At 37.3% G+C, this 72089-nt stretch overlaps 3 protein-coding genes and 1 pseudogene across 3 annotated transcripts in view; 2 read left to right on the top strand and 2 right to left on the bottom strand.

Annotated features, from left to right (window-relative positions):
* LOC126707034 (protein DEEPER ROOTING 1-like) overlaps positions 1-1057 on the bottom strand; it is a 2616-nt gene extending 1559 nt beyond the window's left edge. The window contains exon 1 of the mRNA XM_050406621.1: positions 536-1057. Coding sequence (XP_050262578.1) covers positions 536-1057 — 522 coding nt within the window. The remainder of the gene's footprint in view (positions 1-535) is intronic.
* Positions 1058-1314: 257 nt separating this feature from the next.
* On the top strand, positions 1315-9401 carry LOC126707033 (CSC1-like protein At4g02900; annotated as a pseudogene).
* Positions 9402-44403: 35002 nt separating this feature from the next.
* LOC126707032 (uncharacterized) lies at positions 44404-44851 on the top strand. Its single transcript, XM_050406620.1, has 3 exons — positions 44404-44411; positions 44444-44552; positions 44642-44851. Exons 1-3 carry the CDS (start codon positions 44404-44406, stop codon positions 44834-44836), a joined length of 312 nt encoding a protein of 103 aa, XP_050262577.1. The 3' UTR covers positions 44837-44851.
* A 13297-nt stretch (positions 44852-58148) lies between these two features.
* Positions 58149-61632, bottom strand: LOC126705793 (protein DEEPER ROOTING 1). Its single transcript, XM_050404997.1, has 6 exons — positions 61366-61632; positions 61150-61216; positions 60187-60716; positions 59097-59262; positions 58837-58899; positions 58149-58646 (listed from the first exon to the last, which is right to left on the bottom strand). The coding sequence occupies exons 1-5, from the start codon at positions 61369-61371 to the stop codon at positions 58880-58882; spliced, it is 789 nt and encodes a 262-aa protein (XP_050260954.1). The 5' UTR covers positions 61372-61632; the 3' UTR covers positions 58149-58646; positions 58837-58879.
* Between the last annotated feature and the right edge of the window lie 10457 nt (positions 61633-72089).

Below are 72089 nucleotides of genomic sequence, written 5' to 3'. Positions count from 1 at the left end.
TTACTGTCATATTAGTTTGTAAACTTTTAATAGTAAAACTAGCAATGACTTTATCATTTTTCAATCAATTTTATTATAAGAGCTTACAAACTAATATAAAAAAGAATGTGATTGATACCACAAAAAAAATATAATTAAAAAAAAAAATCTCTTATTGAATTTTTTGTCTAGTATTTAAAAGTTGATACATCAATTTATAAGGTTAAAATAGTAAAATTTTGTAATACCTTGAATTATTAATACTTGATACATTATATAGTGATGGAGAATTCTACAGCTAGCACAACCTAGCTAGCTACTAAAAAAAGAGCGCCTTTATTTTTTTAAATGTATCTTACGTACTTAATCTTAATTATTAAAATAAGATGAATACAAATTTTCTGTCCTATTTTTTGCAAGACCAGAGAAAAGGATTTGTATTCAAGATAAGATATTGTATATATTATTCAGTTGGTTAAGAAAACAAAAGCATATTCCACAAAATGACCTATATATATATATATATATATATATATATATATAATCTACGCATTACCTTCTCCATTCTTAATTCTAGGAGTTGATCTCTTAAACTTGGAGCAGGTGAGAATCCACTTCTGCAAACAAATATTTTCTTAAGAAGAAAAGACAATGATTTTTTGCCAATGGCACCCTTAATATTATCCGAACCAATACCTTTTCCTCTATTCAGAACTATGCTGGTGCTAAGCTGGAGACTACTATCTTTGCTCTTTGACTCATCAGAATATGAGTTTATATCTACTTTTAGACCAGCTTCCAAGCTTGACTCTCTATCCAGCAATTGAAGATTAGTTGCTTCCGATTCTTTAGAGCGAGTTGACTCAACCTGTTCATGCAATAACAAGTTCAAATCCTTCTGAAGCTTTCCCAATTCTTCAAGTGTAAGATCTTGTAGATGATCTTCGGAGGAAGATAAATTCCCTTCAAGATTTCTCCTCACTTGATCATCTTTCAAATTGTGCTCCCCAAATGTCCCAATTGCTAGCAATCCATGATGATAGTCGCTGAGTTCTTCTTTTTGAGGCTCTTGTAGCATTTGATCTATTGATTCAGAAAACAATTTTCAATTAGATGTGGTTACACGAACAATAAAAACAACAATAACATCAGAAACCTAAAGCATTAGTACAATCCTAATGTTTTTCATCATATTTAGTCTAACAGGAAGCCCAAAGCATTAGTACAAAGTCTTTTCTCTCTATTAGTATCAACCATATAACATTTGTCGTGAATCACAACCATTATATTCAACAGTTCTATATTATTGAATTTCCTAAACAGAACGAAAGTAAAATGTGCTAGAACTTAGAACCTTGGACTGAGAAAATGTGGTAGAACTCGCCCAACAACTTGACAACATTTGACTAATCAAAACCAATAAGTTTTTTAAAATTAGAACCATACACGTTTCAGCTGAAAGTGCTCTGCGGCTTTAGGCAGATTCGTCAACTTGGACTTCAAAATGTACATAAGGTTTTTGAATTGGATGCCTGCCACATTGAAGATGCCAGAACCTGAGCTTGTTGAACATGCAGGGCTTGATTCTGCTGTATATATTAGGATCTACCTTCTTGGGTGAGTTTATAGTTTACAGTTCCTGTGAATTTGTATCTGTATTTTCCACTGTGCATGGTATCCTAATCCTTGTGACTACTCTTTTTTTCCTTTTAATTATGTATTCACTTTTCTTTACTAGCTGATATTGAGACATCAATCAAGATTTTTGAAAGTTTTTGGAACTGCAACAAATAGAGACACATATAGTAACATATTACATCCACTGATACAGAGCTGACTTAGTTTTGTGTGTGTTAAAATTATTGATGGGTTATGCATTTTAAAGCAGACGCATATTAACAAATGATTGCGCTATTACTTCTGATTTTGTTCTTTACTTTTGATGGATCAACTAATTTGAAGACTCCTTTTTTTTTTCTTTTTTTTTTTTTTTTTGGAGTTTGAAAATTCTTTGCCCTATAACCAATCTTACTCTTGTGGTTTTGGTACCGGGAAGACACTAGAATTAGCACAGTTTAAGAATCTTACATTTAGCAATATTGACAAGCTTTCAATATCCAATAATCCTACAGGATCGAAAAGGTGAGAAATTATTTAGTTCCACAAACATGTATATATTCAGTTTAGATTCTCAATTTGTATATTTTTTTCTTATAGGCTTATAAGCTTTTTCCGGTTATTTTGTAAAGCTGTGTAACCATTCTCTCTCTTGCAGATTTTCTATTTTCTTATTTTTGATAAGTAAATTTTCTTGACAGTATTTTTCTTCAAGCACAAAGGGCTAAAAGTGATAATTTCATTATGGTTCAGTGGAATGAAGGTGCATAATTCTTTTCAATATTAAATCTAAATTGAATGGAATTATATGATTTAGAATGCTATTTCTACTAAGTTTGACATAGTTTGAAATATCTCAAACTTTACACCTACATTACTTGTACTACTTGTCGTCACTACTGTTGGAAAAACTTATTAAAGATTGAAATCATAGATTTGTTCATAATTTAAGTTTCCATATTGAAATATGGTACCCTGGAGGCACCTTCTTGAATGTTGATTTCTCATGAATGGTACAAAACATTATTAACATCTCTTATCCTAATTTTTAGCATAATCTTGGGTTTTCTCAATTTAGTGAGTGAGTACTTGAGTTTGTCTCGTTGATTTCTTTGAAAAATATGTTCTGTTTTTTTTTTTTTTTTTTACGTAGTCCAATTTGGAAATGTTGGTCCATACTGCTAAGAAATTTTGTGTTATTCTCTTCCAGGTTTTGGGCTCATCTTGTAATGTCGCATGTCTGCTCATTTTGGACATTCTATGTTCTTTACAAGGAATACAAGAAAATAGCTACTATGAGGTTGGAATTTCTGGCATCTGAATGTCGTCATCCAGATCAATTCGCTGTAAATTTTTAGAAACTTGTCTTACGTTATGGTTTATCTGTTTCTTCAGGCTTGTAGACATATTCTATAAGGAGCAAATTATGATTAATCGAATAATCAAGTACTATGATTCATAGAATAATTACATATATGGAAATGCTAATTAATAGGAGAGATACTATAGCCTCTTTTCATAGATAAATGTTAGGAAATGCTAAACCTTCAATCCAAGTTCAATCTTTATCTGATTATGGGACTTACCCATGTTGATCTATTGTGGAAAACGTAGAATTTTATAGAGAAACATTCACTTGTGCACAATGATATCAGATAAACTAATCTCTTGCTTTTTATTAATAGTTCTTTAAATTACCCTTATAATGCTTCAAAAGTTGAGGGCTTATCTGAAACCTACACTCCAATACATGAATAAAAAGTGCCAGTCTTTATAAAGTGAAATACCATATTATTTAAATGGAGTTATTCACAAGTGATTAGAATGTTTTTCTGCTTACCACTGTGCACCCTTGGTAACGTGGTCACTCTACATATATAAGTGCTTGTGAGGTGTGGAGGACAAGGGTCAAGATTCGAGTCTCCAGAATAGAGCTTTACACACATATACACTTAGATTAGGCTAGAGTAGAAATTCTATCTTATTGAAAAAAAAAAAAAAAAAGTGTTTCAGCTTTCCTGTATCATATTATCTCTCCATGAATTTATACCGTCTATTTAAAAAAAAAAAAATTCAGTCAAACAGTAAAAAATTCCACGTAAGACTATAGACTACTAATAACGCATCTAAAGATTTAAAGAAAAAAATTATTTGTCATCATTGTTCTGGTTCTAGATATCAATCTTCTGCATGTATGGCATATAACTCCATTCTAATGACAGGATTAAATAATAATAATAATAATAATAATTTTTCCTGATTTAATTCAGTGGTCCTTTTGAATTAGAATTCATGAAAACTTGCAAACACTTACATAACTCTCTCTCATGCATGTGCACATACTTGTTCATTAATTTGTAGCATGTAGCCCTTGTTTTACCTATATTAACCATACCTTGTGAAATTTTGTTTAATGCAATCTCAACTATCAAAGAGTCTCATTAACATGTTGCATTTGTATACCATACACTTCAAAACTTGTTGTGAAAACTTCATCATATACCTTCATATATAGCTGGCCAACCAATTTATTTATTGGTGACAAAGATGCTCCTAATTTGGTATCTATTAGAATAATGGTTAAATTATTAAATTTACAATTTCCTAATAGCTTAAGGTTTTGGGACAATTGAGAATTTATCATGTATCAAAACAAGTGGTCCTAAGTTTAAACCCTGTCTCCACTCTACCTCCCAATATAAAAGTTAAAACTTCCATTTTTTGGGCCCATTTATTTAGGAGTTTGCGCCCATATGTGAAGGGGAGTGTTAGAATAATGTTTAAATGATTAACTCTACCATTTTCTAATAACTTAAACTTTTAGAAGAATTGGTAATTTAATAGTCATTCTATATTCTTGCCACTAGCATATCTGAAGAAATATGTGTATGTGTGTCCATTTGTTGCTCCCATTAGCATTTTCTTATATACGAATTTCATTTTAGCCTTCTGTTTGTAATTTTGACTCCAAGTCCTTTTGCAGGTTCTCGTGAGAAACGTTCCCCCAGATCCGGATGAATCAGTCAGTGAACACATTGAACATTTCTTTTGCGTAAATCATCCTGATCATTATCTGACACATCAAGTGAGCAACTGTATCAAATTCTGTCAACAGTTTGACTGGTGCAGGCAATAACATATAGTTATGTGAAGCTCCATGTATTTTAAATTTTGTAGGTTGTACACAATGCAGTTAAGCTTGCAAAATTGGCTGAAAAAAAGAATAGCTTTCAAAACTGGCTTGTCTACTACCAAAATAAGTATGAGAGAAATCCTGTGAATAAGCCTACTATAAAGGTACTTCTCTCCGAATGGTAAAATTTGGCTTTTGTTCTTGTTGAATTAGATACCTTTCTAATTGAGCCCCTTGTCTTACTTGCATAAAATGAAAATGATAATAAATTTCTTAGTGATTTAAGACTCTTGAGTTCATCTCACATCCATTTATATATAGACAGGTTTCTGGGGACTATGGGGAAGTAGAGTGGATGCTATTGACCATTACACTGATGAGATTGCAACATTGAGTGAAGAAGTAAGTCTTGATTTTGCACTGGCAAATGAGGTTTAGTGTCATCTTTCTAGATTCTTTTTTAACATTTAGTGTCCTATTTCTTGTAGGCTTTTTATTTTTCTGTAAGTACTTTATTCTTTTTTACTGTTATTATTGTTGTTACTGTGGCTTTGCTTTTATTTGTTTTATGTCCTCATTATTTGCTCATGTGATTGTGTTTACATGGTTAATGGTCTGCTTCATTCTCCGTGTTGATGGTAGAAAGTACAGCCTTTTTTCAACCTCAGCTAGTATGTTTGTCATTATAAAGTACATGATGAGGCCTGATAACATTTTATGAGAACATCTAAGAAAATTTAAGAGTAAATTAAAGAGTTGCCAGTATCATACTATAAAATATGGACAAATTATGTTTTCTTACTAGTTTGGTTTATATCATTGGAACTACAAAATTTTTTTTTTTTTGGTGGGGGGGATTGGGAATGGCTAGGTGTTAAGAACGTTTGAGTAATGTCCCTGTTAACACAGGTTAGAGATTTGCAATTTTTCTTTAGTGGAAGAGTGTTACTCAGGGTATATTATGTTTGCTATCGGAAAACACTGTCTTTGGAGAAGGATGACATATAAGAAGTGATAAAATAATGTTGAACCTTCTTAATACCGGTACATTTTCTTGACATATAATGATATAACAGAATGTGCTAATAATTAGCTATTATTATACATTGTTTATATTAGGCAATGCAGTCCTCATATCGATGCCTCTATATCTTCTCTTCTTTTCTGAAAAATGAAACTGATTGATAAGGATGTTTTGTTTTCTTCTCCTTTAGATGTTTAACACTGTTACTTTCATTCAGGAAGATGCAGAAAGAGAAAGGGTAATTATTGATCCCAAGGCTAGTTCCAGCAGCATTTGTTTCATTCAAAACACGATGGGGAGCAGCTGTCTGTGCTCAAACTCAGCAATCAAAAGACCCTACAATTTGGTTGACAGATTGGGCTCCCGAGCCACATGATGTCTTTTGGGACAATCTTGTGATTCCATATTTTGAACTCACTATTCGTAGATTGCTTATGGCTGTTGGTCTATTTTTCCTTATTTTCTTCTTTATGATACCAATAGCGTTCGTTCAATCTCTGGCCAACATTGAGGGCATTGAGAAGGTTCTTCCTTTCTTGAAGCCACTAATAGAAAAGTAGGAACCTTTTCCTTCTATTATTAAATGCCTTATTTCAGTATGTCAAACCCATTCTATTCTTGAATTGAATGAATCAATTTTTTTAAAAAAAAATGCTATACTGAACCTCTTGGCTTTTACTGTGCTATTTTCTTGGTTTCATCATCAAACAAAATTGGGAGCTTTCCAAGCTAAAAGGAGAATCATGATATTATTATTATACTAATATTAGGGGGCACACTGCAACTATAAGCTAACAATATTGACAAATTCATGCTCATGTTTGAATTGGCTTTCTTATGGAAAAAATGTGGTAGGATGTAGACAAGGAGAAAGTGCATATTACTTAATGATTTCAATGTCTATATGTTTTATTCCTATTCATATGCTGAAATTTAGGAAAAATATACTTCTTTTATCTTCTTCTTATTTCCTACAGTATAAAAGCACATCAAATTTTCTTGTCGTGTGTATCAATTATAACTGAGGCTTGAAATCTTAGTGTAGGAAAGTTGTCAAGTCTGTAATCCAAGGATTTCTCCCAGGCATTGCATTAAAGATATTTCTTATTGTACTTCCAAAAATTCTTATGACTATGTCCAAAATAGAAGGATTTACATCACTCTCATCATTGGAGAGGAGATCTGCTCAAAAATATCATCTATTCATACTAGTTAATGTCTTGAGTCGTTATTTGTTAATATCAATAGCGTTGCTTCCGTCAGTAAATAGGAAAAATAGGGAGAGAAGCACACATGGCTAATTATCATTTGTGAAGCATGAAATGGAGCATAGCAAATGGTTTGGAGTATTTTTATTCCTCTTTATATAATAATAAATAATTAATTACAAAGGGTAAAACTTAGTTACAAGGTGTCCTTAAATTCAACAATGTCATTGCATTGACCAAAGGCCATATAGTTGAGTTTAATTTTCCTTATAAAAGATACCACGGCTTTTTCCATATTAATCAATACAATTATATATTTGATTTCAATTGTAAAACCTAAAATAGAACAGCTAAAGATGTGGACCTAAGTTTTGTCAAATTACAAATTTTCTATCACAACTCAATTATCATAACCTAGAATAGGGGTTGATAAGCCTAACACATTTTCCTTAGGCAGAGAACTCGTCCATAATGGCCAGCACTAGACGAAGGAAGGGCATTAAACCTCAATCAATGGGGAAAGCGTTACATGCCAACAATAAGTATTCATGTCGTTGGGAGGAGCAAGATCCTCTCATTTAAACCCCTCAGAGGCGTTATAGACACCACATTGAAGACTGCCATCAAACACCCCCAACGGCTATGATGAAGAGGCATCTACGTATAAATACATACCTCAGGACCTTGGGAGAGGTACAAGAAAACTTTTCACCCCTATACTCTAATATCTTGATATCAAGTTCTTTTCTCTCTCAGTTTATCTGACTTAATCATCGGAGGCCTTATGGCAGGCACCACACCGGTGTTCTTTACGTCCTCCATTCTTTATTTATTTTTACAGGAGCTTGGACGGCTTTCCTTCTGGACGATCATTTAGCTGACGTTTGGCGCCGTCTGTGGGGACGACTTTTTCGCTCTTAGGTTTGAGAACGTAGTTCCATTCAACTCACAAGTCTAGATGGAGTCCAACACTAACCAAGATCCTGCAGCATTAGCCTTGCAAATCCAGACGCTTATAGCCAATGTGGAGGAGCTTACTAGACAGAACTAAGAGATGAGGCTGTGACTACAACAAGAAGACACTCACTCGAAGACCAACCGGGACGATGACGGGGATAGCTAAAGGAGGGATGACCACTGACGACCAGTTACTCCAGAAGGGACGAGCTCGGACCTTCTCAGGGAAATGAGAAAGGAGATGGACGAGTTGAGGAATGCGATCAAGGAGAAAACAAACCGAAGCTTAGATCGAATGGTTAGGAAGACAGATTCACCCTTCACTACAGCAGTCCTAGAATGCCCGATGCCCTCAAAGTTCCATCTACCACAGCTCGAGCCGTTTGATGGGTTGAAGGATCCTCTGGATCACCTCAACACTTTCAAGACGACTTTGGATCTTCAATAGCCCCTTGACAAGATCTTATGCCGTTCTTTCCCTACCATTCTCAAAGGAGCGGCGAGAGAATGGTTCACTAAGTTACCAAAGTCGTCCATCGATAACTTCGAGCAGTTAGGCAATTCCTTCCTACGTCACTTTGTCGATGGGCAACGCCCAAAAAGGCTAGCAGACCATCTGCTTACCATTACACAAGGAGAAAAAGAAACCCTGAGGTCGTACGTGAAGCATTTCACTCGTGAAACCTTGGAGGTGGATGAAGCAAATGACAAAGTGCAACTGACGACTTTTAAAGCCAGATTAAAATCCAGGGAATTCATGGTCTCACTCGTGAAGAATCCTTCTTGGATGATGGCGGAAATGCTCTTAAAGGCTCAGAAGTACATGAACGCTGAGAACGCCCTAGCAGTAATAAAAGGAATATAGAAGCCCAAGGAGAAGGAGAGAAACGAGAACGATCGAAGAGGACGAAAAAGGGAACGGGCAGATTGTCAGAATACTGATGGGAACAGATGAAAAGATGAAAAGACCCCTCAGACAGTAAAATTCACTCCTCTAGTTATGCCTGTTGATTAAATTTTAGCGCAGATTAAAGATAAGCACTACCTCAAATAGCCTTGACTACTACATTTGTCACCAAATGTGCGCGACAAGAAGAAGTATTATCGTTTTCATAAGGATCACGGTCATTACATAGAGGACTACAGGGACCTGAAGGGGCAGATAGAGGAGCTCATTCGAAAAGGGAAATTGCAGAAATTTGTGAAAAAAGGAGATTCTAGCAAGTTCAGGGATGATAATAAGGACAAACACGAGGCTTTCCAAAGGGATGAAGACCACATGCCCCCTCGCCCACAGAGCACTATAGGGGAAATAAAGACGATCACAGGGGGACCGTCCACTGGAGGGTCATTCAGATCCCTCAAGAAGTCATACCAAAGGCAGGTAAATAGCGTCCATAGGATGCCACCCCCAAAGCTGAGTCGAACAAAGAGGGATATCTTGTTCTCGGAGGAAGATGAGAGGAGTGAAACAACCCCATGACGACCCTTTGGTCATCATGCTCATGATTGAAGGGTTCAATACCAGGAGGGTTCTAGTAGATAATAGAAGCTCGGCGGATATTATTTATCTAGAAGCCTTCCAGCAGTTAAAGATAGATTCGAAGAGACTTTGTCTGTTTGAATCCCCCCTCGTCAGTTTTAGTGGAGACAAGGTGTACCCGAGAGGAATAGTAACGCTAACAATCACAGTTGGTTCATACCCTTCCAAGTAACCAATCGACACAACTTCTTAGTAGTGGACTCACCTTCATCCTACAATGTAATCATAGGAAGACCTACCCTTAATCGTTGGAAAGTAGCCATTTCCACGTACTGTTTAAAAGTAAAGTTCCCAACAGTAAGAGGGATCGAGGAGATAAGGGGAGACCAAGTGCTGACGCGAGAATGCTACCAGCCAGTGCTGGCATCAAAGGAAAACCATACTTAGATAATTGAAGGGAAGACGCAGGAAATCGTGGAAAAACTGGAAATGTTTGAATTGGTGGAAGGAGATCCAGCAAAAACGACCCAGATAGGGACGAGTTTGCACCCCCAGACGAAGAAGGAAATCATCAGCTTCTTGAAAGGTAACCTGGACGTGTTTACCTGGAGTCATGAAGACATGCCTGGCATACTAGCTGACATTATACAACACCGTCTAAACATGGATCCCGAAAAGAAGCCCGTCCAGCAAGAAGGAGGGTCTTCACCCCTAAATGAAACAAGGCAGTCATGGACGAGGTAGACAAGTTGCTCGCCGCTAACTTCATCAAGGAAGTCTATTACCCTGAGTGGCTGGCCAACGATGTCATGGTCAAAAAGGCAAACAGGAAATGGAGAATGTGCATCGACTTCACAGATCTAAATAGCACCTGCCCGAAGGACAGCTTCCCTTTACCCAGAATTGACCAACTTATGGACTCAACAGCTGGACACAAGCTTCTCACATTTATGGACGCCTTCTTCGGGTACAACCAAATTTAGATGGCAGAAGAAGATCAAGAGAAGACCGCCTTTATCACCAGCCAGGGGCTTTATTGCTACAGGGTCATACCCTTCAACTTGAAGAACACAGGAGCCATGTACCAAAGGCTGGTAAACCAAATGTTTAGTAAGCAGATTGGAAGGAACGTGGAGGTATATGTGGACGACAAGCTTGTCAAGAGTAAGGAAGAAGAGAATCACTTGGATGATCTCAAGGAGACGTTCGACACACTCAGGTAGTATAATATGAAGCTAAACCCGGATAAAAGCGCATTTGGGGTCTCCTCTAGGAAATTCCTTGGCTTTATGGTGTCACAGAGAGGGATAGAGGCAAATCCAGAGAAGGTGAAAGCCATCCTCGATATGTCCTCCCTAAAGATGATCAAAGAAGTGCAATCCCTTGCGGGAAGGGTGGCAGCCCTCAACAGGTTCGTTTCCAAAGCAACAGATAAGTGCCTCCCTTTCTTTAAGACCTTGAAGTAGGCTTTCATTTAGACCAATGAGTGCAAAGCAGCATTCCAGTATCTAAAGCATTACCTGAGCAATCCCTCACTCCTAAGTCCGTCCAAAGAAGGTGAAGACCTATTCTTGTACTTAGCAGTGTCCGTAACTTCGGTGAGCATGGCCTTGATCAGGAAAGAAGATAAGGTGCAGCACCTGGTGTATTACAGCCAGGCCTTCCAAGGAGCTGAAGCCCGGCACTCACGAATAGAAAAGATTACCTTCGCCCTGATAATGGCCTCCAGAAAGCTTTGTCCGTACTTTTAGGCTAACCCAATCATAGTAATAACGGATTAGCCCATTAAGAAAGCGATGAATAAACCTGAGGCTACTAGACGAATGATACAGTGGGCCATCGAGTTTAGTCAGTTCAACATAGAGTACCGACCTAGGACGACCATAAAAGTCTAAGAGCTGGCAGACTTCATAGCAGAGTTCACCTCCCCCAAACACGAAGACAGCCCGGACGAAGCATCTATCTGGGCGATCTATACGGACGGGTCATCCACTCAGAAGAGAGGGGAAGCGGGCGTCGTCATCATTTCTCCTGAGGGAGACACTTTGAAGTATGGAGTTCAACTCAAATTCCCTGTAACTAACAACGAAGCGGAGTACGAGGACATACTAACAGGGCTAAGGATCGCCCAGGCACTTGGAGCTAAAACTGCCTTGCTAAGGAGCGATTCACAACTCGTCATTGGAAAAGTCAATGGAGATTTCAAAGCAAAGGAGGCAAGGATGCAGAAATATCTCAAGTTGATGAACCAATTGATTAGTAGGTTTGATCAAGTAGAGTTTGCTCAGATCCCACGGGATCAAAATGCAGAAGTTGACGAAGTAGCAAGGAGTGCTCATCAGATGAGCACATAGGAGCAAAGTCCCTCGTAAGAAAGATCATGAGGATAGGCTATTTCTAGCCTCCAATGCAACAAGACGCAGCAGAATTCGTCAGGAAATGTGACAACTGCCAAAGGTATGGGAATGTCCAACGAGTCCCAGGGGAAAAAATGACAGCTATCACCTTACCCTGGCCATTTGCACAGTGGGGGATCGACATCATGGGACCATTGCCACAAGGTAAGAGGCAAGTGAAGTTTTTGCTTGTCGCCATCGGCTATTTCACGAAGTGGGTGGAGGCAAAAGCACTGGCCACAATCACGGAAGCAAAGGTACAAAATTTTGTGTGGAAAAATATTGTGTGTAGGTTTGGGATACCACAAACGATCATCTCAGATAACAGTCGTCAACTCAATAGTCGGGAATTTCATTCGTTCTACTCAAACCTTGGCATAAGAAACATGTAACGCCCCAAAATCATAGGCAATAAAAGTCTATTTAATCTGAATAATCCATAAAAATATTAAATAAAAGAAACTAGCAACCTTGAAACTGATTACAAAAGTCAGAGCTCTAATTCACCAAATACAAAACATCCTCAAAATAATTCTCCAATACAAAGTTTAATGCCATAAAATAATAATAAAATCCTTAGTTCCACAAAAATAATTTGTAACTTTTGTCTCCCAAGAACCTCTACTCCAATAATCCACCTAATGTATCTGTAATGAGAAATAAAGGGGGGTGAGATAACTCAATAAGTGGAATTCACTAACATTGGGGTGTGGGAACAAACCTTTCAAATAAATAATTCTTTCAACAGATTCACAACTTATAATTCACCAATATTTTGTCATCAACTATTTCATGTAAAAGAAAATAATATCTTTATATTGTGAGCCATCATAATATATATATATTAATACCATCACATAAACAATTTCCCTAGGCTTTTCTCGTGGTCAACGTTTACGCCCCGTTGACAGGGTTGTGCTGTCCCCTTTTTGGGACTGGAACCTCCTTTCATCCCATTTCTCAAGGATGGCTCCTTTGGAACCTAAAGGTACACTCCCTTGCTAAGGAGCTTCCTTTTGGATCCTCAATAGTATGCTCCCTTGCTAAGGAGCTATCAAATGTGCACTGTCCCCTTTTGGGACCGTCCCTTGCTAAGGACTAGCTGCAGCATGATTGTCCCTTGCTAAGGACTAAATATCATACTGAGCTTCTAATCACGACTTGCCATAGGTTTTCAAAACACATTCAATATGCTCACAAAATAATCCATTCATACTTCTCAAAATATAAAGACATATTCACACATACAAGTTTAAATAAAATTAGGTTGTCCCACAAGTTTTTCATAAAACGAATAGCCAATGTGCACATCAAACATTTGTAAAATATTCATTTATATATAGAATATCAACATATTCTTTCATATAAAATGGTTTAATAATTAACACTGTTTTGGGAAAACCCCCAAAATTAGTAAACACCACTTACCTCTTAGTTGCAAAAATAAAGGAAATCAACCTCCCTTGAATCACAACAATTCAGTAGAATTAGAACCTAGCAATACCAAAAATAGGTTCATCAATACACAATTTCCCACTTCAAAATTTATTTTCACACTTAAATGGTTTTATCCTAAACAATATTAATATATCCAAAATCCTCCTTTTATTCACTTAACTATCAAATTTACTATTGGAAGTCACGTATTGTCTTAATTTGCTGCTTAGCATTCCCTTTTGATGCCATTAGATGTCCATTGACTCTAACCATTATATATATATAAACCTATCCAATCAGCCCAGCATATAAAGCTATTAATCAAAGGTGGAAGCCATATGTTAAAGTTATGTCAAATCTATTTCAAAGCCTATAGAGGACCATACGGCTATGTAAATAAAAGTTCCTATTTTAATATTGTATTCATCAACCCAAAGACCCAAATCCTCTTGATGCCATAAAGCAAAGGACACGGCTGGACACTAATTGGGCAAAGACAATGGCAATGAAAAGAGATAAACCATTATATATGTAAACCACCAGCAACCCTTTTTCCTTTCACATGGTGACAAAACAGTTGAAAAAGTCCAAGCCTATTAGACACAATTCAAAGCTCTGGACATGCAGCCATAATTGACCATTCTCATCTAATATAATACAATTATAAGAACCCTTTTTCTTTAATATATTGAAAGGTTAGACTTATGAAGTCATACCTTTTGTCCTATTAGCTACTAAAGCCATTTCATGCACAATTCTTCCTTGAAAACGTGGGATGATCTCCTAGTCATAAACAGGTTTTATATTTTTTTATTATTATTTTCTTTTTATTCTTTTACTTATCAACAAGACAACGTTGAATTTCAAGTCCACACCTACTACTGTGCTCTGCGCAGCACAAAGACTCATACACGCAGAAATCCTCCCTCCTAGCTATGTGATATATCAATAGTCCTTAAGCTAGATAGACACATGCTAGGTATCACATAATTAAAAGAACTCAAATAAAGAGGAGAGCTGACCTGATTCTCCTACACAGCCGTAGAGAAGACAAGAACAGCTTACTTGTATGTTGCGGCTGAAAACAAAAGGGACTTCTTATGTATAAACACATGTAATTTAAGCGGAAAAAAGCTAGGGTTTTCAAGGCCCATATATATACTTATGCCACATCACTTGGGCTTCATATCCCATAGTATTTATAATTATTTTTAATATCTTAGGCCCAAATCAATTTTATCCATTTAATTATAGGCCTCCCCTATAATTTATGTATAATAATTTAATTGATATCAAAATTATGGGGTGTTACATCCTTCCCCCCTTAAAATAATTTCGTCCTCGAAATCGTACATACCTTCGTTAACGAACAACTCTGGATACTTTGATTTCATCTCATCTTCTCGCTCCCAAGATGCCTCCTCCACTGTGTGATTCTTCCAAAGAACCTTAACCAATGTTATGGTCTTGGTGCGTAGCACATGGTCCTTGCGGTCAAGAATTTGGATTGGAACTTCCTCATAAGTCAAGTTGTCTTTGATCTTGAGTGGCTCATAGTGCAAGACATGTGAAGGATCCGGGATGTACTTTCTCAACATGGAAACATGAAACACATTATGCACTCCTGCAAGTGTAGGCGGTAAGGCCAACTCATAGGCAACTTTACCAATACGTTTCAAGATCTCAAATGGACCAACGAATCTAGGACTCAACTTCCCCTTCTTCCCAAATCTCATCACACCCTTCATTGGAGAGACTTTCAAAAATACCATATCTCCAACTTCAAATTCTACTTTCTTTCTTGAGTGGTCATAATAACTCTTCTGTCGACTTTGTGCTGTTTGCAATCTTTTACGAATCAAATCAATCTTCTCAGATGTCATCTGAATTATTTCTGGTCCCAACAATTTCCTCTCACCAACCTCTTCCCAACACAATGGGGACCTGCATTTTCTACCATACAAAGCCTCATAGGGAGCCATCTCAATACTAGAGTGGTAGCTATTATTATAGGCAAATTCCACTAAAGACAAGTATTTTTCCCAATTCCCTTTGAAATCCAATACACAAGCCCTTAACATATCCTCCAAAGTACGAATAGTCCTTTCTGATAATCCATTAGTTTGTGGGTGGAAGGCAGTACTAAAGCTAAGATTAGTACCCAAAGCTTTATGTAGACTTTCCCAAAACCTTGAGGTGAATCTTGGGTCTCGATCGGACACAATTGATGCTGGAACTCCGTGAAGACTCACAATCTCATCAATATATATCTGTGCTAGCTGATCAAGTGAGTAAGTCATCTTAACAGGAATAAAATGTGCTGTCTTTGTCATTCTATCCACAATTACCCAAATGGCCTCATGTCCCTTAGGAGATCTTGGCAAGCCAGTCACAAAATCCATACATATACACTCCCACTTCCACTCAGGAATGGGAAGTGGTTGCAGCAATCCTGAAGGTTTCTGGTGTATTGCCTTAATTTGTTGACAAGTCAAGCATTGCTCCACAAATTGAGCTATCTCCCTCTTCATGTTATTCCACCAATAAGTTTCTCGAATGTCACGATACATTTTAGTGCTACCAGGATGCACTGAGTACGGGGTACGATGGGCTTCTTCCATAATCTCCTTCTTTATTGCAAAATCATTTGGCACACAAAGTCTTTTTCCAAACCTCAAGACACCCTCATTAGACACATTGAATTCTGGTCTCTTCCCTTCTTGTACCTCTTCTATGATCTTTACAATTTGTGCATCGTCAACCTGTGAACTCTTAATCTTCTCAATCAAAGTGGGTTGTATTGTCAAACTAGCCATAAAGACTTGGGAATCACCCATGACAATTTCAATTCCCAACCTCTCCAAGTCCTTAATAATCTCCTTTTGAGTAGTTAACAAGGCAGCTGAGAAACCAGAAGACTTCCGACTAAGCGCATCAGCTACCACATTAGCCTTGCCTGGATGGTAATTGATTGAGCAATCATAATCTTTAATCAACTCAAGCCACCTTCGTTGTCTCATATTCAATTCTTTCTGAGTAAAGAAGTACTTCAAGCTTTTATGATCTGTATAAATCTCACACCTTTCACCATACAAATAATGTCTCCAAATCTTCAATGCAAACACCACTGCAGCCAACTCCAAATCATGAGTGGGATAATTTTGTTCATAACTTTTTAATTGGCGGGATGCATAAGCTATGACTTTACCATGCTGCATCAACACACAACCAAGCCCTTTTCTTGAGGCATCACTATAAATAACAAAGCCTCCCATGTTGCTATGTATGGTTAGTACTGGTGCAGTGACCAACCTTTGCTTAAGTTCTTGAAAACTCTTCTCACATTCTTCTGTCCACTCAAACTTGGCATTCTTACGAGTTAGGTGAGTCAAAGGGGCTGCAATACGGGAAAATCCCTCCACAAACCTCCTATAATAACCAACAAGGCCCAAAAAGCTTCTAATCTCACTCACATTCGTCGGTCTTGCCCAATCAACCACAGCTTCAACTTTACTAGGGTCTACAGAAATCCCTGCCTTAGATATCACATGCCCTAGGAACACCACTTGGTCAAGCCAAAATTCACACTTCTTAAACTTGGCATATAGCCTCTTCTCCCTCAAAATTTGAAAAACAATTCTCAAGTGCTCTTCATGTTCTTCCATGCTCTTGGAGAAGATTAGAATGTCATCAATAAAGACAATAACAAAGCGGTCTAAGTACTCATGAAACACCCTATTCATCAAGTCCATAAATGCAGCTGGAGCATTGGTCAATCCAAAAGGCATTACCAAGAATTCATAGTGCCCATACCTAGTCCTGAAAGCTGTCTTGGGTATGTCTTCACCCTTGATTTTCAACTGGTGATACCCAGAACGAAGGTCAATCTTGGAGAAGACTTGTGCCCCTTGCAATTGATCAAACAGGTCATCAATACGAGGGAGAGGGTATTTGTTTCTCACAGTAACCCGGTTCAACTCACGGTAGTCAATACACAACCTCATAGTCCCATCCTTCTTCTTCACAAATAAAACTGGTGCACCCCATGGAGATGCACTTGGTCTGATGAACCCCTTATCAAGAAGTTCTTGTAACTGTTCCTTGAGCTCCTTAAGTTCAGTTGGTGCCATCCGATATGGTGCTTTCGAAATAGGAGAAGTTCCAGGGAGCAAATCAATAGAGAATTCAATCTCCCTATCTATAGGTATCCCTGGTAGGTCTTCAGGAAAGACATCAGGAAACTCCCTTACAACAGGGATATCATCCAACTTCAATGCATCTTTCCTAGTGTCCACCACATGAGCTAGGTACCCTTGGCATCCTTTCCGTAAAAGACGCTTAGCTCGAAGGGCTGATATCACCCTAGGTAAAGCATGCATCCTAGAGCCCTTAAACCGAAATTCAAGTTCTCCTAGAGGCCGAAACACCACTTCTTTTCTAAAACAATCTACACTGGCATGATAAGCCGCCAGCCAGTCCATTCCCAAAATTACATCATAGTCATACATGTCCATCAAAATCAAATCTACTAACATTTCCCTATCCTCAATTTGGATAACACAAGACTTAAGCATAAAATTACACACCAAAGAATCACCCATAGGTGTGGCCACAGACAAATCATAATCCATAAGTCCAGGTTTCTTATCACATAACTTAGCATATCGAGAGGAGATGAAAGAGTGTGTAGATCCAGAATCAAATAGAGTTTTAGCAAAGTTTGAGAATAAAGGGAGGATACCTGTAACCACAGTATCCGAAGCTTGAACATCTTGTGGTGTGAGTGCAAACACTCTCCCTTGTGCTTTCTTCCTCTGATCATTCTTCCCAGGTTGTGCCATTGAGTTTTGTTGAGGAGAAGTACAGCTTCTAGCTAAGTGTCCTGTCTTTCCACAGTTATAACAAGCCTTTCCTTCAAAGAAACACGGCTTGTCTCCATGAAACCTTCCACATGTAGGGCAAGCATTCAAACTTCTACCTTGAGCATTCTGGGGTGGATTCTTATTTTCTGGCTTATTTGATGATGAATTACTCCCAGACCTCCCAAAAGATCCTTTCTTGTTCCAATGACCTTGAGCATTGCCTTGACGAAAGCCTGTCTGTCCAGTGTTTCTAGGTGGGTTCTCCTTCCTAACATTGTTCTTGAAATCTTCCTCCAGTCTCATAGCTCTCTTAACTGACTCTGCATAGTTATCAACCCCTGCTGCAATCAAATGGTGTCGAAGTCTCTCATTCAACCCCTTTTGAAATCTGCTTGCTTTCTTCGCCTCAGTAAGGATTAAGTGGGGTCCAAAGCGAGATAACTCGATGAATTTAGCAGCATACTGCTCAACAGTCATACTTCCTTGCACCAAATCAGCAAATTCCCTCTCTTTTCGTTCTCGAACCACCTCAGGGAAGTAGTTATCATAGAAAACCCCTTTAAATTTCTCCCAAGTGATGGGATTTCTCTCAGTGTCCATTCCCTCCAAAATGGCTTTAGTAGATCTCCACCAACGCTCAGCTTCTCCAATCAACTTGAAAGTTGCAAACCGCACCTTCTGAGAGTCAATGCAATCTAAGGCTTCTAACAATTTCTCCATTTGCAAGAACCAATTCTCAGCTTCTGTAGGATCTGGCCTCCCATCAAAGGAAGGGGGATTCTGCTTCATAAAAGTCTCAAAAGAGCAACCAGCCCTTGCCTCTACTCTACCTACGCCTCTACTAGCAACATGGGCCAACCTGTCCAACAGTCGGGCAGCAGCTTCATCCAAAGGATCAGTGCGTGTCACCCTAGGACGATCATTATTTCTCAAGTCTTGAGTGACTTCAGCCTCAGTATCAACCCTTGCTTTGGTTGGCCTTCGCAAATTAACAATAGGTTCCTCACTATTGGAATTAGCTACTCTCTTCTTTTTGGGTGGCATGATACCTCTTAACAAAGAATCAAGAAATATAGACGGTGCAACAATTATTATTACTACACATAAGAAGTACACTGCTAAAATTATTTAAAATATCTCATCAAACATAACCCAAAATCCAAATGCTCTAACAAAAATCAAGATCATAGCCTAGTTTCAAGTGTCTATAAAATCATAACCTAGTTTTCAAGTGTCTACAGAATCATATCCTAAGCTCTGATACCACAAATGTAACGCCCCAAAATCATAGGCAATAAAAGTCTATTTAATCTGAATAATCCATAAAAATATTAAATAAAAGAAACTAGCAACCTTGAAACTGATTACAAAAGTCAGAGCTCTAATTCACCAAATACAAAACATCCTCAAAATAATTCTCCAATACAAAGTTTAATGCCATAAAATGATAATAAAATCCTTAGTTCCACAAAAATAATTTGTAACTTTTGTCTCCCAAGAACCTCTACTCCAATAATCCACCTAATGTATCTGTAATGAGAAATAAAGGGGGGTGAGATAACTCAATAAGTGGAATTCACTAACATTGGGGTGTGGGAACAAACCTTTCAAATAAATAATTCTTTCAACAGATTCACAACTTATAATTCACCAATATTTTGTCATCAACTATTTCATGTAAAAGAAAATAATATCTTTATATTGTGAGCCATCATAATATATATATATTGATACCATCACATAAACAATTTCCCTAGGCTTTTCTCGTGGTCAACGTTTACGCCCCGTTGACAGGGTTGTGCTGTCCCCTTTTTGGGACTGGAACCTCCTTTCATCCCATTTCTCAAGGATGGCTCCTTTGGAACCTAAAGGTACACTCCCTTGCTAAGGAGCTTCCTTTTGGATCCTCAATAGTATGCTCCCTTGCTAAGGAGCTATCAAATGTGCACTGTCCCCTTTTGGGACCGTCCCTTGCTAAGGACTAGCTGCAGCATGATTGTCCCTTGCTAAGGACTAAATATCATACTGAGCTTCTAATCACGACTTGCCATAGGTTTTCAAAACACATTCAATATGCTCACAAAATAATCCATTCATACTTCTCAAAAATATAAAGACATATTCACACATACAAGTTTAAATAAAATTAGGTTGTCCCACAAGTTTTTCATAAAACGAATAGCCAATGTGCACATCAAACATTTGTAAAATATTCATTTATATATAGAATATCAACATATTCTTTCATATAAAATGGTTTAATAATTAACACTGTTTTGGGAAAACCCCCAAAATTAGTAAACACCACTTACCTCTTAGTTGCAAAAATAAAGGAAATCAACCTCCCTTGAATCACAACAATTCAGTAGAATTAGAACCTAGCAATACCAAAAATAGGTTCATCAATACACAATTTCCCACTTCAAAATTTATTTTCACACTTAAATGGTTTTATCCTAAACAATATTAATATATCCAAAATCCTCCTTTTATTCACTTAACTATCAAATTTACTATTGGAAGTCACGTATTGTCTTAATTTGCTGCTTAGCATTCCCTTTTGATGCCATTAGATGTCCATTGACTCTAACCATTATATATATATAAACCTATCCAATCAGCCCAGCATATAAAGCTATTAATCAAAGGTGGAAGCCATATGTTAAAGTTATGTCAAATCTATTTCAAAGCCTATGGAGGACCATACGGCTATGTAAATAAAAGTTCCTATTTTAATATTGTATTCATCAACCCAAAGACCCAAATCCTCTTGATGCCATAAAGCAAAGGACACGGCTGGACACTAATTGGGCAAAGACAATGGCAATGAAAAGAGATAAACCATTATATATGTAAACCACCAGCAACCCTTTTTCCTTTCACATGGTGACAAAACAGTTGAAAAAGTCCAAGCCTATTAGACACAATTCAAAGCTCTGGACATGCAGCCATAATTGACCATTCTCATCTAATATAATACAATTATAAGAACCCTTTTTCTTTAATATATTGAAAGGTTAGACTTATGAAGTCATGCCTTTTGTCCTATTAGCTACTAAAGCCATTTCATGCACAATTCTTCCTTGAAAACGTGGGATGATCTCCTAGTCATAAACAGGTTTTATATTTTTTTATTATTATTTTCTTTTTATTCTTTTACTTATAAACAAGACAACGTTGAATTTCAAGTCCACACCTACTATTGTGCTCTGCGCAGCACAAAGACTCATACACGCAGAAATCCTCCCTCCTAGCTATGTGATATATCAATAGTCCTTAAGCTAGATAGACACATGCTAGGTATCACATAATTAAAAGAACTCAAATAAAGAGGAGAGCTGACCTGATTCTCCTACACAGCCGTAGAGAAGACAAGAACAGCTTACTTGTATGTTGCGGCTGAAAACAAAAGGGACTTCTTATGTATAAACACATGTAATTTAAGCGGAAAAAAGCTAGGGTTTTCAAGGCCCATATATATACTTATGCCACATCACTTGGGCTTCATATCCCATAGTATTTATAATTATTTTTAATATCTTAGGCCCAAATCAATTTTATCCATTTAATTATAGGCCTCCCCTATAATTTATGTATAATAATTTAATTGATATCAAAATTATGGGGTGTTACAAAACAAGTACTCCTCTTCAGGTTATCCTCAAGCCAACAGAAAGACAAAAGTGACGAATCGAACATTGCTAAAGATCATCAAGGCTAGATTAGTGCGAGTGAAGGGAGCATGGCCCAAGGAGTTTCCAAGTGTTTTATGGGCCTATCGAACCACAGCAAGAACCCCAACAGGAGAAACACCCTTCAATCTCACGTATGGCATAGAAGCAGTTATCCTTGTCGAGATAGGACTCACCAGCCTCAAGAAGGAGTTCTTCAACGAAGATAGCAACGACAACCAATTAAAACTAAACCTAGATTGCTTAGATGAAGTTAGAGACCAAGCTTCTTAGAGAATGGCCAAGTACCAATAGAAGATGGCTGAGTACTACAACTAGAGGGTAAAGCTCAAAAGATTCAGCATTGGAGATCTTGTCCTATGGAAAGTGACGCTTGCAACAAAGGACCCAGCACAAGGAAAGTCTTGACCAACATGGGAAGGACCATACCGAGTCGTCCACTACTCTCGATAAGGAAGCTATCACTTGGAAGACCTAGACAGGAACAAAGTACCTCGTCCTTGGAATGTCGAACACCTTAAGAGGTACAAGTAGGGACTATAGCTCATTTGTAAGCTATTGACAATGTCTTATGATTTTTCAAGCAAATCAATAAAACGTACCATTCAATGCCTAACATGCTCTACCAATTTTTCTCCTCTCGTCCTCTATGAACTCATCCAATCAAGTCCCTAACTGAATGCAAACCATTTAACCAAGCTTGAAAGATAAGATTTCTTAAATGGATGTAAGTCGTCCAAATAAAAACCTGGATGATAAGATTCCTTGAATGGATGTAAGTCGTTCAGGTAAAAATTAAGGTGATAAGATTCCTTAAATGGATGTAAGTTGTCCAAATAAAAAACCTAAACGATAAGATTCATTGAATGGATGTAAGTCGTTCAGGTAAAAATTAAGGCAATAAGATTCCTTAAATGGATGTAAGTCGTCCAAATAAAAAGCCCAGACGACAAGATTCCTTAAATGGATGTAAGTCGTTCAGGTAAAAATTAAGGCGATAAGATTCCTTAAATGGATGTAAGTCGTCCAAGTAAAAAGCCTAGACAATAATATTCCTTGAGTGGATGCAAGTCGTTCAGGTAAAAGTTAAGACGATAAGATTCCTTGAATGGATGTAAGTCGTACAGGTAAAAGTTAGGATGGAAAGGTTCCTTAAATGGATGCAAGCCGTCTAAACAAAAAAAACTAAGATGATAAGATCCCTTGAAGGGATGTCCACCGTCCCAGCAAAGTTAAGGTGGCAAAGTTCCCAAGTGGACGAAAACTGTACCTTAACAAAACAAAGATGGCGAGATTCCATTAGAATATGCAAGTCAAAGATGAGATCCCTTGCAAGAACATGAGTATTAGACAACCCTACATACCATTTAGCATGCGCGAAGTGTAAACAAGCCACATTCAAAAATGGACAAGCTACATTCAGAAGCAAACAAGCCACATTCAAAAGCAAACAAGCCAAATTCAAAAGCAACACAAGGAAATAAATATATATAAAAGGAGTTTCAGCTCAAAATTATTCAAAAGCCCCAAAACAGGCGAGGCACCCAAAAAGTACAAAAAAAAAAAGTGTAAACAAAGATAAAGAAACTAGGCAACAGGATCGTCATTCCCTCCTTTTTCTGGCACTGGGGATTCCTCGTGCAGAAGTCTGAGCAGCCTATGCAGCCTCGTCAGCTTCTATTTCTTTGTTGATAGCCTCGAAGTCCAGATCCTCTAGGTCCGTCCCTGGGCCATGCTGCACTAGGTATCTCCTTAGCAGCTCAAAACCTTTATAATACTAGCTAAACAGGATTGTATCTCTATGAGTTGAAAGGCATGGACGGCCTTGGCCATAGCATTCTTCATTTTCTGGTTGGCTGCTGCAAGCTGCTCATCCTTCTGCTTCATCAGCAGCTTCTTTGCATTGAGCTCCTCGGACAAAGCCTTGAGCTTCTCCTTGGATGCATTGCTGTCGTCCATCGTGGCAATCAAGTCTCTTCTCAAGTGAGAACCCCCAGCCTCTAGCGCCTCCACCTTAGAATTGGCCACCACGACCTTCTCCTCATTCAACAAATATAGGGAGGTAATGTGCATCGTCTCCCCCAACAACTGGCAACCAAGGCATACAATGATCAAAATTGACTAAGGCAACTTATGGACGAGCAATGAAAGGTGAAGGAAGATTACCTGGACGAGCTTATGCACATGACGGCTCACTATTTCATGAAAAGGCACGCCTGAAATCTCCTTCATCTCCTCGGGCATCATAACCTCGTTGGCCCGAGAAAGAGCCGTCCCTACGTCGGCCCAGATGCTGGCTCCCATCTTCTCCTTTCCCTTATCCCCCGTCTGGCGTTTCTTCGAAGGAGGAATGATCTCCTCAATAGAAATAGCCAGGGAAGCAACCCGGCCTTCCTCCGGAGCAGGGGTGGACAAACCCTTCTCGGTCACCTCCTTCTCTTTCTCTTTCTAAACAACCCTCACTCTTCGCTAACTGATGATACAGAGGGGCTCATTTTTCTTTGCCTTGATTCGGGTGTACAGTTCCTGGTTAAATTTAGTTGTCATCTCTATAAAAAAAAAAAGAAAAAAAAAAAGAGAGAGTAAGTTAAAAGATTGAAAGAAAGGGAAAGGAGATGAATTACTTTCATCCTGGAACAACTCACCTTTCTCTTCACAGAATAGAGCACGGAGGACGTAGTGAGAAGGCTCCGGACCCAAAAAGTGACAAGCCAAAGTCCGAGGATCGACAAACTCGTCAAAATCGTCAATAGAGCTTGCGTACTTAATGGCTTCCTAGATGCGTTCTTCAAATCTGCTTTCAAGTTCAGGACGCTCCTTAGTTGCAAAATAGAAAAAATGCACAAGGTCAAAATGTACGATTAATGTAAGCAACGAGATTAAGATTTTTGCACAAGATGTGAATGCACCAAGTTGCGGGGTCTCCCACCGACGCAGTAGCCTAGGGACCTCCCCCCAAAATTTGTCGGAAAGGGTCTCCCAACGTCACCCAACACAAAAAAATACCTAGACTTCCAGTATCGGAAGGACGAAGGTAGATCAACGATGAGCCAAGACCTTCTATCCCATGGTACAAGCTCATAGAAACCAAACTCTTTAGACTCCTTTAGACGATAGAGATGGACGAACTCATTTAGCGTGATCATGTCCCCATTAGCTATGGTCGTCCAAATCACCATACAGCTTATGATGATTCTTCATGAATTCGGCATAAGCTGTCCTGGGGATATATTTAGATAATGGAGAAGGTCTATTATGAAGGGATGAACGGGAAATCTAAGGCCACATAGGAAAGCTGACACCTCACCGTGGGCAAAAGCATACGATTTCTCACCAGACCGAGGGAGATGAATCCTAGTTTCCTCAGGAAACTGGAACCTATCCCTAAATCTACCAAAGGTTTCCTCATTCAGGGAACACTTCTCTTTGAGGGCGTGAAATGGTCGGGATGAGGACGAAACAGAAAGGTGGAGAGACGCGGGCATAGAAGCAGCGGTATCTGTGTTAGTCCCAGCTGTGCCAGCATTAGATGACAGGCCCATCTCCAAATCACTCGATCTAATCTCCGAACCCATCCTCTCCCTCCTTAATACCTCTCGCATAGACCTAAACCAATCTAAGGACTGGCACAACAGAGGGTACAAACTAACCAACACTAGCTCTAAACCATTGTCACCTAAGACAAAACCCCCAACCTGTGGACAATGGCCACTAGGGGAACCTAAAAATGCTCCCAAGCGAGCAAAGAAGAATGCAATAGAGGGAGAAGTATGCCTAATATCAGAGTAATAAACCATTAAACACAAGGGAAAGGAGGAAATAAAAAGTCCTAAAAAGGAAAAAGGAACGGAAAAGGAGCTTACCTGAGAAAGAGGAAGAAATTGAGAAATCAAGGGAGGCAATGCGAATCAGAAAAAAAGAAAGTGAAGAGAGAAGGAAAACACAAATATACTTAAAAGGTTACCTCGGAAAACGAAAAGGGTTGGGAAACCGAAGAGTTTCATCGAAGCGAAAACTCCTCAACTACTCCAGGCATGACGCGTCGCCATGACATGCGCCATGTCGCCACCACGCAATAAATGCGGAAGGGGTGGATCCCCAAATGCCACAACCACATAAAAAAAAAAAAAAAAAAAAAAAAAAAAACCTTTACATATTCCTGTTACGGTCCTCAAGTGGACGATCTCGGAATAGAGGGGCAATTGATAAGCCCAACACATTTTCCTCAGGCAGATAACTCATCCATAATAGCCAACACTAGACAAAGGAAGGGCATTAAGCCCCAATCAATGGGGAAAGCGTTACACGCTAACAATAAGTATTCATGTCATTGGGATGAGCAAGATCCTCTCATTCAAAACCCTCAGAGGCATTACAGACACCACATTGAAGGCTACCATCAAACACCCCTAACGGCTATGATGAAGAGGCAGATACGTATATATACATACCTCAGGACCTTGGGAGAGGTACAAGAAAAATTTTCACCCCTATACTCTAATATCCTGATATCAAGTTCTTTTTTCTCTCTCAGTTTATTTGACTTAATCATCGGAGGCCTTGTGGCAAGCACCACACTGGTGTTCTTTACGTCCTCCATTCTTTATTTATTTTTACAGGAGCTTGGACGACTTTCCTTCTAGACTATCATTTAGCTGACGAGTTTGGCATCATCAGGGGTCTCTATCATTTCATTTCAGCTTTTTGAGCTTTTTGGGAAGCCTATACTCTAATATGTCGTTGGGAGGAGCAAGATCTCGGAAAAATTTTCACCCCTATACTCTAATTATGTATTAAAAAATAAAAAGTCAAATTAGATCATTTTTAGAAGAGAAAAAAATATGCATAATTTAAATAAAATTTGTTTAAAGAAAAAAAATCTGCAACTGGTCGGGTTTAAGATTTTCTAATTAAAAAAAAAAAATCCTTCAAATATTTCACGTACCAAAACCTGTTAAAATTTCCGAATTTCATCACAAATACATCCTATTTCTTTACCTATAATAAAACGAGTGAAATCAAGCATCCAATTTGTTGAGCACCGTAGCTAATTACCATCCTATCCTTGGACTTTGAGAGTTTTGTGATAGCTGAATCAAGTTGATGTGTGTTTATCCTCATGAAGTAGCTGAATTTCGTTTAGGCAAAATAATTAAAAATAAAATAAATATATTTGAGATTGATCTCGCAGTAAAATTTGACTTCGATGGAGTGTTTCTATTTCCTTTCTATGTTTTACATATGAAGAAACTTTTTGTTTGTAGAATTATAGCAACCATTTTGTTAAATTTTTTTTAGTAGAAAAATAAAACATTGTTTACTGTTTTTAAGGTTAACAGGAAGTCTTGAGTCGTTATTCGTTAATATCAATAGCGTTGCTTCAGTTAGTAAATAGGAAAAATAGGGAGAGAAGCACACATGGCTAATTATCATTTGTGAAGCATGAAATGGAGCATAGCAAATGGTTTGGACTTTGGAGTATTTTTATTCCTCTTTATATAATAATAAATAATTAATTATAAAGGGTAAAACTTAGTTACAAGGTGTCCTTAAATTCAATAATATCATTGTATTGACAAAAGGCCTCATAGTTGAGTTTAATTTTCCTTATAAAAGATACCACAACTTTTTCCATACTAATCGATACAATTATATATTTAATTTCAATTGTAAAACCTAAAATAGAACACGTGGACCTAAGTTTTGTCAAATGACAAATTTTCTTTCACACCTCAATTATCATATCCCAGAATAGGGGTCTCCATCACTTTAACTTTTTGAGCTTTTTTTGGGAAGCCTAAGGGTCCCCGACCATAGACATAACCCCTTGACATGGATGGTGAATTAAGTATGGTCCCACCCAACGCAGCAGAGGTTCTTACACTCGCACTCAAAGACAAGACCAATGCGTGACTTTCCCCTCTTTTACTAGCGGAAAAAAGATAAATGTTATATTCTTCGTTTAATAACGTATTATTGTGGGTTGTTATATATATGTATATATATATATATATATATATATATATATATATATATATATATATCGTTACGAGCTGACAAAAAGATAAATTTAAATTTAAATTTATAATAATTTATTACATAAAATTTATTGTAGGGACACGATTCTCAAACGGCCCAACAATGACGTTGGGCTCGCGCGTGAAGGATCCCTCACAATAAAATTTGTAGAGAGTGGGCTTAAAAGGCGAGCGTCTGGTCACGGGGCGTTGGTCCAAACCGGACTTTAGGGAAATTCAGATAGAAAAAGGCTTCAGCCTGGATATCCAAGCCTACAACTTTGTAACTTGAGGGATTGGACTCCTCGGATCATGGCCGATGAGCACTAACGCCTTTCTCCGGTTACCCGACGGTGGGTTTTTCGTGGTGGTGTACATTTATTATCCGGGCATTCTTATCCCTAGAGTTTTCTCCAGGAAGTGAGATGGAGAGCCCCCTTTTAATTAGTCTACCTTACCTTTTATACTAGCCTACGTTTGTTGTCCCTCGTCCACGTGTAGGGTCAACTTTTCCAGGACTGATATTTGTCCCGTCAATCTAATCCCAGAATTGTTGGGGATGGTTAATAAAGCCTAAAAATCAGGCTCTGTTAGGTGTAAAGTCTTATCAGTGAAGGGTATTAAGGACAACTTCCCTGAGATATTTTAGATCTTCTTACGGATTTGTTCTTATAGCTCTCTTTTATCCCTTTTGTCAAGGGAGCTTTAGGCTTGCCGAGGACTAAACCGTCCTCGGCTGCTTATTTGGGCCATCCTCGGCCTTATACTTTTGAGCTTGGGCCACGACTTTTTTCAACTTGGGCTTGCGGGCTCCCCACGAGCAAATGGGCCTGGCCCATAAACCATCGGTCCCCACAATAGCCCCTCAAAACCCTGCTGTCCAACATCTTGGTTGGAGAGGTGGGTTTTGGTAATGCTGAGTCTTTATTGTGGCTCATTCATTTCAGCCCTTGAAGGACGCGGGTAACTCTTCACATGCCCAAGGAATGTACCGGTCTACGAGCTGTTCCCCTTAATTTGCGCACGTTGCACTTATGTCGTTTGGATATTCAAGGCGCGTCTTTAATATCCTCCCTTTACGAGGCCTCCCAGATCTGACGGTTATGGATGGTGTGGGAGAACGAAACGGCGCATTCTTATTTGTAGGTTTCCCTGGGGATCTGAACGGGTTATGCACCCTTTTCTTCGTCCCTTATATAAAGAGAGAAGGCAAAAGGTGATTCTCTCATATCAGAATCAACCAGGCTTTTCCCAGAGTTCACTTCTTCTCTCTGGTTATACCCTATCCATTAATACGTTCACCATAGTAGTCAGCCATGAATAAATCATTCCTTTCCCAGAAACGCCATGTCCTAATAAAGCTTGAGATGGCTCGGTCAGGGCAAGGATGGCGGAGACTCAAGATTTGTCTCCCCTTCCTTTTAGCCAAAATCCGAAGCAGGGACTCGTCACATCTCACTTTCGGTGTGACTGAGTCGAAAACATCCATTATCACCACCGTCCGCTCTCTCACGAGCATATCTAACATGGCGCCAGCGTGTTAGGAGTCAAGACTGGGGCAGGGACTAAGTGCCCCTGCTTCTTCCTCTCTTTGTTCACTGGCGCCCCCCTTTGCCTCTCCCTCTTCTTCTCCTCCTTCCTACTCATGTCCTCCATCTTCTTCATTCATCTCCTCCATCTTCTGCTCATGTCCTCCATCTTCTTTTTCTTTTGCGCTCCTTGGTGACAAGGGCTTGCTGAAGTGCTTCCATGTGTTCCAATTCTTCTTCCTTCTCCTTCATCTTTTTCTAAAGGAAGTTCTTCTCCTGATATGAGCAGTACGGAGGCAGAGATTGGAGAGACTTTGAAGGCGGGTTTAAAAGACATCTGACCGTTTACTGATTTGTATTGCGGATGCTATTGTTGCTTTTAGCAATTCATTTTTTGTATAGGCTTGTTTAAGCCCTTCTTTGTACGTTGTAATAATTTTTCATATTAATAAAAGTTATTGTTATTCTACTTCGCATGTTCTATTTATATGTTTTAATAAATTTGCAAACACTGCTCGGCACAATAGTATAGCATTTGAATCAATGACAACTAAGGCCAAAATATTTGCTAATAAAAAGATTCCATCATAACTTTAACAGAATTACTTGACATAGCAATGCCGACCAGGGAGGGACGACACTTACCTCAAAATTTGCCAAAATGAGGACTGAGTATTTGATACGGTGTAAGGAATAACTATCCGAGGACGTGTCATCCGCAAAACGAACAGTTTCCTTAGGCTATTGAATAGGGGGTCATTTTGCCATCTTAACATACTGGCCTTAACATTTTACGATATTTGAGCCGAGAACTTTCCCGTCCGAGTACTTGGTTTCCCCATAGGCTTGAGTCCGAGGACCATGCAATGCCTTGGCTCTGTCCAAAACTTTTTAGAGTACTTGGTTTCCCCATAGGCTTGAGTCCGAGGACCATGCAATGCCTTGGTTCTGTCCAAAACTTATTAGAGTACTTGGTTTCCCCATAGGCTTGAGTCCGAGGACCATGCAATGCCTTGGTTCTGTCCAAAACTTTTTTGAATTCAATTTCTCCCTTTCTTCAGGTATATCACGAGGCGCCGAGCAGAGGTTGCCCTCGGCAACGGCTATTCCTCGGCGTGGGCCATAATCCCTGGGCCCTTATGCAGAACGGGCCTGGGCCGCGAATTCACTAGGTCCACGAATTAGGAGGTATTTATGCAAGCTCTGGCCACGCGGCACTTTCTGATGTCCCAGTGTTCGAGGTGCGCCTTTGCGAGGCTCCTTTAATCTTGTGGTTGCAGTTGACGTTGGAAGTTAGGCCAAAGCCATTTTGTCTGTAGCGTTCCTTGGGACGCTGCGTGAGTTGACTGCCACCACCTTGTCTTTTCAAATAAATAGGAGGGAGAAAGAGTTGCTTTATATGCACACAGCTCCTTCAGTTTCCTCCCAAATCACAATTTCTATATTCAGCGCTATCCTCTCTTAACATAACATGTTTGAGGCGAAGGTTGGGAAGGAAGAAATCTCTCCGTCACAGAGGCGCCGTGTCCTCATGAGACTCCAAATAGTAAGGTATGGGCACAGGAAGCATAAATTCAAGGGAATACTCCATTTCGACCGAGGAAAAAGGGTGTCTCTCCCTCTTTTAGTCAAAATCCGAAGCAGGTTCTGTTCATGCCAGAATTTTGGTGTGTCAGAAGAAAGATTCTCCGCCATCAGCGCCTTTGCCTTGTGGCAGGCAAATATTTAGAGAAAACCCCTCAACTTCCAACTCCCTGCACCTTTCCTTCAGTGGTGTCAGGCTCAAGTTGGGTCTCTTTTGCTGTTTGAGTTGTGGGCATGTGAAAGCATTGAGGAAGAACAAGGTCTTGGAGCTGCAGCCAACCTCTCCTCTGATCTACTTCCTCAGCTTTATTTTATTCTCTTGTATCTTCCTTTCTGTTTGGTTATGTAGTGAGCTTTGACACAAACTGATTCCAACTTTTTCATTGTACGCTGTACTATTTCTTTATTTTAGTAAGAATGGAAATTTCTTTACTTGTTTTGAATATTGTTCCTTTGTCAACACTACTTCGTGAATGGGTATGCCCTATGTGTGTGTTTCTTCAAGAATATTTAGAGCAAAATAGCTTGAAACATAATCTAACTAACTCCAATTTACCAATACTACCAGGCATTATATCGATAATTCATAGTAAATCAAACTTAGGAAACTAACCGGGATAACAGTTGAATATTCTGTGATAAGCGCGTGAATACCGTCCAAGGCTGACAATCTCTAAATAATCCATCCGAGCAGTCAACTGGGAAGCAGGGAACTCCGATTGTGCTTCTTGTGTACTTGGTTTCCCCATAGGCTTGGGTCCGAGGACCATGCAAGGCCTTGGTTCTGTCCAAAACTTGTAAGATTTCTTTTTTGTACTTGGTTTCCCCATAGGCTTGGGTCCGAGGACCATGCAAGGCCTTGATTCTGTCCAAAACTTGTAAGATTTCTTTTTTGTACTTGGTTTCCCCATAGGCTTGGGTCCGAGGACCATGCAAGGCCTTGGTTCTGTCCAAAACTTGTAAGATTTCTTTTTTGTACTTGGTTTCCCCATAGGCTTGGGTCCGAGGACCATGCAAGGCCTTGGTTCTGTCCAAAACTTGTAAGATTTCTTTTTTGTACTTGGTTTCCCCATAGGCTTGGGTCCGAGGACCATGCAAGGCCTTGGTTCTGTCCAAAACTTTTTAGATTTCTTTTTTGTACTTGGTTTCCCCATAGGCTTGGGTCCGAGGACCATGCAAGGCCTTGGTTCTGTCCAAAACTTTTTAGATTTCTTTTTTGTACTTGGTTTCCCCATAGGCTTGGGTCCGAGGACCATGCAAGGCCTTGGTTCTGTCCAAAACTTGCAAGATTTCTTTTTTGTACTTGGTTTCCCCATAGGCTTGGGTCCGAGGACCATGCAAGGCCTTGGTTCTGTCCAAAACTTGTAAGATTTCTTTTTTGTACTTGGTTTCCCCATAGGCTTGGGTCCGAGGACCATGCAAGGCCTTGGTTCTGTCCAAAACTTGTAAGATTTCTTTTTTGTACTTGGTTTCCCCATAGGCTTGGGTCCGAGGACCATGCAAGGCCTTGGTTCTGTCCAAAACTTGTAAGATTTCTTTTTTGTACTTGGTTTCCCCATAGGCTTGGGTCCGAGGACCATGCAAGGCCTTGGTTCTGTCCAAAACTTGTAAAATTTCTTTTTTGTACTTGGTTTCCCCATAGGCTTGGGTCCGAGGACCATGCAAGGCCTTGGTTCTGTCCAAAACTTGTAAGATTTCTTTTTTGTACTTGGTTTCCCCATAGGCTTGGGTCCGAGGACCATGCAAGGCCTTGGTTCTGTCCAAAACTTTTTAGATTTCTTTTTTGTACTTGGTTTCCCCATAGGCTTGGGTCCGAGGACCATGCAAGGCCTTGGTTCTGTCCAAAACTTGTAAGATTTCTTTTTTGTACTTGGTTTCCCCATAGGCTTGGGTCCGAGGACCATGCAAGGCCTTGGTTCTGTCCAAAACTTGTAAGATTTCTTTTTTGTACTTGGTTTCCCCATAGGCTTGGGTCCGAGGACCATGCAAGGCCTTGGTTCTGTCCAAAACTTTTTAGATTTCTTTTTTGTACTTGGTTTCCCCATAGGCTTGGGTCCGAGGACCATGCAAGGCCTTGGTTCTGTCCAAAACTTGTAAGATTTCTTTTTAAGTAGTTTTTTCTTTATACTTATTTATTTTTCGAAGGCTAGCCCCTAGGCCAGGGAGGGGAGAGTTGGCTTGAGGCCGGAAGCCCCTAGAGCTGCTCGCGCCGTTAGCAGTGCAAGGCGTAGCCCCTAGCAGAAGCTTATGGCGGAGCAACAACTGCACGTCGCCGGAGATGGGAAAGACTCGTGAATCTCTGCTTGCTAGAAAGCTGACTCATGCGCCACCCGTGCCAACGCGCAAGCCTTCCCACAGACGGCGCCAATTGTAGGGACACGATTCTCAAACGGCCCAACAATGACATTGGGCTCGCGCGTGAAGGATCCCTCACAATAAAATTTGTAGAGAGTGGGCTTAAAAGGCGAGCGTCTGGTCACGGGGCGTTGGTCCAAACCGGACTTTAGGGAAATTCAGATAGAAAAAGGCTTCAGCCTGGATATCCAAGCCTACAACTTTGTAACTTGAGGGATTGGACTCCTCGGATCATGGCCGAGGAGCACTAACGCCTTTCTCCGGTTACCCGACGGTGGGTTTTTCGTGGTGGTGTACATTTATTATCCGGGCATTCTTATCCCTGGAGTTTTCTCCAGGAAGTGAGATGGAGAGCCCCCTTTTAATTAGTCTACCTTACCTTTTATACTAGCCTACGTTTGTTGTCCCTCGTCCACGTGTAGGGTCAACTTTTCCAGGACTGATATTTGTCCCGTCAATCTAATCCCAGAATTGTTGGGGATGGTTAATAAAGCCTAAAAATCAAGCTCTGTTAGGTGTAAAGTCTTATCAGTGAAGGGTATTAAGGACAACTTCCCTGAGATATTTTAGATCTTCTTACGGATTTGTTCTTATAGCTCTCTTTTATCCCTTTTGTCAAGGGAGCTTTAGGCTTGCCGAGGACTAAACCGTCCTCGGCTGCTTATCTGGGCCATCCTCGGCCTTATACTTTTGAGCTTGGGCCACGACTTTTTTCAACTTGGGCTTGCGGGCTCCCCACGAGCAAATGGGCCTGGCCCATAAACCATCGGTCCCCACATTTATTATTATAAAATTATTGTAAAAATAATATAAATATAAGATTTCTCATAAAAAAAATGTTAGGACCATAAATAAATTCACAATTTTTATCTTTTACTACAACTTGTTACAAAATGTGATAGGTTCTTATTCTTATCGCTCACAATTCGTTATAGTGTGAGATGTGGCAAGAGTTGGAAAAATAGTTATATATACATAAAATGATTCATATATATATATTTATAATTCAATTTGTGGGAAATATGGATTTGAATGCTCAACATCTTTATTAAAAATACCAAAATAAAACTAATTGAGTTAGAAGTTTCACATGTACTTAGTTGATTTATACAGATGGGAATTAACTTAGCTTGTGATTTTTTTAGTACATGACAAATTCCTCTATTTTAGTACGCTTTGATCACATGTACACTATCACAGGTTGTTACCATATTGTAAAGATATTTTTGGTTGTTATTGTATAACACAAGTAAGGATTGGTTGTTATTGTATAACACAAGTACGATAAAAGAACAGACAAGTTCTTAGTATTTTGAGAGAGAGAGAGAGAGAGAGAGAGAGAGAGAGGTGGGATGGGGGTTTTTTTGTGAGTGGTAGTTGAGAGGAGAGGTGAGCTGGATTAGTGTGTGTGCATTGAAATGGACGTGAAAGAGAAATGTGAAATATATGGGGTTTTTATAAGTGTGAGTGTGTGGGGGATAGGAAGGAAGGTACAAGGTCCGGTTATAATGTCTGTCTAATTTGTATGTACGCAAAAAGATTGATAGTTGGGTGTGTGTGTGGGGTTAAGGTTGACAGGCCGACATAGAGTGGTGAGGTGGTACATGTAGACTCTGTAGAGATTACAAATATATATTTACGTGAGAGATCAGTTCCCTTCGTTGATAAGCATTAGGCAATTTGCCAAGTTGTTAGTATTTTTAAGAACTACCCTTTAGTTTTCAATTGTTTATACTTATAATTCTTTCATTTAGAGGATTTTTCATTATAAGTTTGTTAGACTTTAGAGTGGTTTGTGTGGTTTCAATGGTTAAGAATGTGCACATTTTTTGCGCTTGGTTCATATCTTTGGAAGAGTTTAAAAATGTTTTGGAATACAATTGAAGGGGACATATAATCCACTATTTATCATTATTTATTATGATTATTCGTTCTTAAATTCATATGATAAAATAGTATTTTAAAAAAAATTGAGAATCAAATTAGTGTTATTTATTCTAATGTAGTGTACACACTTTTATTATAAACCAAGCACCAAGCTTGTGACTTGCAAGTGCTATCATAACTATCACATTTAAAAAATAAATAAATAATTCCAAACCCGCCCCATTTATCCAGAGGAGTATGAGCACATGGGCTTGAGTGATACTAGCATAACATAGATACTAGCATAAAACACACACATCTATATATCAAATATGAATTTATTATATTGTTTAAGTAGCACCAATAACTTTATTGCCACATCAATTAATAAAGTTTTTATTTAGCATTTTTCATATAATTTTTCACATTTTTTTTTCATAACTACTTTTATGGCCTTTTATGACTGGAGTAATAATGTAATATCACTTTCACCTAAATCTATCATTAATACCACTTTTATTATGCATGAATTATGCTCTAGCTGAAGTAGTTGCAATTTTATAATGTTCAAACTTGAGTACTAGTTATGAAAATCAGTAAAAACCATGGTGGAAGGGGACGCAAAAGTTTGTTTTCATGCCCCGGCTAAAAAGAGAGAATCAACTATTTCTACTATCATTAATCATGCTTTTGATTTAAGTTTGTATTTTGTTAACTGTTTATGTTAGGAGATCTCTTAACTCAACACCTTATTTTTCTACTAAATTTAATGTTGCTCTTGAAGTTTCTCTTGTAATAATTTTAATTTGCCTATTGCGATTCTAGAAGTATGTAGGTGCAATTGTTGTACTTCTTTTTAGTTCTTAACGAAATTACAGTTTATGAAAAAAATTATTCTAGGCAGCGCTTAATTATTCTTGACACGTACTTAATCCACACACACACACACACACACACACACACATATATATATATATATATATATATATATATATTTATAATTCAATTTGTGGGAAATATGGATTTGAATGCTTAACATCTTTATTAAAAACACCAAAATAAAACTAGTTGAGTTAGAAGTTTTACATGTACTTAGTTGATTTATACAGATGGGAATTAACTTAGCTTGTGATTTTTTTAGTACATGACAAATTCCTCTATTTTAGGAATCCAAATCTTCTATCCCACTTTTCCTGCTCCACTCTATACTCCACCAATAAAAGTTTACCACGTGTTAACATAATTAATTAAATACTATCATTATTGACTTATTAATATTACCATTATTAATTAATGATAGTATTTAATTAATTATGTTAACACATGGCAAGCTTTTATTGATAGAGTATAGAATGGAGCAGGAAAAGTAGGATAGAAGATTTGGACTCCTATTTTAGTACACGCTTTGATGTTTGATCACATGTACACTATCACAGGACATAGGTTGTTACCGTATTGTAAGGATATTGTCCCCATTCAAACTCTCTATTTCTCTCCCGCCAAGACATCCTATAAAACCCACTTCTATACCCAAAGAACTCACTTCACATTCTACAAAATTTTCCAGGTTAGTTTTTCTTTTTTCTTCTCAGCTTTTTTTCATTTTTTTTGCCTATTTCTTTTCCTCTCTATTTTCTTAGCTGCCAAACAGCATATTTGTTCTTGTAGATTGTAGCTATTTTTTATTTTTTTGTGCCTATTTCTTTCCCTCTCTATTTTCTTAGCTGCCAAACAACATATTTGTTCTTGTAGGTTGTAGCTATTTTTTATTATCTTTTGTGCCAATTGCTATTTCCAAACAAGATTAGGGAAAAGAAAATAAAAAAAGAGAGTTACAATTGTTATTGATGTAGCTATTTTTGATTTTTTTTTAATGCCTTGTTGCTATTTTCTTGGTAGCCAAACAATAAGTAGGATTTGGAAAAAAAAAAAAAAAGAATTAGAAATTGAACAAATAATAAGGAAGATTGTGGCAAACATATATGTATTGTGATGATTGTTGTTAGCGTTGTTCTGAGAATTGATGTAAGGTACTAGGATGTTTTGGTAGCTATGGGCAGGTCACATTCTGTTATAGATGGCTAATTAGGCATGTGCTCAATTCAAAGATTCAACTTAAATTATTTCTAATACCTTTTGTTTATTTTTATCTTTTCATTTGGTTGAATTTCATGGTTATTTAGATAATCAAAATCAAAATATCATCCTATACTCAATGGAGAGATACGAAGGTGGTGCTAAAGTTCGAGAAGGGAATTATGCAACAGATTACTTTGCTTGGGATCCTATGACTTGACAGACTGTAACTTTGAGAAAGATTCCTTTGATGAACAAGGATTTTGTGCATGAGATCATAATTGAATGCTTAATGTTGCATCAGGCATGTCATCCAAACATTATCAGGTACTTGTATGACTTCAATCTTTTTGCTAATTAAGTGTTTCAGAATCTGATGGCTCTTTAATTTAAAGAGGAAAAAAAAAATTATGCCACAAAGCATATTGTTTTGCTTAAAACATTATCTGGGATGCACGGACGCGGCGCCAGAGGAGCCGCACCCGCGTCCGACGCGGCGCGACACGACGACGCGCGACACGACGACGCGCGAGGGACGCTGCTGACCGCGCGTCGGGCCGCGTCCTGCCACGTGTTTTTTTTTTCCCCGACTCGTGCCGACGCAGCTCAGACTTGGGTTGATTCGCGCTAATTCGGATCGTATCGGCCGAATATCGGTGTGTTTCGGCCAGAAAAAGGAAATCGACCGGTAAGAAAAAAAAAAAAAAAAACCGAAAATACTAGTGGATTTGATACGCCACTTTTGCCGTCTTCACCGGCTTAACCCCTTTCTTCTTCTTCTTCTTCTTTTTTGCTTCTTCGTCTTCTTCTTCTTTTTTGCTTCTTCGTCTTCTTCTTCCTTTTTTTTTTTCGCAGTGTTATTGTTCTGTTCTGTTGCCGATTCAGGTCGAAATTCAAAGATTTCTCCGGGCCGTATCGGTCTGTAACTCACTGTTCTTCGTCTTCTTCTTCACCGGCCTTAACCCCTTTCTTCTTCTTCTTCTTCTTCTTCTTCTTTGCTTCGTCTTCTTGAGTGAGTTCTGTTCTGTTTCTTTTTTTCTTTTCTTTTTTGAAAAGTTATGTTTCTTTTGATAAGAACAACTTTAAAAGCTTAAAAGCTTTATTTTGTTCTTTGTGGCTCTCACGCCTCTCTGACCAAACACGTGAGAGCCACATCTACCTTTTTCTTTTTTTTTTTTTTTTTTTTTTTTTAATAGAAAGTTACACCTATTTTAATACTTACTACATGTATCCTTTATTTTATTTTTGAGCTAAGTCACATCTTTTTATTTATTTATTATTTATGAGAAGCTTCATCTATTTTAATACCTTTGTCAATAATTCAAGTGTCAAAAACTTTATTATTATTATTATTATTATTATTATTATTATTATTATTATATATAAAAAAGTATGCTAAGCAATATATTAAAAATATTTTTAATAATTTTTTAATCGCCGAGTCCCGCCGCACCCGCACCCGCACCCACTTTTTTCAAAAATTGCCGAGTCCCACACCCGCACCCGAGTCTCGAAACGCACCCGTGCTCTATAGAACATTATTTACTTTCTTGGTAAACACTTTCACTTTGGACCTACAACTTATGCTTGTGGATTGTAGGGAAAAAAGAAGTTGCCTGTGGAACTCATTCATTTACAATTTAATTTTTGATAGTTACAATTTTTTTTTAAATAAAAAATGGCTCTAACTTTTTTTGTTTGTGGATTTTCTGTTTGATAGCTTAAAGCGAATATTTTACGATGAAGGTCACGTAATTCTAGTTCTAGAGGGTATCATGTCTGATTTGAGGACTCGCATGAACTACTGGCCAGAAGAGTCCAGGACCAGAAGAAGATAAAAGTGAGACAATTTCACTCTTTTATTGTCATACATTTTTAGATACATTAGTAGTTGTTTGCTAATGAATTTTTTTAAGCCAAACTAAGTCTCTGCAAATGGTGTAATATGTTAATGTATATTATATTATATTATGGGCTTTAGGCCCAATTACCTTTCTTGTATAGCACACTTATACTTGTACTACACTTTACTTGTACCGCACACTTACGCCTCCTATATAAGGCTCTGATGTATATTCTCTCATTATGAAATACAATACATTCTTCCAGTATTTCTAACATGGTATCAGAGCCACTGCTCTGACCTTTTCTAGCAGTCTTGTCTTCATTAGTGTGGCTTTCTTTTTAACAACGCTTCCGCCATCACACTGCCGCTGCAGCCTCTCGCCGTTGAACTTCCGACGTCATCCAGCCGTCGTCCTTGGGTTCCGGACCTGCAGCCGCCGTCGTTAAGGAGTTTCACACTGCACAGACCACTGCTCCGCTGCAATTATTGCTCCGATTACGATTTTGAAGGTACCACTGAGATCGTCCAGCGCCGATCTACACACTCGTGGAAGCCTCGTCGCCATCGGAGACTGCACGCGCCCCCACGCGCCGTTCAAAGTTGCTGTGTCGCCGATCACGCGCCACACGCGCCACCACGCGCCAGCAGCTTCGTTTCATGCGCCGTCACGCGCCTTCACGCGCCGTCACGCGCCTCAACAGCCTCGCTGACGTCATCGCTGACGTCAGCCCTAACAGCTTGCTGACGTCACTGCTTGCATCATCCGCTGACGTCACCTTCTGAATCTGGATTTGACCGTTGACTTCAGGTTGACCGTTGACTTTGACTGGCCGTTGACCGTTGACCGTTGACCGTTGACTTTTCCAGGGTTGACTTTTTCAGTCCAGGTTCTCCTTACCCAGTTTTTCGCGTAGATTTCATTTCTGCTGTTTGTTTTTGCATATTGTGTCTCTAAATGGATAAAAAGGATAATTTTGTTCCTCGCCCCATCAATACTGTATTGGAGGGGAATAAAAATTACTTATCTTGGTCTCAAGCTATGCGCAGTTTTCTTAAGGGTCGCATGCTCTGGCATTATTGTACTGGTGCAATGATTATTCCTGTCAAGGGAGCAAGTGAAGAAGATGCTGTTTTTCTTGGTCGCATGATTGAATGGGATAGTCATAACCACATGATCCTCACATGGATTCGGAACACTTCCATTCCCTCTATTTCCAATCTGTTGGGCAGTTTTGATGATGCAAAATCTGCATGGGATATGTTGGCCAAAAGGTACTCCACTACTCATGGATCCATGAAATATCAGTTAGTGGTTGAATTGCATCAACTCAGGCAAGAACCAGGGCAATCCATCAATGACTATTATGATCAGCTTCGCTACATTTGGGACCAAATTGACCTTTCTGATCCAACTTGGGCATGCTCAAAGGATGCTCAGCAATATGCTTCCATCAGAGATGAATTTCGCCTCTATGAATTCCTGATGTCACTTCACAAGGACTTTGAGCCTATTCGAGGTCAGCTTCTAAATCGCAGTCCTGCTCCCTCTCTTGATACTGCTGTGAATGAGTTAGTTAGAGAAGAAGCTCGTCTTGCAACCCTTCAAGCCCAGAATAAGCTCAATGTTTTGGCTATTACTCCATCTACTCCACTCATAGAGCAACCTCAGCAATCAAGTGATTCCTCTGGCTCTCACAATCGTTGCAAGCAGTCCAACAAAAAAGTCTGCAACTATTGCAAGCGTTCTGGCCACACCATTGAGACTTGTTTCCGTCGCAACAAATCTACTGCTGCTGTTGCTAATACTGAGCCTACTCCGCCAATGGCTTCCACCTCAGCTGAGTCCCAGCCTTCTGGATCCACTATCAACCTCTCTCCCACTGAACTACAGGAGATCATAGCTCAGGCTGTTCGTATGGCTGGTAATGCATCTCTTTCCACTGCCCTATCTGTTCTACCCGGTAAGTCTCAAACTTGGCTTTTTGATTCTGCCTTCTGCAATCACATGACACCTCACTCATCCTTATTCTCCAAACTTGACCCTGCACCACATCCTCTAAATATTCATATAGCTGATGGTTCCACCATGCATGGAAATAGTTTAGGTTTTGTTTCAACCTCTAACCTTTCTGTTCCTGGAGTCTTCCATGTACCTGACCTATCCTATAATTTGTGCTCTGTGGGACAATTAGCTGAATTAGGTTATCGCCTTATTTTTGACTATTCTGGGTGTATTGTGCAGGATCCGAGGACGGGACAAGAGCTTGGGACCGGCCCTAGAGTTGGCCGTATGTGTCCCGTGGACAATCTTCATCTTCCACCTGTTGCTCCTGTTTCTGTTGCTGCTGCAGCTGCTGCAGTTTCTTCCTTACCATCTCTTGCACTTTGGCATTCTCGTCTTGGTCATGCATCATCTTCTCGGGTACAACAGTTAGCTTCTAGGGGTCTGTTGGGTTCTGTGTCCAAAGACAATTTTGATTGTACTTCATGTCAGTTAGGAAAACAACCAGCTTTGCCTTTTAATAACAGTGAATCCATTTCTAATAGTATTTTTGAGTTAATTCATTCTGATGTTTGGGGACCTTCTTCTGTTGCTAGTATTGGTGGATCTCGATATTTTGTTGTCTTTATTGATGATTATTCTCGTTATAGTTGGATATTTCCTATGAAATCTCGTTCTGAAATTTTACCAATATACAGCAACTTTGCCAAAATGGTTGAAACCCAATTCTCCAAACGTATCAAAACTTTTCGTTCTGATAATGCTCTTGAATATACTCAATATGCTTTTCAAGCTTTGTTACATTCCTATGGCACTGTGCATCATCTAACTTGTCCAGGTACCTCTCAGCAAAATGGTCGAGCCGAAAGAAAACTTCGTCATATTCTTGACACTGTTCGTGCTCTTCTTCTTTCTGCCAAAGTTCCTGCCCCATTTTGGGGTGAAGCTGCTCTTAATGCTGTTCATGCGATTAATCGCATTCCAAGTGCTGTCATTCATAATCAGACTCCGTATGAGCGTCTCTTTGGGTCACCTCCTGATTATCATCACCTTCGATCCTTTGGATCTGCTTGTTTCGTTCTTCTTCAGCCTCATGAGCACAACAAACTTGAGCCTCGATCTAGACTTTGTTGTTTCCTTGGTTATGGCGAAACTCAAAAGGGGTATAGGTGTTATGATCCTGTCTCTCATCGTCTTCGTGTTTCTCGTAATGTTGTCTTTTGGGAACACCGATTGTTTGTTGAGCTCTCTTACTTTCGTTCTTCCTTGACTAACTCCTCTGTTTTAGAAATCTTTCCAGACGAGTCTCTTGTTCCTTCTACAAATACTTTTGATCCTTCTTTGGACTTCTCTCCAGATATTTTTGATGCTTCTCCTAGACAGGTTGAAGATGAACAGGTTGATGACGAGCTACCCCACCTTGAGCCTGGGTCCCCTGCTCCTGCTCCGCCTGAAGATCCTCCACAAGACATTCCACATCGCCACTCAACCCGGGTAAGATCCATTCCTACACATTTACTTGACTATCATTGTTACACTGCCCTTGCTACACTTCACGAGCCTCAAACCTATCGTGAGGCCTCCACTGACCCTTTATGGCAGATTGCAATGAAAGAGGAACTTGATGCATTAAACAAAAACCATACCTGGGATCTGGTCACTCTCCCTCCTGGACAGTCTGTGGTTGGTTGTAAGTGGATCTATAAGATCAAGACTCGCTCTGATGGGTCCATTGAGCGCTACAAGGCTCGTCTTGTTGCAAAAGGTTTTACACAGGAGTATGGGATTGATTATGAAGAGACTTTTGCTCCAGTTGCTCGTATCTCATCTGTTCGTGCCCTCTTAGCTGTTGCTGCTGCTAGTAAATGGGATCTTTTTCAGATGGATGTTAAAAATGCTTTCCTTAATGGGGATTTGAGTGAAGCAGTCTATATGCAACCTCCTCCTGGCCTCTCTGTTGACTCAAACAAGGTTTGTCATCTTCGACGTGCCCTTTATGGTCTTAAACAAGCTCCACGAGCTTGGTTTGCCAAGTTCAGCTCCACTATCTTTCGCTTGGGTTACACTGCCAGTCCGTATGATTCTGCCTTATTTCTTCGTCATACTGATAAAGGCACCATTTTGCTTCTTCTATATGTGGATGATATGATCATAACTGGTGATGACCTCAGTGGCATTCAAGAACTCAAGGATTTTCTCAGTCAGCAATTTGAGATGAAAGATCTTGGACATCTCAGTTATTTCTTGGGTCTTGAAATTACTCATTCCACAGATGGTCTTTATATTACTCAAGCCAAGTATGCTTCTGACCTTTTATCTCGAGCTGGACTCACTGACAGCAAGACTGTTGACACTCCGGTTGAACTTAATGCGCATTTGACACCCTCGGGGGGGAAACCTTTGTCTAATCCTTCTCTTTACAGACGATTGGTTGGCAGCCTAGTTTATCTCACAGTTACTCGTCCAGACATCTCCTATGCTGTTCATCAAGTGAGCCAGTATCTGTCTGCTCCACGATCTACTCACTATGCTGCTGTTCTGCGCATTCTTCGATATCTGAAGGGCACTCTCTTCCATGGCCTTTTCTACTCAGCTCAGTCTCCTCTTGTACTTCGTGCATTTTCTGATGCTGATTGGGCAGGGGATCCCACTGATCGCAGGTCCACTACAGGTTATTGCTTTCTTCTTGGTTCTTCTTTGATTTCTTGGCGAAGTAAGAAACAAACTTTTGTGGCCCGCTCTAGTACTGAAGCAGAATATCGTGCCCTTGCTGATACCACATCTGAGCTCCTTTGGCTACGATGGCTTCTTAAGGATTTGGGTGTGTCCACCTCCTCTGCTACTCCCCTTTATTGTGACAACCAGAGTGCCATTCATATTGCTCACAATGATGTCTTTCATGAACGGACTAAACACATCGAGATTGATTGTCATTTTATCCGTTATCATCTTGTCCATGGTGCTCTTAAGCTCTTCTCCGTCTCCTCCAAAGATCAACTTGCAGATATCTTCACCAAGTCACTTCCTAAGAGACGCACTCGTGATTTAGTTGACAACCTCAAGTTGGTCTCACATCCACCTTGAGTTTGAGGGGGGCTGTTAATGTATATTATATTATATTATGGGCTTTAGGCCCAATTACCTTTCTTGTATAGCACACTTATACTTGTACTACACTTTACTTGTACCACACACTTACGCCTCCTATATAAGGCTCTGATGTATATTCTCTCATTATGAAATACAATACATTCTTCCAGTATTTCTAACATAATAAAAAGGACACACAAAAGATAATTTAGCCTAACTATTTTCCAGATATATTTGAAAGACCTGCTTTATGGTATCGCCTACTTCCACTCTTTGGAAGTTTTTCACAGGGACTTGAAGCCTGAAACCATTTTGATAGATTTAACTGGTGCATTGAAGCTTGGTGATCTTGGTACTGCTAGGGTATTTCCTAATTCCGCTATCAAACTCACTCCTCAGGTATTCTCTACCCTTAAAATATAAGATCATGTGTATGTTTAAGTAGGATTGTGGCTGTATTTATAAACATATTTGTGACAATATTCTAGGTTTACACACTGCAATACAGAGCACCAGAGATCTTGCTAGGTTCTGAGGACTACACAGCAGCTATTGACATCTGGTCAATTGGCTGCATCTTTTTTGAAATGTTGGTAGCGAAGAAGCAACAAGAAAGGAAACTCTTTTATGGGAAATCTGAAATTGATATGCTGCAAGATATTTTCAGGTACTATAGCTTGTGAATTCATTGACATATTTGCTTTAATGTTTAGTGATTCAGTCTGTTATTTTTGTTTTTGGAAAGTTCATTCATCATATTGTAATAGGTATCGATTATAATATGCTAAGTATGTGTTACCTTGAGCATGTCTCAAAAGTGAACTGGTTCACATTTAGAAAAGTGAACTTATAGAAGGTGGGGGCATATATTGTCTCATATCATATTATTAATTGGCAATCCACTGCTGATATTGGGTCGAGCAGCGAAGGGAACCCAATTATCTATATGAGAAGCATACTCATTGCCAAGACAGAAGTGAATCTTGAGTGTTCCTATCTTTGGAGCCCTATATTGCTGCAAAAACTGATCAACTGCTGTGAGAAACCTAGGCTTAAGTTCATTTACAAAATTTGCAGGCAGTGTATCGAAGTAGCCTTTGTTTTCATCATATTCAATTCCAAACATGGTAAATAGATCAAACTGAAGAGTGGAGATGGGTGCTGAAATATGTCTCCATCCAGGTGACAGTAACCTTGCCTTGACAGAATCTCTTAGAGTTAGAGAGGAGAGAATGTTGGTGAGAATGTCATCAGGTAATTCACTGATATGGTCACTCATTCTCTTATGATCCTCAGCACCAACTACCTAGCTAGCAAACATCAAAAAGATACATCATGTTAACAGCAGCCAGAACAGTTTGTGTTTTCTGGTGGAAACAATTTCGTGCAGAGAGAATTTTTCTTGGAAAAAAAAAAAAAGGCTAATAGGCTATATTGATAAATTTCTAAGGATAATTTGATTTCTTAGGATAAACTATAAAAATTATATGTGCTCTACTACTACTACAGTACTTAAAAAGCATACATAAATACATGGCAGACATTAAATAAATAAATAAAAGTCATAGCCTACGGAACAAGACATATGGACTAAAATACAATTTGGGTCTGAAGTTTCTGCCAATAGACTCTATATTCAGAACATGCGTCGTTAGAATGAAACTTTGCCGCTAAAACAAACTCCGTAATTACTACTACTGCTACTTCCATCGAGATTGACCTGAATTACCTCTTTGTTATTCAGGGAAAATCTATTCCACTCGCTTAGAACAGACTTTATAAAGTAGACAGACAGACAGAAAATAGAGGAAAAGAGATGATGAATAAAGGCTTAACAGAAAAAGAAAACCTACCAGTAACGTTGAGAAGGCAAACTATAAGTTTCAAGTGTCAACAACTCAACGGCGGCATAAGGATATATAAATTCTTTTTAAATCAGGTTTGTTTTGTTTTAATAACAGGTTAATGCTTTCATCAAAAAAAAAAAAAAACAGGTTAATGCTAATCGGACCATTCACTAATTTCTAGAGAACAAAAAGGCCCATTCCTTTCTCAAACAATCAATGTTTTTTCACCCATCCGTCTAATAAAAATCATAAGAAGAGTTAATGACAATCGGCCCAACCACTAATTTTTTGAAAACAAAAAGGGCCCAACCAATTTTTTCACCCCTACATCTAATAAAAATCATAAGAAGAGTTATGCTAATCGGCCCAACCACTAATTTCTTGAAAACAAAATCGGCCCAATCAATGTTTTTCCGACTTACATCCTATAAAAACCAATGGACTAAAATACAAACATTTCATATATGTGTTGAGATTCCAGCCAAATTGGTAAGAGACTTACCTAAAACTTTTTTTTTTTTTTTTTTAAAAGGCTAAAGTCTCTTTGAATATATATATATATATATATATATAAAGTCTCATCTTTCAACAGAAAAAAAAAAAAAAAAAAAAAAAAAAAAACCAAAAATTTTTTTTTTTGAATAAAAGATTTAAAGTTAAAATTCCATCTACACCCAAAAAAAAACTAGTTGGTATTTTTTTTTTTTTTTACTTTTGGCCTTGCTATAAAATTCTGATTTTTTTTTTTTTGGGATTGTATTAAAAGGTGTTCTTATTTATATGGAGGATTATTCATATAGAATTTTTTTTTGATTTTTTTTTCTATTAATATTTTTTGGGGGAAAATTATAGAACTCAACATGAAGTTTATTGAGTGAGTGCTTTTGATTTTTGAAATTTCAAATGAGCGCTATTGATTATTGAAGTTTAAAAAATGAGCGCTATTAGTCTTTTTTTGTTAGCTATCATTAGTTTCATATCTATGTAGTTAACAAAGCAATGACATGATATTTTTTAGGTAACACAACATTAATGTTTTTAATATTAAAAATTACACATAATTATTAACACATATGATGGTGTACTAAAAAATTGAACCAACTCCACATCAGGCAAGCACCTGGATGACCCCCTATCACTTAGGAAATTTCCAGAAATTGATTTATCTACAAAAACTTGTAAATTGGACCACATGCTACTATTTTGAAACATGAGCAAAATCCTTATTTATCGCTATAACTTCTTACTAAGTACTTAACTTCCAATGGCAGTTGTAGAAGATAAGATTGAACATTCAAACTTCTATAACAGTTGTGGAAGTTAAGTCTGAACCCTCTAACTTTCCCACACATTAAGGAAGTAACTAAACAAGTAACCACTCCAATGCTCACTATATAAGGACTTATACACATCAAATTATGGTAAGTTTTCACTATTCCTAAAAGTTGGAATTCTTGAGTTTTAGAGAAAAAGAAAAAAACTAACTTAAGTATCGGAGGGTTCTAGACCGGTTCACCCCAGTCACCTTTGATTTTGTGTCTTTTTCTTTTCAGGCTTTCCAAGTAATCACTAGCCCATTGAAGCCTAAAGCATCCAACCTACTGATTTTCTGTGCATCATCAACATAAAAAAGCAAATGACTTGTGATAAACCCAAAACAAACCTGATTCCAATTAAAACCAAATCGAGCCCAGTTCAAATGGGTCTTCCACAAATCAAACTAAACTGTAACCTACCCCCACCTCCACCAAACAAATCCCAAATATCTCTATCACTAGTATGGTTGGATGACTTAGATCCCGTTACAACAATCCCATTTATTTTATTAAGTGGAAGAATAAGAAAATTATATAAATAAAACATCATTTTTATTGATATGCATGAAATATACATTTCATTAAAAATAACTACGATATTACATGAATTTGGCCCTAAATTTAAATCTAGGGAGAAGTTACATTCCAAATATATACTCAAATATTAGGCATTTAATATTATTTTTTTAAGAATTTATGTTAGGCAATTATTAGCAAAGAGACAATTTCTTTTGTTATGAATATAACACCTATAATTTGTTGTGAAAGCATGATAAAAATTTTGTGTGTGTAGCACTTTTTGTATAAGAAACCACACACAAGAATACCAAAAAAGACAAATATCAAGATTAGGGATGTGCAAAATATTCGTTTAACTCGCCAACCAGCCCGACTCGCACCCGACCCGCCCGCCCGCCCCGTGCGGGTCATTAAGTTAGGCAATTTGGGTTGGGTGGGTTAGACCCCAAAATTGCGGATTGGATTGGGTTATGGATTAAAAAATTGCCAACCCGTTACAACCCGACCTGCCCGCTTAATTATACATACATAAAAAAAATATTAGTTCAGATTGTTAAATATTTAAAGTTAATCAATTCACCTAATAAATTTTTACAATTAATCAACAATCAATTCCCTAAACAGAACTAGCCTTCAAAAAATTCCTTAAACAAAATCTAAAAAGTCAACATCGAAACCCTAAACACCTCTACCTACCACCCATCCTATTTACTTCAGTCATATGTACAGTATACACTTTGTGGCTCTAGGTCTCACTTTTTCTTCTCACCTTTGACTTTTGGCTTTCACCTTCAGCTACTGTCTTTCCCTTCCTCTTTCTTCTTTAACCTTTTTGTAGTCTATTTCTTATCATTTCAATTCTTCATTAACAATCACAAAGGTACGTAATTGTGTTATTGTCTTCTACTGTTTAAATATTTTTTGTCTTTTTTATTTCAGTTTATGTCATTTGATCCGTTTATATATTATAAAATGTGATATAATATTACAAGTAAAGCCATTCGAGCAAGCAGGTTCATTGTATATTCAAGTAGTTCATGTCAAACGTAACACTTTTTTTCCTCTGTATCAATTCCATAAAACAGAGTACAAGATATAGAGATACAAGAAACTATTTTAGGAAGCTAATCTTCGTCTATACAATATTTACGGCTACAATCATGTTTTATCCCTTGAGTGAAGGGATTCCTAAATCTAAGATTTCCATAACTGGCTAATTGCGGGACTCACGCCAACACTCCCCCTCAAGTTGGTGTGTAGATATCTCTAACACCTAACTTGTCAAGTGAGTCATTGAAGTTCTTATTGGAAACTGCCTTTGTAAGAATGTCAGCTAACTGATCTTCAGATTTAACAAAAGGGAACTGAATAATCTTCTCTTCTAGATTCTGTTTGATGAAATGTCGGTCTACCTCCACGTGCTTGGTGCGGTCATGTTGAATTGGGTTGTGAGATATGTTGATGGCAGCTTTGTTATCACAGAATAAATTCATTGCAGAATCAGGAGGAAAACCGACCTCTGTTAGCAAACCTCTAAGCCAAAGAAGCTCACATAATCCTTTCACCATGCCTCAGAACTCAGCTTCAGTGCTGGACAATGCCACTACCTTCTGCTTTTTACTCCTCCATGTAACTAAGTTTCCTCCCACAAATGTAAAGTAGCCTGAAGTAGACTTTCTATCCAAGATATTCCCAGCCCAGTCCGCATCCGTGTACCCTTCAATATTCAGATGAGTGTTCTTGGAGAACATTAGTCCTTTTCCTGGTGATGACTTTAGATAGCGAAGAATTCGAATTACGGCACCCATATGGTCTTCACTCGGATTATGCATAAATTGGCTTACCACACTTACGGCGTAAGCAATGTCTGGACGAGTGTGAGATAAGTAAATGAGCTTCCCCACTAGTCTTTGATACCTCACCTTATTGGCTGGCACCTGGTCCGAATATTCTCCAAGCCTATGGTTCTGCACAATCGGCGTATCCACAGGTTTACACTCTAGTAATCCCACTTCCGTCAATAAGTCTAGTACATATTTCTGTTGGGAGAGGAATGTGCCTTTTCTTGACCTCGCCACCTCTATTCCCAGAAAATACTTAAGCCCTCCCAAGTTCTTCATTTCAAATTCAGTAGACAATTGTTCTTGTAGCCTCGAGATCTCATCGGCGTCATCCCTCGTAATTATCATATCATCCACATAAACTATTAATGCTGTCACCTTGCTTTGTCGATGTTTCAGGAAGAGAGTGTGGTCAGAGTTACTTTGGCGATAGCCATACTTCTTCATAGCTAAACTAAATCGGCCAAACCATGCTCGAGGTGACTGTTTTAGTCCATACAATGCCCTCTCCAATTTACAAACAATTTTGGTCCCAGCCGATCCTGTATATCCTGGCGGAATATCCATGTATACCTCCTCATCAAGGTTGCCGTGAAGGAAAGCATTCTTCACGTCGAGTTGATGTAGTGGCCAGTCCAAATTTGCTGCAAGAGATAGTAAGACTCTAACGGTATTCAGTTTAGCTACTGGTGAGAAGGTTTCTGAGTAATCTATGCCATATGTTTGGGTAAAACCCTTCGCCACAAGTCTCGCCTTGTATCGGTCAATTGATCCATCAGCCTTGTATTTCATAGAGAACACCCATTTGCATCCCACTATTTTTTTTCCTTCCGGTAATGGGACCAACTTCCAGGTATTATTTTTCTTTAAGGCTTCTAGTTCTTCTTGCATTGCTTGTGCCCACTCTGGATCAGATAACGCCTCCTCAACACTACTGGGAATGTGGCAGGAGGATAGTGTTTGAGTGAAAGTCTTGAGCGGCTTGGACAGACCTTGAGTAGATACATAATTTGCAATTGGATACTTAGACTTTCTTTCTTCTTCATCTGGGCTATATTTGTTCAATAGTTTCCCACGATTGTGTCTAAAAGGCAACACATAACCAGTAGAAGAATCCAAGATATTAACATGTAAAGGTGCAGTAGGAGTACTTACCTCAGGGACATTCTCAGGAGGAGGAGGGTCTTCAGGTACTGAGGAGTGAGGGGACTGAGGGTACTCTGTATTTTCTGGTTCTTCATTTTCGGCTTCTTCATTTCCGAGTTCTTCATTTCTCAACTCGACATATTCAATCTCTGGTAAAGGTGCAATAGGAGTACTTACCTCAGGGACATTCTCAGGAGGAGGAGGGTCTTCAGGTACTGAGGAGTGAGGGGACTGAGGGTACTCTGTATTTTCTGGTTCTTCATTTTCGGCTTCTTCATTTCCGGGTTCTTCATTTCTCAACTCGACATATTCAATCTCTGGTGGTACCTCATCTGGTTCAACCTCTCTATTTCTAGTTCCATGCTCACCCACGGGGGCCATCAACCAATTCGACTCTTCTACTTGAGTCTCCCCCTGAAGGGAAGAATTGGATACCGGTGAAGGATAGAAATTCTCAGACTCAAGAAATGTAACGTCCATGGTGATATAGGTTCGGTTGGTAGTGGGGTCATAGCACCGGAAGCCTTTTTTATGTAAACCATATCCCAAAAATAAGCACCGAATGGCACATGGGTCCAGTTTGGTACGTTGATTTTTGTGGAGGTGGATAAAAGCAACACACCCGAAAATTCTAGGAGGAAGCATCAATATTGAAGGAAGGGATACATGAGTAGAGAGGATTTGTAAGGGAGTTTTAAAGTGTAAAATTTTAGATGGCATACGGTTGATTAAGTACATGGCAGTAGCCACAGCATCCCCCCAATGGCAACTTGGCACCATTGCTCCAAGGAGTAGGGCACGAGATGTTTCCAAAATATGTCGATTTTTCCTCTCGGTGACACCATTTTGTTGTGGTGTTTGAGAGCATGAGGTCTCATGGAGGAGGCCTTGTTGTTGGAAATAGGCCTGAAATCTTTGGTTGATGAATTCGCCACCATTATCGAAACGAAGAATTTTTATCTTGGAAGAGAATTGAGTTTGAACCATGGCATGAAATGCTTGAAAAATGGTGAAAATTTCATCTTTGGTTTTTAGATGATAGAGCCATGTCATTCTAGTACTCGTCGACAAAAATTACAAGCCAACGATGACCAGTGGAAGTAGTTATTGGGGATGGTCCCCACACATCGGAGTGTATCAATGCAAATGGAGTACTAGTATTAGTTTTATTCAAGCTAACTGGATAGGGAACTCGTTGGCTTTTAGCCTTGATACATGTATCACATTTAAAGTCAACATTCTATAAACAGGCAAATAAAGATGGGAGTAGATGCCGGAGATAGCCAAATGATGGGTGCCCCAAGCGCCTATGCCATAGCCAAATTTGCCGTTCGTGGTTACTGGTTTGATGGTGCGTGTGATTTGCTTTGCCTGGGCTGAAGTCATCAAGGTAGTACAGTCCCCCCCTCTTAGTACCACGCCCAATAATCTCCTTGCTGAGAACATCCTGAAGAAGACAAAAAGTAGAGTATATTAGTACAACACAATTAAGTTCTTCAGTAACTTGACTCACAGACATCAACTTGTTGGAGAGAGATGGAACAAGAAGTGTGTGAGCTAGAGAGAGAGAGGGAGACAGGGGCATGGTTCCAGCCCCTGTGACTGGGTAAGTTGCCCCATTAGCATTGGCAATGCAAGTCCTCCGTGGCTGAGTTGTGTTGGAGAAGTCATTTGGATCAAATGTCATATGATCCGTCGCTCCGGAGTCGATAATCCAAGCACCATCATTCCAAGTAGTAGAGCTGCAAAAAACTTGACCACAATTACCTTGATCTAGGGTTGAGGTAGAAGGTTCAGCCACGGGAATAAGAGATAGTTGAGGTTCAACCGCGGCCACCGCTGCTCGACTCGGGACATCTTCAGTTGCAGGAGCATCTCTATTCTTTCGGGCTTGTAATTCGTGCCACCAGTCTGGGTAGCCATGTAATTTGAAATAGGTTTCTCGAGCATGCTTTGTACTCCCATAGTGAGTGCACTTATTCCCACTAGAATGACCTTTAGATCGCGAGGAGGACCCAGATTTCACGCCTTTGATGGCCATAACAGCACCACTAGCCACTGTTTCTGCTCCCGATATCATCACAGATTGTCTGAGATCTTCCCTTCGAATATGAGCATATGCCTGCTCAATTGAAGGGAAAGGTTTCAGGCAAAGAACATCGCTCCGAACATGATCCAATCAATCATCTAGTCCGTCAAGAAAAGTGTATACGCGCTCTTCCTGTAAAATAGAGTTGTAGCTTTGTATGTCAATTGCACATTTCATTGGATTCGGTCGACGAAAATCGATCTCTCGCCACAAACCCTGTAGATCGTTATAGTATTTTTCTATAGATCCGCCTGCTTGTTTCATTCGAGATACACGACGTCTGAGCTCGTATATTTGCGAGGTGTCAGTTCCATCGAAGTATGTTGTGGCAGCAGAATCCCATACCTGCTTAGCCGTTGGGTAGCGAATAAAGTTCACGACCAAGGAGTGGTCCATGGAGTTGATCAACCAGCCTTTCACCATGGCATTCTCAATGCGCCACTTACGAAAGGAGGGGTCGGTTTCTGGTGGTTGGGGGTAGTCTCCATTGATGTATCCCAGTCTATCTTTTCCTGAGATGTACATCTCAACAACCTGGGACCATAATCCATAGTTGGAACCATCCAACTTGATGCTGATTGGAACCATCGGGGAATCAATGATGGGAGGAAGAGGTCTGGACCCTTGACAAAACCTCTGTCATTTTTGATGTTAGATTATCAAGGATGGTTTTGGTGGATTCAGCCATGGAGGCCGAGCAAAATCTTGACCCCTGCCTGATCAAAACACAGGGAACCCAAGATCATGCTCTGATACCATGTCAAACGTAACACCTTTTTTCCTCTGTATCAATTCCATAAAACATAGTACAAGATATAGAGATACAAGAAACTATTTTAGGAAGCTAATCTTCGTCTATACAATATTTACGGCTACAATCATGTTTTATCCCTTGAGTGAAGGGATTCCTAAATCTAAGATTTCCATAACTGGCTAATTGCGGGACTCACGCCAACAGTTCATTGTATATTCAAGTTAAATATGTTATATATTACATAAGAATACAGTTCATCTAATTCTTTGTCTTTGTCTAATTTTTTTTTTTTTTTTAATCCTTGATGTGACTTTGGAAATGTTAAAACTTTGAGTTTGTTGATTTAATTTTCCTAAGTTGTAAGGCAGAGCCTACTTTTGCTAGAGATGATATATCTCTTTTTCATTGACCCTATGTTTATGTTAGAATTGAGATTATTCAAGAAATCTACCTTCAGTTTTTTTTTGTGTGTTAATTATGTTTTGAGATTATTCAATAAAAAATTGTAGTTTGTGATAAATTTTTTTTTCTTTTAAATGTTGTTAATGCCAACCTGCCCAACCCACCTAACTCGCCGAGTTGAAACCACCAATATTTGTAACCAATCCACCGGATTTAAACTTTGGTGGGTTGGTAGCGGATTGGAATTTTCCCAACCCTCTAGTGGCGGATTGGATAGAAATATTGGCATTTACCCACCCAATCCGACCCACGCACACCCTTAATCAAGATCCCTCAGGAATATAAAGGGAGGAGCTGCAACTAGATAACCATATTTGCATGGTGTCAAGGACGTTTTTGCGACAAGCGCAAAAAATGCAAAATTAACCCAAATCTTACCTTGGATTCTTTAGAAATGTTTATTTGTGGAGAATCAAGCCCAAAATTTCAAATATATAAAATAAAAGGCTAATGGTGCTTTAACAAGAGAGAAATGAAAATATCATAACTGAAATACAAGAAAATGTAGAAAAAGTACACAGGTCCGAAACTTCGACTCACAATCAGGGAGAAGAGGAAATTAAGAGAGGTTGTGAGGAAGAGAGGGAGGGTTCTCCTTTACCCATATTTCTACCCCTAAGCTTTAGAATTGTGAGAATGTTAGTTGGTTGAATGGGCTTTTACTCTAAAGTTTCAGACCTGGCAGTAGAACGTGGTTGGTCTCAAGTTTTAGTTCTGTGGGGAAAAACGTGGTTTCTCCATTTTGAATCTGATTGGAGCCTTTTGTATTGAGTTTGGGGTGCTCTAAGTTACTGGTTTTTGGTTAATAGAAGAGGCTTTGAATCCCAAGGTCTCAATCAAACAAGTTATGGTTAGATTTGTTTTAATTGGATAAGAGGGTTGGCTTGCTTTTACATAATTTGGGAAGTGGAGTGGCCTAAATTCATCGGTTGATGTTTCCTAGACATGACAGGCCCTTGGAGTCTGCATTTGGTTGTTGCAGTAGACAAGGCCAGTCACTTAGGGTCAGCTATATGTTTTAGGCCAAAAAATGGTAAAAGCAGAAAGGTTAGATCACAGTCAGCCAGAGCATAAAAGCTCTTTTAAGGTGGAAATTTTGGGTACAAGACCACAATCTCAAGGGCAGAGCATGAGGTAATGGACATGAGCTACTTAATGGAGACAATAGAAGCCATACCTTACCATGACTTGTTTATACACAGTTATGAGGAATTGTTGCCACGTGGCTAGGGGAGATAAGGTTGTGATTTAAATTCTTGTAATCATAGGTAGTTGTAGTATAAGCTTGTAACCACTTTTCCCTTCAAAAGTGGAAATTAGTTTTTCTTTAGTTTTATTAGATAGCTCTTGTATATAAATAGCTAGGCTATTGTATTTTATTCAATTATGTGGATTGTATTGCTCAGTTTTCTTCAATAAAACACAAAGTTTTATTTAGAGAGAGCCTTCACTTTTTACAGGGTCCAAAACACGTAGCAAACTAAATTGGCTTAGGCTTTTTTTATCAACACAATTAATTTCTTACTAGGAGTGGTGAAATTCCACAATAGGAAGATTAGACAATTGATTGGAAATGAAGACAATAGTAATGGACTCTTGTATTGATGAAAAATTGGTTTCTTGAGGTGTGTATAGAAGCTCTAGATGGGAGATACAAGTTAGGACTACTCTCACTTTCTCTCTCGTTCTTCCTCACATTTTTTTTCTAGATCCCCTTTCTTGTTATCCTCCTCCTCCTTTTATACCCATCCTCCTCCTCTTCAACTGTAATGCTCTTAGCTGGATTTAGGAGGATACTTGTCCTATCAGCATCTTCTTCTGCCACTTCTTGATCATGAAGGAAGACTTTTAGAGGTGTTTCTATTATTTAGGCCAGTGTGGATGACATTAGGTAAGGAAAGTTCATTAATGCAGAAGTGGTTGTTACATTAGGCTTTGCGTTTTCTTCGATGTATTTCCCAAGGCAAGTAGGCGAAAAGGGTGTTCTCGGCTAAACAAATAACCGCTTCTTGGTTGGGCTATGTTTCCTTGAGAAGATGGGTTTCTCGAATTATCTCGGTAATGAGCCCAAATGATCTCTTCTTGACGGGGGGCTCAGTCATCTCATGCTGGCACATAGGTTGAGCCTGTTCCATAGATAGGACTTTTTGGGACGCTCTCTTCAGGTTAAGGTCTTCAAGGTAGATTCAGCCTACTCCCCCATAACTCTATTTAACCAAAAAAAAAAACAAAAAACAAATGACCCATTCACCATTTTATTATTTTTTTTTTAATTATAAATATGATTGAGTTTCAACTTATGTGTTTGCTTTTCATGATTACTATTTATCATCAGACCAAGACACCAATTGATTTTTTGGCGTAAGCATGAATTGAACCCTCCAAATCTCTTATTTGATGACAATATAATATTGATTAAAAAATATTTTTATTAGAACCCTAAAGCCTCTAACAATGTTTTAAAATTTGTTCTATAGCAACTAGAATGACCAGATTTTTTTGTTCTTATACCCAAATTGATACATAGAGTCCTATTTCATCTTGGTTTAAATACTAGACCATTTTAAACAAAACTAGCCGTTCAATCGATTTCAACCTTTTGGGGTAATTATACCTTAAATTACACTTTGCACCTTAAACTTTCAGAATGCATAGTTAGAGCAACCGCATCAGCTCATGCAAAATCTTGCAAAATACAAAAAGTAGTCCACTTTACACATTTTGAGCAAAAAAAACCCACATCATTGGGTGTAAAATTGTGGATAAATGCACAAATGCTACAGCTACAGTAATCGTGCATACGTACTACAGTAACCGTGCATATGCACGGTTACTGTAGTACGTGCATTTAATATTTTAGTATTTTTTAGTAGTGTTGGGTTTGTGAGAGAGAGGGGTAGTGAGTGAGGAAATAATAAAAAAATTGTAAAAGAATGAATATTTTTATTGAATAGATGTATTGAATAAATAGATTGATGTGAGTGTTTTATAAAAATGAGTGTGTAAAATAAAAAAAGATAGTTTTTTTTATTCAAAATAGACGAAAAGTTTGCAATGGCTAATGCGGTTGCTTTTAGCACCCTAAACTATAAGTTGTGTTACACTTTGTGACCCACCATCAATTCTATTGTTATCTTGGATGGAAAACCAAAATTTATGATGTAAAGTGTAATTAAGTGTCTAATTTAAGGTAGTAACATGTAATTTCTCATTTGTTTTCAAGTGATTGGGAAGAGGGACAATTGAGTCTTTTTACATAATGTCAATCAAGATAACAACAAAATTAACAGCGGCATGCAAAGTGTATCAAGAGTTTTAGTTTAGAATGCTGACCATGCATTCTAAAAGTTTAAGGTGTAAAGCGTAATTTAGGGTATGAGAGGTGCTACGTCCACAACATTTTTACAATATTTTTACAACAAATTATAGGTGGTTAGTTGTTATAGGTTCAAACTTGAACCCAACACTAAGATTTTTTTTTTTACCCCAATAATAACAACTAGTAACAACCTGACACTTGGGATTTACTGTAAAAATGTTGTAAAAATATTACGGACATATAATTTCTCTTTAGGGTATAGTTTAAGATAATAAAGTGTAACTTCTCTCAACCTTTTCAACTAAAAAATCTATTTCAACATGGAATGAATTTTGAGGAAACATTAATCATCCCCCCACTTTATCAGACCAGACCTAGATTGATCCACACCATCCTTTTTTTTTTCTTAAAATCATTTCATCAAACTCATAGTCACTTGTTTATAGATTGAGGGAGAGAAAGAGAAAGAGAGAGAAATCAAGAACGGAAGGTGATACTGTTGGGGCTGGGTGAATGCGTATCATCATCATCTTCTACTTCATATGTGGAGCAATAGCAGTAGCAAGAGATAAGATTGCTGTTCAGAGCTCAAACCTCTATTCTTTCTATTGAAGCTTCAATCAGAGAGAGAGAGAGAGACAGAGCAAACAGATAAGAGAAGAGAAGATAACCTTTTAAAGAAAACAAATGTGTTGAGCTTAGTTTTGGAGAGATTGAAAATCCACTTTCTATCAATCGAGCTGCAATCAAAAAGGCTGTCAAGTTTGGAGATTTCATTCGATCAAGAGCGAATGGCAATCAAAATCTGTACAAACTGTCTTCTTTGAGCTGCTTTTTTGCACTTCAATCTTGAACCACACTATAGGTTCATGATTTAATACATTGTCATGAAATTCGCTGACTTAAAACCTAACATATATAGTACATATAGCTTTTTCAGTCTTTTTCCATATTTTATTCCTTTTTCAATAGAAAACATAGATAGCATAATTTGCCAAAATACCACATAGATGAGAAATGTTGCCGCATTACTGACTTCCTTCCGAGACCTAAATTTCTTGCAACATAAGATGCCATTATGTGAGATTGCATTCACATGTAGATATAAACCTTTTAGATCACTTGGGTCATTCTTGAAATCATCACTTTGGCAATATTGACACATCTTGATCATGAGCTCCTACTGGTGAAACATCTTAACTGCGCATGACAGGTTTTATACAAATAACTTTTTTTTTTTTTTTTTTTTGATAAACAATATACAAATAACTTTAGCATGAGTAAGTAATAATTAAGAATATGATTTCAAGTAAAAAGGTTTTTTCATAAATAAAAAAAATTAAACAGCAAAAATTAATTATAAAAAATACATAGTAACAATTAATCTTACCAATCATTCTTCGGTCTTCACTGCTGACCAAAGTAGAGTAAATTTATATCTCTAGAACAATATCTACAATAAAATGAAAAAAAAAATGACCGATCAAAATTTTCATTAATACCTCCAGAGAGAGAAGGTTTAAATGAGTCTTGCATGAATTCTTGGCCATGAGGCACGCAACATTTTCCAACTAATATATATATTATTTTTGTGTTCATTTTTTTACAAGACTTTATGTGTTGAATATTATATCATATAAAAGAACTCACATTCAGAATCTGTGTTGAGCCATTTACTTCCATTGTTGGACTTATCATTCAATTCATCCTCGGCGGCTGACTTTGGCATAAGTCTATTCTCCAAGTATTTCTTCATAGACAGTGCTTTGCTAGAACTTTGGGGATATATCTTCTTGTGAAGCATTGCCCTCAAAATCTTTAACCAGCCAAGAGGAAAAAATTTACAAAGAAATCCACATATGTTAAAAAAAAAAAAAAAAAAAACGTTGCTTCAAAGCTATAAAGGGATGGGTTAGCATGATCTGAAATGTACATGTATATATGAGTACGCATGTCATTGTTAATGTCTAATGCATCCATATGGTCTCAAAGTGCACACATCGTACATGCCAATCTAAATACATGATGGAAATATTACATTTATTAATTATCAATTAATTTGAGTGATAGATTAAGATATTTATTAAGCCATACAAATTGTTAGGTCACTAATTACAAAAAAAATAAAAGAAAAGTGATTAAGATATTTATTATTTATTTTTGTTGAGTGACGCTAATTGACCATAATTATTGTCATATTAGTTTGTAAACTTTTAATGGTAAAACTAGCACTGACTTTATCATTTTCCAATCAATTTTATTATAAGAGCTTACAGACTAACATAAAAGAGAATGTGATTGATATCACAACAAAAAATATAATTTAAAAAAAAAATCTCTTATTGACTATTTTATCTATTATTTAAAAGTTGATACATCAATTTATAAGATTAAAATGGTAAAATTTTATAATACCTTGAATTTTTGGTACTTGATATATTATATAATAATAGAGAATTCTACAGCTAGCACACCCTAGCTAGCTACTAAAAAAAAGAACACTTCTATATTTTTTTAATGTATCATACCTACTTAATCTTAATCTTTATTATTAAAATAAGATAAATACAAATCTTCTGTGTCAATTTTTTGCATTCAAAGCCAAAGAGAGGATTTGTATTCAGAATAAAAAATTGTATTATTCAATTGGTTAAGAAAACAAAAGCATATTCCATAAAATGACCTATTATATAGATATATATATATATATATATATATATGTATATGATCTACGCATTACCTTCTCCATTCTTAATTCTGGGAGTTGATCTCTTAAATTTGGAGCAGGTGAGAATCCACTTCTGCAAACAAATATTTTCTTAAGAAGAAAAGACAATGATTTTTTGCCAATGGCAGCCTTAATATTATCCGAACCAATATATTTTCCTCTTTTCAGAATTATGCTGGTGCTACGCTGGAGACTACTATCTTTGCTCTTTGACTCATCCAAACATGAGTTTATATCTACTTTTAGCAGACCAGCTTCCAAGCTTGACTCTCTATCCAGCAATTGAAGATTAATTGCTTCCGATTCTTTACAGCAAGTTGACTCAACCTGTTCATGCAATAACAAGTTCAAACCCTTCAGAAGCTTTCCCAATTCTTCAAGTGTAAGATCTTGTAGATGATCTTCGGAGGAAGATAAATTCCCTTCAAGATTTCTCCTCACTTGATCATCTTTCAAATTGTGTTCCCCAAATGTCCCAATTGCTAGCAATCCATGATGATAGTCGCTGAGTTCTTCTTTTTGAGGCTCTTGTAGCATTTGATCTATTGATTCAGAAAACAATTTTCAATTAGATGTGGTTACACGAACAATAAAAACAACAATAACATCAGAAACCTAAAGCATTAGTACAATCCTAATGTTTTTCATTATATTTAGTCTAACAGGAAGCCCAAAGCATTAGTACAAAGTCGCTTCTCTCTATTAGTATCAACCATATAACATTTGTAGTGAATCACAACCATTATATTCAACAGTTCTATATTATTGAATTCCCTAAACAGAACGAAAGTAAAATGTGCTAGAACTTGAACCTTGGACTGAGAAAATGTGTTAGAACTCGCCCAACAACTTGAAAACATTTGACTAATCAAAATCACTATGGTTTTTAAAATTAGAACCATACACATTTCAGCTGATAAAACCCGATGAAAAAAAGTATGAGAAAAAACAAAATGAAAACTTTGTTACTGTTACCAATTGTGAAGCTTGGTTTTTTGATCCCATGTCTCCCACTGAACTTATTTTGCATCCAAGTGAAAATCTGCAATAAAAAAGTTTAAACCTTCTATATATATAAAAAATATATATATATACTAATAAGTGTAACCTCGTATACTATAGAGCTACATCAGAGCTAGCATATAGTATTACATTATATCTGTAATCACCGGATTAAAATATTTTTCTTACCTTCATTTTGGTTAAGGCTACTGACTATTGAAAGAGAGCTCGTCAAAGCACACCTCGAGAGATGGATGGATGGCTTTAGAGTGTCAACACATGTACACATCCCATAAGCCAATGAGAGCTGAGCTGCAAATCACTTATAAATAGATCGAGCAGGGCTCATAGTTGTTGCTGGTTCAAGTTCCAAAAACTGACTTTATTTGCGTCTCTCTTTTTCTCTCTCTCTCTCATCCTATAATGATATGATCTCTTACTCTACCATGTCTTTTCTTACTCTAATACCGTCTAAAATTATAGAAATCACAAATCTTTTCCAATTAAAACTAACATTATTGCCTATCAACAAAACAAAACAATAAAAAAAAAAAAAAAACTAACATTATTGTGAGGACAATATTATTAACGTTCCTTAGTTTTACATTGGGCAATATTTCATAGCCTCAATTGGACCAATGCGAACCACGTCTGCAGTGTTCATGCAAAATTGATTACTAGGTGAAATATGGAATGCATGGCATGCACACAGAGAAAATTTGATCAGTATATGTGAATTTTTTTTTTTTTTTTTTTTTGTTCTTTCCTTTTAGCACGCAGCTTAATGGTTTTTCATTAATCTTTTTTTTTTTTTTCTGGGTAATTGCAGAGGATAAAACTCTCAAGCTAACAGTTACAAACGGAACCAAATACCACTAGGTTACAAGGTCCGGTCGTGGTTTTTCATTAATCTGCTACCTAGTCTGTTGGGTCTAAATCTTTTTCTTTTTCTTTTTTTGTTTTTTTGCATGCACAATTCGAACTCTTAAACTAGTTTCATTATTATGTATAATGCATTGGAAATCGTGGTCCAACACCAACTAACAGCTATGCACCATCTAATAGGCCAACTGTAAAATCACCTTAATTAAACCCTTTTTGCTAGTCTGGTGAAACACAAAATTGGCATGTAATTAGATTTTGACTGACCATGGGGTTTTAATATAAATTAAAGCTCAAACAAAACAAAACAAACAAGGTGGAGAAAAGGAAACTATGGGGCAAATAGGTTAACAGGCCACGTTCCCGTGGGGCTGTCCCTCACTGACCGAACCACCAACCACCTACTCTCACTACTACCACACGGACAAGACTTCATTTTGTAAGGCTACCCAGACACCAACAAATCTACTTTGACCACCGTCCTTAATTACAAGCCTGTACAGTCATTTGGATGGTGGAACTTGGAGGTAATTAATGATATCCTTTATGGGAAAGATAATGGTGAGATTCGTGAGAACGTACAGTACCCTCACAAACCCAACCTTTAAGAAAAAAATCCTTCTTACTGTTAAAAGAAAAAGTTATGTTATCTGGTGTGCTCTTATTTTAGGAAAATTTTGACATAATTTTTATGAAAAATAATAAAAATAGTTAAAATAATTCATTATTATTATTTTTCATTAAAAAAATTTTAAAAATATTTGCTAAACTAATGTCCTTAGGATATCTTTTAACTTTTCAATAATAAAAAGTAGAAGATCCTTCTAGAATAGAATGATGAGCCAGTTCCTTTATCTCAATTAGATCTTTAGTGTTAACTTATTGACCCCACATCACATGATGATAATGAATAATATCACTTATACTATCATGGCCTTGATGGTAATTTAAGTGCATTTTGAATTATTGATTTGGTGTACATCTTACATATATAATATAATAATAAGAGGTTTCTAATTCTCACAAATGCCCACCATTTCATTTCCCTTAAACTCACTAACAACAACTATCTTTATTGGAAAACTCAACCTATTCCTTATCTTGAAGACCAAAAATTTGTTGACTTCACTGATGGCTCAACTTCATGTCTGCCTCCTAATATCACAACCAATAATGAATAAAATCCTGACCTAGCCCACAACGCCTGGAATCATTAAGATTAACTTCTCATGAATAGTATCATTGCCTCGCTATCTAAATGGATCATGTTAGAAATATATTAACCCAATAGCATAGGTTTAAGCCCAATTTTACCTTATGTTCAAATCAAGTCTCTTACTTGTACTACTAGTTTATTAACCATAATTAGTGTATGGTTAGTCTAGGATTGAGCCTCTTGTATACACCCATGCTATGTTAATTGTAACACATTATTTATACTACATTCTCATATAATAAAGATTTAGTCTTTAATGGTTTCCTCCTTACGTGGATGTAGATTGTTAGGTTGAACCACGTGATCCTCGTATTTTTGTGTTCTCTATCTAATGCTTCCGCTTCTGCATTTATTCTAACATATTCAACATAGTATATCAAAACTAATATTCAATAGATCATACCTCTAGTTGTTGGCCTCAATGCATCATATGAAATATAGACCAATTTAGTACTTACAGTCCTCTCTTGCATCGACTTCAAACACTTGAATCCTTCACATATGTAACTCCAAAACCTTAAGCAACTTGATCTTTCTGTCAGTTAGTTCTTGCACAAAACTAAAGTCCTGCCTAATAAATTAACGGCATCTGGTAGTCTTTTATCTCTCCAAGACTTCAACTTTTTGTGATCTTGCCAGAACCTTTGCTACTTGACCTATACCCATTAATTTTCCTACATGGTATAGTCTACTACTAAGCCATAAATTCATCCATTCCGATGCCTTCTCCTCCATCAATCTCTTTTCACTTGATATAACTCCTCAGGTAAACAATGTCCAATATGGTACACCTTATAATGGCTTTGATATGACGCCATGTCGATTCCTTTTTGCGAAGGCGAGATACACAATACTCAGTCTCCCTAAATGCGATTTGGACTCAAAGCCAGTGTGAGTCTGGGAGTATGCTAATGTCTCTAAGAAATAGACAAGTGAGTTGCCACCTGGTTATAGGTCCAAAAACCAAAAAATAACTACATGCAAGTCTACACACCATACTGAATCTGAAGTTAAGATACAAGATAGGAAGATGTTAGACACTCAAGCTTGCCTAGCCATAGTTGACCTTCATAAGTTGTTACTAAATCTTAGATTAAATGGGATATATCTAATAATTAAGCTCATGTGAATACGCACTTGTGTCTAAAGCCTAGAGTTCATTTACAGGTCATGTGAATCAACATATAACCAAAGGCGGAATAAAGATCATAAGAGAGCAATGGAACATATGAACAGGTGAGTATGCAAATACATGAGCATATAAGCACGTAAACATATAAGCATATGAGCACATAAACATCCAAGCATATGAGTATGTAAACATCTAGATATCCAAGCATGTAGACATATAAGCATACAACATGTAAACATGTTACCATCCAAGTGTGTGTGCATGTAAATATCCAATTATGTAGTTGCATGGGTGTGAAAACATGTGAATATCAAACAAAGAATTGAATGTCTAATGAGAATGGCTAATATCATGCCCAAAAATCTTTCCTCTAATCGTCTTATTTTGTCTCCATGACAAGTTGAAGCTCTCCTTCTATGATCTTTCAACTTGAGAGGGAACATTAGATAATGTAAAATTTAAATTTGTATTTCAAGTGTATTTTTGAATTTTTTTTTCCAGGTGTATAAATACAAGAGCTCTCTCATTCTTTGATTATAATAAATAATTGCATAAATTATCTATCTAATCTAACTTAAATACATTGAAAAAAGAAACCTATTAGGGATAGTAAAGGGGTAGGGTAGAGTTAGATTTTGGGTGACTCGTTGCCACTTTGGGGAGAGAAAAAAAAAAAAAAACGTATAGTGTGAGGCACAGGGTGCATGCATTTTGCTATCCTTAATTGGGTGGCTCTGGTACCGATGACATAGAGATGGTAAAGAAGTGTATTTGGGAGATGGTAATAGAATTATAAATATTTATATAAATATGATACGTAGGGAAAAAAATTAAATTATATATATAAGTAAAAGTGCTAAAAAAAATTTGTGAGTGGAGAGGGGATAATTGCACTAGGGATCTAATCCGCAAAACTGAAATCCTCTGTGGCAAGAAAAACAATATGAAATAGAGTAGGACAAGATAGTTTGCGTAGGATGGGGCAATTTTGACATCCCATATCCTATTCTTCATTTCTATTCTATTAAGTTTTATTATAATATAATTCAATTTTTCTTATTTATTCATTTTTTTCATATGATTTAAGATTTGATAAATAAAAAAGGCTAATGGAACAGAAATGAAAAATAAAGATTAAAAAAAAAAATTTGAAAATAAAAATAAAGATAAATTAAGATGGAGTTGAATGGATAAAAGATATTTTCCTTTCATTTAGATGTTGAAAAAAAAAAGGATCAAAAGGAAGATCGAACACATGATTTCCAAGAGACTTCCTCCTTTATTCTATTTTCTCCTGAAATGCCCCCATCCAAACCGGCTGCTAATTATTGAGCATCCTAAATTAAATGATTGTTGATCATTGCTCGTTTTCCATTCTCCTTAAATATGCAAATTAAGGAACTCATCATGGCCAAAGATACGGGAAATTGATCAAATTATTCATTACGTGTGGTCCTAACCAATATTTACGTGTGCTCCTAACCAATATACATTAGGTAAATTATTGTTTGTAGGTTTCAGTTTCATGATTATGTGGACTTCTTAAATTTAGAAATTAATAAGAAATAATTTCTTTTTATTTGTTGGGAGGATCACATGGTGGTCTACCTATACGAGTGAATAATTTTCACAAGATATAATAGTGGGCTCACCATATCGTCTTTTGGATAACAATCTATTGTGTAATTAATTGTCATGTAAAAATATAACATACGATATGTGTATCTCTCACATATCTCTCATGGGCAACTGTCAAGAGGACTATAGGTTTACTCTAAACCTTTAAACTAAACTAATAAACAGCTTCGAAACTCAAAAAAAGGGGGTTTTTTTTTTTGGGGGGGGGGGGGGGGGGGGGGGGGGTTGAGAGAATATTACTTGATTACAAATTCCAGGGCCTTATATATATATATATATATATATGGATGTTAAAATAAAATAGTACTTTTAACTTCAAGTTGAAACTTCCTATTGATTTAACGTCATGAAATATGAGCACAGGGATCCTTTAATTTTAACCAGAGAAGTAAAGGAGATGTAGTACTTGTTGTGAAATTAGAATTTTAAGTACTTTGGAAATCTATAGGATCTTGTGGCAGGTTTACAATGCAACTAGCTATACAATCCCCTAAAACGAGGATCATGGAATTAACAAAAATATTTGCAAACCCCGGTTGTCAAGGTGATCAATTCTATGCGAAAAAATATCCTTGAAGAAAGTTCCCGGACGGGAAGTCCTGTTTCAACCTACACTAAATCAAATTTTTCATGTTATTAATTTAAAATTTTTTTTTTTAAATGAAAAGGACAAATTATAACAGTTTCTTACTAAATATATATTGTCCATCTTGTTTAGGTTTTCAATAAATAACTTCCTCCATTAGCATATATGTTTAGACAGGAAAGTTATATAATTAATCCAAACCTGAACATTTAAGACAAAATCATAAATAATTACTTCTTTAATTAGTCTTTGTGGAATCTGAATCAAATAGTAGATAGTTAATATTATAGGATCAATATGCTTTAAACCCCACGCATATGTATAGTTACTGTTAAAAACAATTGCAGTTAACACACTCCCACACACACACACACATATATATTTCTATCTAGTTAGTAACGGACCACACATATTCATAGTATTGCATAAATAACTTATACATTTGAATTATTATTAGTTACAAAAAAATGGCTCATAAGAGTAAAATCATTCAAACCCTTTCTTCTTCTAATTTTAGATATATAATTAAGTTTTTTATAGTTTATATATATTAGACTTCTTGTTTTCTACGCTGAATTAACTCATTTGGCACAAAAATTAAAATACTTAGATGGAACATGTGACGCAAAGTTAGACTGCTCTAATTGAAATCCAATATAAAATCTAATTGGATTTACTCTCCGTTTTGAGTCTTTTGACTTATATATTATATGTATATATAATTAGAGTAGCATGGATGGAGCCATTCATGGAATTTTCGAGGGGGGGGGGGGTTTAAAAAAGAAAAAAGAAAAAGAATATAACTATATATTTAGGTACTAATTTTAGCAATTTCGTTCAATAAAATTACATTTTGTCTCTCTTAATAATATCATTGATCATTATAAGAGAAATGTTACAATTATAAATTTTTTTACAACATTTTTACAAATTATTGAGATAGCAAATTCTTACTAGTTTACATTTGGATCCACTACTTTAATCACGTTTTTCCTTACTAACAACCACTAAAAATAATAATTAAAAAAAAATTATTGGCTAAACAGTAGAGCCGAAAGCCGAAGCTACCACATGCACCAATTAACAATAAAATTACTCCCTATCTCCAAGTCCTGGCTCCATTTTCATAGAGTAGTTCTTTTAATCCCTCAATCATTCTTTTATAATAAACGATTTAGATGATATATTCTTATCTCAATTGATTATAAAACAACTATATGTGAAGAATCGAAATCCCTCAAATCTATGGCTTGGCCTACACTCTCTCTGCATGGGGGGTTGCTATTAATACCACGTGAAGTTGTCCACCACATGGGTCCATTCCATTTTCAACAAATAGCAAGTAGGGCATGGTATGCCAGGTGTCAGATGACGAAATGTTGATTACGGCTTATAGAACCGTATGCGACAAACACGTGTCTCAAATATGAGTCTAATTAATAAGTCTCTGACATTTTATTACAACATAAATAAATTAATTAAAGTTCATCGGAAACAACTATCTATCTCTTAGATCTATGTCTTAAAAGCGAACTCGCTTAAGCTTAACACACATTTTCTAATTTCTAGTCACTTTTTTCATGTTGGTCTTGGATTTGTTTACTCTATGTATCCAACTGTCTCTCAATTTGCTTAACCAGTATCACCTCCGGTACTAAAAGGAGCTAGCATAGCTTCTTTCTATACGAGATTTGAGCATGATTAGATTATATTATTATAGCAACCCTATGTTAACGTTGAGCTCTCGAGGAAATGAAACCAATTTACTATCCTAAATAGCGTTGCATATATATATTCTTATGGCTAAATATCTTTTCATACTAGTTTACATCTATTGTAGTGGGTTCAAATTTGACTTAGTCGACTTGTCTACAATGAATTTATTAATTGATTGAAAGAGCACTATTGAAGCTAGGTACTCATGTGAAAAGCATTGAGAGACTAAGGTCGGAGAGAAATATAGTTTGACAAGTAAAGAAAGAGTCATTGATCGAGTGTTCTTGAGAGAGAGAGAGAGAGAGAGAGAGAGAGAGAGAGAGAGAGAGAGAGAGAGAGAGAGAGAGAGAGAGAGAGAGAGAGAGAGAGAGAGAGAGAGACTAAACCAAATAGTCTTTCTTTTATAGAGAGGTGTACGGTTGCAGATACTTATGAAAATATGTGGTTATAAGTGTTTTTTTAGTAAAACTCCTCACATCTATTATTTCATGTATATATTCACAATTAATTTATAAATGTTTACATTTTAAAATATAAAAGCGAATATAACAATGTATATCCGAAATAGCATGGATGTGTGAGAATCAAAATATTCAAAATCCTATTTTCTCATTACCAAGTAATTTCAGAAAATTACATTATAGTCTAACAGTTTACCTACTCATATATATGATATAGTTAATTCTCTTCAACACCGACCTTTTTTTTTCCTTTTGGTATAACCATGAATTGTACTTTCAAAATTCAAATGTTCTGAAAGCACAAACAGTGAAAAACAGTACTTCTATTTCCACGGGAATCCCAGTGCACCTAAATTGCTCTTCTGACTCCAACCTTGTGAATTATCATCAGCGAAATAGTTTCCTGTCTTATACATTTTTAAAGCAAGCAGGCATCTTTTTACCCATGAGGTTTGCTAAATTCGAAATATAATTTGACTGCCATGCCTAGGGGATCGAGCCCAAATTACACAATGTATAATTCTCGAGATGCAATTGTGAGGCAAAGGAAGAGGGTCTCCACCTACGAGAACGCCGCATAATCCAAGAAAGGTTTATGGAATTTCAACAAAACAAACCATGTGATTCTTTTCCGTGCATGGGGACAATCATCTATCTTGGATTGATGAGGTGGTGTCCAGGCTTTACTTGGAAACCCTTAACAAATGACTTTCCAATAAGGGAAAGTATACGGCACATTGCCAAAAATATACATCAAATTTCATAACATGCATATGATGTGAATAAGTTAATAACCTGTAATGGTGAAGGCAACCTTGAACTTTCAGACTTAACTTTCAAACTTTTCATCGGATTTTTTTTTTTTTTCATAGGTTTCGAAAACTATTTGACTAGTGTTTTGCAATATATCTTATTAAAAATAGACCTACAGACATGATCGTATTTTTACAAATTTGACCACAGTCAGTTTGTACTTGATCTTGATTTGACTTGATTTTGATTTGATCAAAATTTGACCATCAGTTTGTACTTGATCTTGATTTGACCAAAATCCAACCACTCATTAGAATAAATTTGAGCTTATAACATGGATATTTGATTTCTCATTAAAATAACTATTCACGAGCTCAAATTAGATTTAAAACGAGCAAGATATCTTGAAAATGGTAAAAAAGTGCAAAACACTTGGCCATTTTTCTATTACATGTCCATAAGCTTGATTTTAACCCAATTTGATTCAATTTTAATCAAACGATCCCCAATTGGCCCAAATGAGGATTTGTTGGTAAAAATTCCACTTAGAACAAAGTCAATTTGCAAAAACAAAGAAGTGAAAACTTTTTAATAAAAGCTAGTTTTCTTTTTTTTTTTTTTTCTTTTTTGTTTTTTTTTTGTATTTTTTACACTACTTTCCAAGGCATTTTACTAGTCCAATATCAAAAATTGGACCAAAAAAGTGGATAGACTTAGAAAGTAGGTGTTATGATCTTTCCAACGACACCTAAGTTTGAGCGAAACGGAGTTCAGGAGAGTCAGAAAACACCACAGAAATAGGATAAATTGTGCAAAACCCATAAAAACTAGTGTTGACTCAGAAGCTGGAATACTATGAACCAACCCACTTCAACGACCCAAAACTTTCTGTACAGAGCTCCAAATGACTCAAGGTCGGAACCATTGGAAATTATGCGACGAGGGCTTTTCAGAAATATAAAGAAAGTAAAAAAAAGGGAGTCCATTACGGTCTCCAATAGAAGGTGCAAAGTTGGTACCCGAAGTTGGAAAAAATTTTGGAGTAGAAAAGTTAGGTAATTGGGAAATTCTTGACATCATACTAAGTGTGGGCAAATTCTTGACACCATAGTAAGTATTGGCATAATTCTTGACACCACACTAAATATGGGGGGCCAAGGGTAGGGGTCTTTTCCTATAAATTTGACCATTCCCTCTTCTTCATTCATCACCAAATAATCTCCTCCCACCTCCCAAAATTAAAGTGCTTCAAAGGTGATTTTCTAGTATTTTCTACCCCTTTACCTTTTGTTTCCATGCTCTGTGGTTGGGGTGAAAATGTTATGAACTTGAATTTCCTTGATGTAGACATGCTTTGTATGTCATTTTTTATGAATGTATTGGATTTACATATTTATAATATGAGTTTTATCCATGGAATTACATGTGTATAAATTGTGAAATATGGGTCTATATACTCTTATTTTGTTTGCTTGTTTTATCATGGATTCAAAATGAGTATGGATAATACATGTTCTTACACTTACGGATATTACATGTCTATGAATCCATTTTCATTCTCTTATTCCATTTCTCTTATGCTTGGGTAAGAACATCATGATGGGAATGTTGCCTTGCTTGGATTATTCCAATCTTACTCGAATGTTTAAACTATTGTTGGAATTTTACTTTGTTTAAATAAATAAATAGACTACATGTTTATTTTGTTGGAGATTATTATATACATATTAATATGCTTTGATTTTAAGTTTAGTGTTATATTGCTCTATTCTTTTTTTCCCCCTCTTTAAATATTGTTACTGGACAAAGTTTTGCAACAAACTCAGTTGTAGCATAAGACTACAACTTCATTCAATATCTTTTTATTAGATGAGAATTTTGATAAATCTACCATTGGATTACATCTTCTTCTTATATCCTCATACTTGCAAAATTTTAAAAAAATCAGAGATCAATAGCTATGTTATCAATTAAATATTTAAATTTCGAGTTTTTGCAGTCTAAAATTATGCATAAAAAATAAATTTATAGATTATATAGTAAATAACATCTGATTGGCAAAAATTTGATAGGTGTGTGTGGGGGTGACAAACCAAGGAGCTCATACCAATGTATATGTTAGGCTAGGAGCCCAGCCCAAAGAAGAACTCCTCCTTGACCAGGCAAGGCCGAGGACAAAGGGAACGGTCTATCATTGAGAGTGATACTCCGGATCATTCCATGGAAGAGGATAAGTATTAAGAAAGAAAAGGACAAAGGGAGGCCTGAAAATATCTAAGGGAAACACTACAACAAAATGTAACTACAGTGACGAATTTTAGTGAGGAAAATATTTTCATCACAAAAAAGTACCATATAGTGACGAAATATATATTTCGTCAGTAAATATAAAAAAAATATTAACCTTTAGTGACGAAATTTAGATTTCGTCACTATAGGGTATGCTAAATTCAGGGCGCCAAACAAAAAGGATAGGCGGGAAACAAATGGATCTACAACGACGAATTCTTTCGTCGCTAAAGGTTCTAT

The sequence above is a fragment of the Quercus robur genome, chromosome 11, assembly GCF_932294415.1.
Source record: "Quercus robur chromosome 11, dhQueRobu3.1, whole genome shotgun sequence".
NCBI classification, from domain to species: Eukaryota; Viridiplantae; Streptophyta; class Magnoliopsida; order Fagales; family Fagaceae; genus Quercus; species Quercus robur.
Note: the sequence above shows the minus strand (reverse complement) of the source record. Positions and strands in the feature narration are given on the sequence as shown.

What these genes read in the sequence shown, in the direction of transcription:
- LOC126707032 (XM_050406620.1), top strand. An exon ending in CTATCAAACTCACTCCTCAG is followed by an intron (nt 44,553 to 44,641) that starts GTATTCTCTACC and finishes ACAATATTCTAG; the next exon opens with GTTTACACACTGCAATACAG.
- LOC126705793 (XM_050404997.1), bottom strand. An exon ending in AAAACCAAGCTTCACAATTG is followed by an intron (nt 60,717 to 61,149) that starts GTAACAGTAACA and finishes CTGAATCAATAG; the next exon opens with ATCAAATGCTACAAGAGCCT. An exon ending in GCTCAACACAGATTCTGAAT is followed by an intron (nt 58,900 to 59,096) that starts GTGAGTTCTTTT and finishes ATTTTATTGTAG; the next exon opens with ATATTGTTCTAGAGATATAA.